Source organism: Amia ocellicauda, unplaced genomic scaffold (genome assembly GCF_036373705.1).
Source record: "Amia ocellicauda isolate fAmiCal2 unplaced genomic scaffold, fAmiCal2.hap1 HAP1_SCAFFOLD_36, whole genome shotgun sequence".
NCBI classification, from domain to species: domain Eukaryota; kingdom Metazoa; phylum Chordata; class Actinopteri; order Amiiformes; family Amiidae; genus Amia; species Amia ocellicauda.
The window spans coordinates 1-72,089 of record NW_027102931.1 but is presented as its reverse complement, the minus strand read 5'-3'; the positions used below and the strand labels follow the sequence as shown (position 1 = coordinate 72,089).

At 41.8% G+C, this 72,089-nt stretch overlaps 2 non-coding genes and 13 pseudogenes across 2 annotated transcripts; all 15 read left to right on the top strand.

Annotated features, from left to right (window-relative positions):
* The first annotated feature begins 46,956 nt into the window (after nucleotides 1-46,956).
* LOC136733699 (uncharacterized) lies at nucleotides 46,957-47,075 on the top strand (annotated as a pseudogene).
* Nucleotides 47,076-47,290: 215 nt separating this feature from the next.
* Nucleotides 47,291-47,409, top strand: LOC136733544 (uncharacterized; annotated as a pseudogene).
* Nucleotides 47,410-47,624: 215 nt separating this feature from the next.
* On the top strand, nucleotides 47,625-47,743 carry LOC136733328 (5S ribosomal RNA). The gene has a single exon (XR_010810218.1). It is a non-coding gene; the product is annotated as a 5S ribosomal RNA (ribosomal RNA).
* A 209-nt stretch (nucleotides 47,744-47,952) lies between these two features.
* LOC136733549 (uncharacterized) lies at nucleotides 47,953-48,071 on the top strand (annotated as a pseudogene).
* Nucleotides 48,072-48,286: 215 nt separating this feature from the next.
* On the top strand, nucleotides 48,287-48,395 carry LOC136733642 (uncharacterized; annotated as a pseudogene).
* A 213-nt stretch (nucleotides 48,396-48,608) lies between these two features.
* On the top strand, nucleotides 48,609-48,727 carry LOC136733646 (uncharacterized; annotated as a pseudogene).
* A 549-nt stretch (nucleotides 48,728-49,276) lies between these two features.
* LOC136733772 (uncharacterized) lies at nucleotides 49,277-49,395 on the top strand (annotated as a pseudogene).
* A 214-nt stretch (nucleotides 49,396-49,609) lies between these two features.
* LOC136733702 (uncharacterized) lies at nucleotides 49,610-49,728 on the top strand (annotated as a pseudogene).
* A 542-nt stretch (nucleotides 49,729-50,270) lies between these two features.
* LOC136733665 (uncharacterized) lies at nucleotides 50,271-50,389 on the top strand (annotated as a pseudogene).
* A 214-nt stretch (nucleotides 50,390-50,603) lies between these two features.
* LOC136733771 (uncharacterized) lies at nucleotides 50,604-50,722 on the top strand (annotated as a pseudogene).
* Nucleotides 50,723-50,936: 214 nt separating this feature from the next.
* LOC136733701 (uncharacterized) lies at nucleotides 50,937-51,055 on the top strand (annotated as a pseudogene).
* Nucleotides 51,056-51,596: 541 nt separating this feature from the next.
* On the top strand, nucleotides 51,597-51,715 carry LOC136733752 (uncharacterized; annotated as a pseudogene).
* Nucleotides 51,716-51,931: 216 nt separating this feature from the next.
* Nucleotides 51,932-52,050, top strand: LOC136733391 (uncharacterized; annotated as a pseudogene).
* A 217-nt stretch (nucleotides 52,051-52,267) lies between these two features.
* LOC136733522 (uncharacterized) lies at nucleotides 52,268-52,386 on the top strand (annotated as a pseudogene).
* A 6,478-nt stretch (nucleotides 52,387-58,864) lies between these two features.
* On the top strand, nucleotides 58,865-58,979 carry LOC136733265 (U5 spliceosomal RNA). The gene has a single exon (XR_010810158.1). It is a non-coding gene; the product is annotated as a U5 spliceosomal RNA (small nuclear RNA).
* The last annotated feature ends 13,110 nt before the right edge of the window (nucleotides 58,980-72,089 follow it).

The following is a 72,089-nucleotide window of genomic DNA, read 5'->3' as shown; positions in this document are numbered from 1 at the left end:
TATGTTGTAAGTCGCCCTGGATAAGGGCGTCTGCCAAGAAATAAAAATATTAATAATAATAATAATAATAATAATAATAATAATAATAATAATAATAATAAATGTAAGTCGCCCTGCATAAGAGCGTCTGCTAAATGACAAATAATGTAATGTAAACTCTGCCACCTACTGTTTGACATGTTAAATAGATAAATTCTGTGATCAAATTGCATTTCAACGATACAAACCAAGACCAGTTAGGGGAATTAAGAATTAAATATTTGAGACCCAAAGAAAGTAGAGATTAACTTTAAAGCTTTCCTTTTATACAAGTTAAAATGGTATTTCCACAACACAGTCCTAAATTCCTGTCATTTCTTTGGGGATTGTGTGCTGGAAATATATCACATTGACCATTTATAATGTGCTCTTTTTAGGGGTTTTAACAACTGATACAGAAAACATTGTCAATAATGTATAATATCCTTACAAAAATGAATTATCTATAGCTGTACTTTAAGATTTACTTGCTTATTTATTTGGTGATCCTATTTTTTAACCCAGAAACATTGTGGAAATATCTCAGGTTCATGTTTAACTTACAGTTTCTCTGCTGTTCCTATGGATGTTTTACACCATCCCCCTTAAAGTATTCTTTATTTATTAATATGCTGTAAATGCATTGTTTGCTAGGGCTGTTAAGAGGGACATGAAGTCTTGATATGTTTCACTGACTATTCAAAATGTATCAACACTATTTTCCTGGAAATTACACACAATTAAAGGTGAAAAATGCACGTTACTGAGACTAATGTGTTAATATATTTCTATATTGGATAATAATAATCATAGTAATGCAGTAAACTAGGTATTTTGAATAGATGAGTAATGCATTACATGCATTTGCTGGCAGTTTGTAATAGCAGGACTTTCTTTATGTTTGTACACTTATGTCCTCATTACTGGCATATTCCACTGAGGAGCTGTTTCCAATTGTCAACGGTGACTGTTGGGGTAAAATTGCCTCCTATGTATTGTATATACCCACTGTATAACTGTTAGAAAATATAGGAAACTTTCCAGTAAGTTACTAGTTAGGAACTGTGAGTTATTCATAACTTTACTTATTATCTATGTCTTATGCACACTGCTGAAATAGCTTGCAGAACTGCTTGTAATCCAAGCAGCTGTGGCAGACACAAAACATGTTGTTCGTACAGTATGTGCTACATTTTCCCCTTCCCGAAACACAAATATATTATGGGTTACACACATCCTCGGACAATAACATTCCCACGAGGCATGACATGTGTACCTGCTTGTGGGAACACTGCAAAATCAGTACTATTATGGTGTGTAACTACATATCGGGACTGCCCCGTAACTATCACTGAAGATGTTTGTTAGACTGTATAAAGGCTGTGTGAAACTTTAAATAAACTGAAGATAAACGAACGGACTACTTCTGTGTCTGTGCATTTTTCTTCCCGAGCGCTCGTCTCCTGCTGAAAAGTCTCCCCTGTAGCTGAAACGCTGACTGGCCTGACTGCCCGATTCACTGGGATCCGAAGGGCTGCTTCAACTGAAGCGTTGTACCTTAACAGTGACCTTGACAGATTTCCCTTCAAATAACCGAGATGTTAGATAGAGTCAGAGGGACATTAGTTATAGAATCAATAGCAAACTGTGATCACAATATGGTCATCTTTGAGGCATTCTTTCTAGAAACAAGGCCCAAGTCTAAAGCAATGGTCTACAATTTTAGAAAAGCAAACCTTGAAGGTATGAGGCGACACTTGGAAGAGGTAGACTGGAGCACACTGGATCAGATTCAGTTGAAAATGGATGGGTATATTTAAGAATATACTACTTGAGGCTCAGGAGAAATTTATACCAAAACTTAGCAAATTGAGGACCAAAAAACATTGGCCAAAATGGTTTAATGGAAGTATGCAAAAAAATTTGAAGAGAGAGAAAATGTGGTATAGCGCATACAAAAGGGATAGAGACTAAACAAAATACAAAGAATATGGTGAACTGCAAATAGATCTTAAGAAAGGGATCAGGAAAGCAAAGAGGGAAATAGAAAGAAACATAGCTCTATAACGAATGCAAAGAGCTTTTTTCAATACTACAACAGCAAGAGGTCAATAAAGGATGAAGTGAAACAGATAGAGGGCAAAAATTGAAGTATTTTGGAAAATGAACAAGATATGGGGTGGGGGTGTGTGGGGTTTCGGCCCAGGGTTGTGTCCTTGAGGACCTTTGCGAAGATCCTCACACCCGTCTTGTTGAGGTGGACGTGGTCATACAGGTGATGTGGCTGGATGTCTCAGTGGTGTGCCAGGTGGACGTTGGGGAGGAGGGCACATCTTCGGGACACTTCTGCGTTGATGGCCTGGATGATGTGCAGGGGCACGTCTGTGCGGGGCAGCAGTGTGGAGATGGTGATTTTGGCAGTTGGGAATTCCTCTGTGGCTTTCGTTGCCACCTGTCTCAGGGCTGAGGCCACATCGCCCCTGCGGGCACTCAGGTTGTTAGTGCCGGTGTGGATGAGGATGTGTTTGACCTGGCACAGCCTCCTCTTGGAGAGCAGCTCCAGGGCTCTCTGTGCTGTCGGGCACCAAAGCTTTTTCACTTTTCACCCAGGGAAGAGGCGCCTCTCATCCAGGAACTTCCCATTGGAGTCGCTCAGAATGACCACCTCTGTGTTGACCTGCCACTCCGGGTTTGCGTCGGGAGTGGTGGGGGCAGCGGGTGTGTTTTGGGGGAGTGGCGTTTCAGGGGTTTGTGTATTAGTGGCAGGTCTGGTGTCAGGAGTGGTGGGGAGTGTGGGTGGATCAGTGGGTGCATCAGTGTTGGAGGTGTCAGGGGTTGGAGGTGTTGTGGGGTCAGTGCAGTGCAGTCTCTGTGCTCCAGTGATGTGTAGCTCCTCTCTTAGCTCCTCCAGCTGGCTCTGCAGGCTCCTTAGCTGGCTGTGCTGGGGTGTCCTGGTCAGCTCCTCCCTCGCTCTGCGCAGCTCCGTCCTCAGGGTTTGGCTCTGCTCCTCCAGGTCTCTCACTGCTGCTCTCAGCTCATGGATCTCAGCCTTGTGCTGCATCTTTAGTCTGTGCATCTCATCCCGGAGCTGATCGCACAAGGAGGTCTGGGCCAGGGTGCTCAGGATCTGCTCCCTGAACTCCGCAAACTCCAGCTCCAGCACTGATAGGCATTCCTTTAGTGTTTTAATGTTGCTGGAGAGTTTGGGTAGACAGGGGGGCAGTCTGTGGGAGATGGGGCACTGTCTGGCTCCGTGTGGCTGGGGGCAGACTGCAGGGTGGCTGGCTCTGGCACGTTTCTCTACCTCAGTCTGCTGCTTTGAGGTGTGGAAGCCGAGAGATAATTGGTCCAGGCTACTCTCGCTGCCCTGCACCATGATGGTCCCGTTGTGGTATACATTAAAAGTGAGCATCACACTGTCTGTGTCTTTCTCTACCAGCACTGAGATCTGCCTGCCTCTGCTAATGCCCCTCTTGTTGTTATTGGGGTATGTCTGGCACAGGGTTTTGTGAAAGGCGCTGTAGAACAGTAGATTGTTCTTGACCCTGTTTTCTCCATTACCGGTGTAGTCTAGGATGAGGGTCTCATGAGATGCTCTCATCACAGCTTGTTTGTAGTCCTTCTTAGCCTGTGCAGAGCGAATGTCTTCAGGGTATCGGATTTCAAAAGGCAGCTCTGCAGTCAGACTGCTGTTCGATAGATTTGTATCAGTCTCAGTGGCAGTTGGGCTCTCTCCTACTGTCACTCTATTCAAATCGGAGCTCTGCATTTTCATTGGCTGAGTCAACTACTGAGAATGCTTATTTATTTTATTAATATATATTGTTTTGTTTAATAATTTGTCTCTATAGGTGAAAGTTCTTACCTCCAATTCTTGTCTTCAGCTTTTCTTTTCTCACTTTTCTTCCAGAACTGTCTCTCTGCTTTCTTCTTTTTGTGTTTTTCTTAAAATTATTATTTTTTGAATACTTTTTCTTCTGAATTTCTATTCCATGTCTTCTGTGTATGTTTATAGTGCTATATATTCATTTGTAAATGACAAATTAAATCTGCTTATGTATAAAAACAAATGTTTTTAGGAGCTCATATTCCTCTCTCTCTCTCTCTATTTCTCTCTCTCCCTCTCAATTCAATTCATTTGTATTGTCAAAGCAATTGGACATACATACATATACATATATATATATACACACACATACATACATATATACATATACACGGAAAATGAATAATAGAATTATGAATCATGTAATCAAGTACAGAAAAAGAAAATGTAATAAAATGTGATCTTTAATCTTTAATCTTTAATATCTTTAATACATACAAATAAAGAAAATAGGTTTACTATTTCCAGATTCCTTTTTTGAAATACAACGACATGCATTACAAACGAGTATTTACATTATATTTACAGCCGGTGCTCGTGTGTCACTGTGTCCCTCAGGCTGTGGTAGGCGCTGACATATTGGGCAGCCAGGGTGGCTGTGTGTCCCTCCCCCAGGAGGACTGAGTGTTTTTCTTTTTTCTCAGTTTTGTCACAGGTTGGGTGGGCATCCATTATGTTGTTACAGAATGTGTCCCTTATTTTGGGCTAAAGTTTTCCGTGGAGGGGAACGTGGATCAGTTTGTACCATTTTTGGGAGGATCTGCCTTGTTGGGGCGGAGCTGTGATCCAGGTGAACAGCAGATCGGGCATAGGTGGGCATGTGGGCAGAGGAGTAGGAAGGCCGGTCAAGCAAATAAGCTAGCTAAGGTACGCAGCAGCAGCAAGCAGCCCCCCCATCCAGACAGCCAGCCAGTCTGGCTGGGAGTGACTGAGTGGTTGACAGACGGCAAGCAACGGAATGTACGTGCTCTGTGATGTCATAGCAGTCAGCTGAGAGAGGCTCGTGATGTCATGGCTGAGCTGGCTGGCTGGCTGGCTCTGTGTGTGTGTGTGTTTGTGTGTGTGTCTGTTTGTCTGTCTGTCTCTCTCTCTCTCTCTCTCCCTCTCAATTCATTTGTATTGTCAAAGCAATTGGACATACATACATTCATACATAAATAAATAAACTTGATGTAGGATAAATGAATAAATAATTGAATGAGATATGAGCCGCAGAGACCTCCCACATTGGAAAGTGGACTACAGCAGATAATCCTCTCCTCTCCCAGGGCAGGGTGATTAAGTGGGGACGCGTGTGCAGGTGGACCCAGGTGAGTTGTGAAAGAAAGAAGAAACAAAAATAATAAGGCACGCGTGCAAACAATCAAAATAATACGTGAATAACAAATTAAACAATAAAGTGAAAGATAATCAACACACAAAATAATGGCAATATAGAACCAAACAGAATACACAAGCCATATTGCATAAAGTGAAGTGAAATATAAATATAATAAGTAATGGTGATTAAGGAGCTAATTAACACCGTCCGTGACATTTACATTGGTTGGGTGTGTGGATACCAGTAATAATTTTTGTTTTATTGAAATACAAAATAATTCTATTTTTCCGAAGTGCTGAACTTTAATACAATCTAGAAAGATTAATATTTTTTGTCTTGGGCTATATTATTATTACCATAGTTTTTCTATTGTATAAGTATCTTGGAGTAGAGGCATAGGTGGGCATGTGGGCAGAGGAGTAGGAAGGCCGGTCAAGCAAATAAGCTTGCTAAGGTACGCAGCAGCAGCAAGCAGCCCCCACATCCAGCCAGCCAGCCAGTCTGGCTGGCAGTGACTGAGTGGTTGACAGACGGCAAGCAACGGAATGTACGTGCTCTGTGATGTCATAGCAGTCAGCTGAGAGAGGCTCGTGATGTCATCGCTGAGCTGGCTGGCTGGCTGGCTGGCTGGCTGGCGGGCTGGCTGGCTCTGTGTGTGTGTGTGTTTGTGTGTGTGTCTGTTTTTCTGTTTGTCAGTCTGTCTGTCTGTCTGTCTCTCTCTCTCTCTCTCTCTCCCTCTCAATTCATTTGTATTGTCAAAAGCAATTGGACATACATACATTCATACATATATATATATATATATATATATACATACATACATACATGCTAGAAAGTCATTACTATGTTATCTTAAAGGCTAACTAAGCAGAACATATATCATTATAGAACAGAGTTCATAGGTCTACACATGGTATTAGGGAACAGGCACATAGGTCATTCTGTTTGACATTGTCCTGACCTTCTAGCTTGACCTTATCTTTCTTAAGTATACAAGAAAGAAAAACAGTTGTGAGAAAAGAATTTCTAACTTTCCTTCCACACATACATACATACATACATACATACAAACCAGAGGCATGCAAAAAAATATAAAGAGGAAGAAAATGTTGTATAGCACATACAAAAGGGATGATGATGAAACAAAATACATAGAATATGTTGAGCTGCAAAGAGATCTTAAGAAAGGGATCAGGAAAGCAAAGAGGGAAATAGAAAGAAACATAGCTCTTGGAGCTACAACCAATGCAATGAGCTTTTTTCAAAATTACAACAGCAAGCGGTCAATTAAGGAGGAGGTGAAACAGATAAAGGGCAAAAATGGAGGTATCTTGGAAAACGAACAAGATGTGGCAAATATTCTAAATGAGTATTTCACAGAGGTTTTTACAAAAGAAAAAACAGATGACATGCCACAGGTTGACAATCAGTCCAGTCAAACCCTAAGAGAGATGAGGATAAATGAGGAGGAGGTACTAAAGGGACTAGCAGAATTAAAATCAAACAAATCACCTGGGCCAGATGGGATATTTCCAACAGTACTTAAAGAAATGAGGGAAATTATGTATAGGCCGCTAACTCGATTATTCCAAATGACACTTAGAACAGGGGATGTTCCCACTGACTGGAAGACAGCAAATTTCATACCAATCCACAAGAAAGTGGAGAAAATAGAGGAGCATCTCAATGAAAACCATATTCTTGGAGATAGTCAACATGGGTTTAGACGAGGCAGATCATGTCTTACTAACTTAATAAATTTTTTTGAACATGCAACTGCAGCTGTAGATCACGTGAAAGCATATGATATGATATACTTAGATTTCCAAAAAGCTTTTGATAAGGTTCCACACCAAAGACTGATCCTCAAATTGGAAGCTGTAGGCATTCAGGGTCATGTAAGTAGATGGATTATGAACTGGTTGATGTATAGGAAACAGATTAGAGGAGTCACTTCTAACTGGAGTGAGGTTGTTAGTGGAGTTCCACAGGGATCAGTACTAGGGCCTTTGCTTTTTCTAATCTATATTAATGATCTGGACTCTGGGATACTTAGCAACCTTGTCAAATTTGCAGATGATACTAAAATAGGTGGCTTAGCAGATACAATCTTGGCAGCACATGCTATTCAGAGGAACTTAGATAAATTCAGTTGTGGGCTGACACCTGGCAAATGAAATTCAATGTGGACAAGTGCAAGGTAATACATGCAGGACACAAAAATGTCCACTATAATTACACTATGGGAGGTACAGATCTAGATGAAGTAATGCATGAGAAAGACCTAGGAATCTATGTGGATTCACTTTCTCCATCCAAACAATGTGGGGAAGCAATACAAAAGGCATACAGAATGCTAGGGTATATCGTCAAAAGTGTAGAATTTAAAACAAGGGAAGTAATGTTAAGACTGTACAATGCGCTAGACCTCATCTGGAATACTGTGTACAGTTCTGGGCACCACACTTCAAGAAGGATATTGCTGCTTTAGAGGCAGTTCAGAGGAGAGCAACCAGACTTATTCCAGGTCTGAAGGGAAAGTCCTACTCGGAGAGACTGAGGGAACTGAACCTTTTCACCCTGGAACAGAGGAGATTACGTGGGGACTTGATCCAAGTCTTCAAAATCATGAAAGGTTCCTCAAACCAGAGGAGCTTTTCCAGATCAGCAGGGACACACGAACCAGGGGACACAAATGGAAATTGGGCTTCAAGGCATTCAAGATGGAAAGTGGTAGAAGCTGAAAGTTTGGGAACATTTAAAAATAGACTGGATAGGATCCATGGATCACTTAGATATTAATGGACACCAAACGAGCATGATGGGTCGAATGGCCTCCTCTTGTAAACTTTCTTATGTTCTTATGTTCTTATGTTCTTATGTTCTTATGAATGTTCCCTAAGCATGTTTCAAATGTTCCCTAATTTATGTTACAAATGTGCCTTAGCACCTCTCTCTCTCTCTCTCTCTCTCTCTCTCTGTAGATGCATCATAGGGAACATATGTAACAATCTCTCTTTTTGTTTACCAAAAATGAGAGTGAACGTATTTCAAGTGGGTGTTGCCTTGGTTGGAAACGTTTTAAGATTATTTACGAAGTGTAAAGTGGATTTGTCTCAGTTCTCCGTAGTTTTCAATGTATGTGCCATTCAGTAGCGTTCATGTTACAGATGTGCCCTATGCAGTGGTAGGGTCAATAAAATGTCAGTAAAACTTTATTTTAGCAATTATGGAGGGGAAGAACTGCAAATAGAGGGTCCCCACTAATTATCTAACTTACCAACAACGTTTCAAATTAGGTCTTGCGAAGCTGCCAAATAATGCTGTATAATCGTATGTGTCTTCATACACCGGCTGCTATAGTCTGATAGCTTTGATTATATATATATATTTTCTCGTGAACCACAAATGCTATTTGCTTGATTTTTACAGAGTATGTTATAAATACCATTCTTATGAAGCCTGACAAATTGTATGATTATGAATATTTTCAAATCATTTGTTTGTTTTTCCTAACATGTTACAAATGTTCCCTATGTGAAAGATGCATTATATCTTAATAACGTCTAAACAATTAAAGATATACAGATTATTATTTTCGGTAAAGTTATAACACATTGCTATTAACTATGTGTGTCAGTAAAAGTTTAAAAAATCCTAACAATTTTTTATTGATCCTGCAAAATAAGTGTTTAGGGAACATTTGTAACATAGTTAGGGTTAGCCACTGGGTAAGGGTTACATCTTCAGCAGTAAGTTTATTCATGTTAATTATTCTCATCAATGTTAAAGAACAATAAGTTCTATCATGTGTGTCGATAAAATGCTGATATTCCATAACGTTTGCTTGTGTATTCTGCAAAACACATATTTAGGGAACATTTGTAACATTAGGGTTACGATTTGCCATAGACGCGGAATGAGTTTGATTGTGATGTTAAATGGGGTTTAAAGACGCAGTCGCCTCGGTGCTGACTACTATTGCTGTGTTTCTCCACTTCTACTCCATGCTTGGGAACGCCCACATCCAGTGACGTCAAAACCGGTGGAAAAGCGGGCCGGTTCAAAAAAGATCAGCTGGATCCCAGGCCGAGCAGCAGCTCCGGCTCCAGCACCGGCACCATGTCGCTGGAAAAGCGCTAAGTGAGCTCACAGTGAGCTCAGTGTAATGTCTGCTCTGGTGAGCTCACAGTGTGACCTAGTCGTGAGTTCACGTCTTCACTGGGTAGTCCTTGACAACTTAATTGACTCAATTCTTGGGCTTAATTGGTCAAAATGACCATTGCAAATCGATTCTGAAAAGCAGAAGTCAGGCCAGCAACACACAGACACAGCCCGGTAAGCTGTACAACCTTAATTAAACATACAGATGGGCTCCAAACAGCACAGAGGAATTTAACAAAGCAATCAGTTCTACAGAAATAACCAACATCATCAACTCTTTCCTCAGCTCACAGTATCAGCCTGACATCTCAGGACTAAATCTGGCCATAAATGATATCAATCAAATATTTCAAATTGCAGCCACAATGGCAAATCTTAAAAAGACAAAGAAAAAGATAAACCAGAATCACACACACACACAGACATGGTTTGATGATGAGTGTAAATCAATACGAACAAATTTAAGGCACCTATCCAATCAAAAACATCCAGTTCTGGGAAATGTGGAACAATTTAAATTCAACAAAACAACAAGAATTGGCAATACAAAATGGAACCATTTGGAAAAAATACTTTGAAAAGCTTTATAAAGATATCCAACAAAATGATCTGACACACAAACAAATTGAACCCAGGGAAAAACTGAAATTACTCGAACAATCAATTAAAAATAATCAAAACCCAACTGATGCTCCAATCACCCTACAGGAAATATCTAAAAAGCTCCAGGCACTTCCACCCAGAAAAGCCTGCATCCCGGACAGCATCAGCACTGAGATGCTCAAACACAGCAGCGCACAACTGCAGGAGGCTGAGCTTAAATTGTTCAACATGGTCCTCAGCACCCCTGACTTTAACCTGGCAGTGAAGGCACTCAAAGACAAAACAAGAAGAGCTTTCTACACAATCAGAAGAAGAACACACCAAACCACGCATGCAGGGCAGAATAAGGCCGCTACCCAACTCTCATTAATATAAAGAAAAGAGCACTGCAATTCTGGTGCACCTGAAGAAAAGTGAGTCAGACTCACTGCAGTACAAGGTCCTCCAAACCCAAGAGTTCAGCCCTGAAAAGAGTCCCCTGAGTCAGCTGGCCCTGAAGCTCACGGCACTGACCCCCGCTAATACTGCGAACAGAGACCAGCTTCAGGTCAGCACTGCTTACCTGCCCCCAATTAGAGTCAACCAAATCATAAAGATAATCAAAACCTCCTATCTGGAACATTGGAACAATGAAACCAAATTCCCAAAGTAAACTGGATTGCTATCGGGCCCTAAACAGAGAAAACACCCTGACAGAGTATCTCTTCACTGTCAGAGATACGAAGCAGAGACGCATCCTGACCAAGTACAGGCTCAGTGACCACAGCCTGGCCATAGAGACAGGCCGACACAGGCAGAGCTGGCTGCCCAGAGAGGAGCGGCGCTGTGGTCACTGCGAGACAGGAGAGGTCCAGACAGAGATGCACTTCCTCCTCCACTGCAATAAATATGCCAAAATAAGGGACACATTCTTTAATAAATTCATAAATATTGTAAAATCATTTTCTGAATTGATACATGAAAAACAAATAGCTATCCTCCTGGGGGAGGAACACACTGCCCCCCTGGCCGCCCAATATGTAGCCGCCTGCCACAGCCTGAGGGGCTCACTGTGAAAACATACAGGAGCACCAGCTGTAAACTTGTTAAGTATAAATAAAGTAAATGTACATGTCTATTAAGATTTTATTTATACATTATTTTTCTTACCTTTTATTATTTTTCAATTTATGTATATAATATTAACTGCTTTGGCAACACTACGAAACTGTTTGTCATGCTAATAAAGCACCCTTGAATTGAATTGAATTGAATTGAGAGAGAGAGAGAGAGATTGTGTGAACAGAGCACTGCTGTAATACAGCATGAAAAGAGCCGGTGCAGTGAAGCGATGATTACAATAATGATTATTAAAAGAGTTATATATGATATTAATGATTTAATTGAGGTTATAATGGACAAGTCAAAAGGTTAAAATGTTTGGCTCTATGTAGGTTTCGAGCCGCGCTGTTTGGGGGCCCAGTGCTGCTCCGACGCCGCCGCTCTGATGCTCTGGGCGTTTAACCCGCAGCGCCACCGGAGCAGCACCGTAAAACAACTAGAAGACAGATCTTATAAAGTGTTATTTAGTTGTACATATACTGCACAGCACAAGAAACATTGGGAAAACAAGACAGCTATATGAGTGACATGTAATGTTATATGTACCTTGGATATTTTAGACGTTTTATTAAAGCACTGTCCTGTGCTACTGAAATATCATCAACTATTACAATTTGAAAGCTCCCCAAATCCTTTCAGATGCCTCTCCTAATGAAATGTGTGGAATTCAGATCGGGAATATTTGCCCGTTTGTGATCCATTCGCTTGTTCTACGTGCACATGCTATACAAATGAAAAGAATAGAAACCTATTGTGAATCCAAGGTTGTCTATTAGTGAGTAAGATGTTCATTAGATTCACATTTGAGTTGTATTTCATGTCAGGATGTGAGCGCAGTTGTGAAGGATTCAGAAATCAGTTCTTGGAATCGTATCCTAAACTGAGTGAGGGGCTGGATTTGAACTCATGAAGATTTCAGGATCTTGGATGTTATTCCTTGCCCTGATGAGGGGTACTCATGAAATATTGAAGGGACCCAGAAATCCACATTGGCTCTGCCATGATCTATGTAAGGCCACTACAAAGAGATCTTAATATGGATAAGGTACGAGCTTATTGTTTTTTGTTTTCATGTGTTTCCTAGTGCCAGTACATGATTATTCACCAGTCTTCTGTGCTGGGTTTTGAGGGTTTCACATGAAGCTGTATTGTAACATTTTTTTTGCTGTGAATCATGTGACTGCTGCAGTGCATGTTTTAGGTTCCTGTACTGTCCTTATCAACTGGGCCCCTGATGACGTGCCTCTTTTGTGACGGAGAGAGAATCACAGTGATGGCTGTAGCAGCGGGTATACAGTACTACATGATCTATTTTTAAAGTCTTACTTGTAGCAAAATGTATAAATGTGTTTAGTTGGTTACAGGAAATATGCATTCTAATTTAGTCTTACCAAAATAAATGTAATGCTCTCATTAAATGATTTCAAAATGAAGAAAAGCTGATTGGCTGCGATTTGATTTAATATCGTTTAAACTGTGATTATATGGTGTAGAACCGTGTGGGAAATAAGTGGAGAAATCGTGGAGATAAAGCAAATAGAACTTTAATCGAGCCGCTCGGAAGCCCCACGTCAGGAATAATTCCTTCAGTGAGACTTAATGTTTACCAACATGAGTGCAGCTTTATAGGAAAATGACGTAACATCTTATGGCCGTTCATCCAATCAGAAGATACAGGTCCGGGTCCGTTTTATGATCTGTCCTCCCGTGAAGAGGTGATGGATCCAAAGCAGATGTCCGTCTTTGATGTGCACTAGGAAGATGCGATCCCACGGTCGTCATTTACCTAGTGTCAATCGCTCGTTAACAGAAACAATTCCTGCCTATCTGGAGAAACGATTAAGTCATAAACAAATTCTCAGCAGACATCTGTAGGCTATTTCGGCACTGGGTGATCTTTCATTTCTGACAGGAGTTTCTAACAAATCAACCTTGTTGACCCTTTACTTGTGCTGCTAAATCTAATCTGCTCAGTCTGTATACAAACTACTTCTAATGCTAGTATTAATATAAAACATTATATAGTTATCACAAAACACTTTCTTCAACTTCTTATACAGAGTCTTCATTCTCTGCTGTTTGGCAATAGAGCAAAGCAGAAAGAAGCCAAAAAGTTATGTTTGTCAGTTACAAGCAAATCCCCTTAGGGGTTAGGAAGATTTGACGCTGCGTTTTCAGCTCCTTCATCCCAACCCTTCCCCGTGGGGTGTATATGTGTGTACGGCGAGTGTAAGGGTGTCCCTGCTGTCTGGGAGAGCGATAAGTGTGTGTCCCTAAATGTGAATGTACAGAATGTCCTGAAGGTGTCTCATGGAGCAGAGTGACCTTTGTAATAGTATCTTTCCAATGCATCCTTTGGTTTTCCTTGAGTCATGAGGTTTATTGCCTTTGATACTAAATCCATTTGTCCTCAGTCACATGGAGCCTCCAGAACCAAGGGGATAGAATAAGATTTGTGTCAATGGGTGTGTGAGTTTTGCTCCTCCCGAGTGAGGGACGGTGTCGTTTAGTAGAAATTTAGAGAAAGTCTGCCAACGAGGGTGTTTTAATTGCAGCTGTAACCATAGTAGATACATTATGAGGTTTACAAAGTTGTTGAGATGCTCTTTGAACAGTGTATTTAAGACATAAAAAAGAAACATACAGACATAGCAGAATAGTAACTACCGATATCAATCCATGTAACACAATCATACCCAGATTACCAAAGGTATCAGCAAGCCATCCCCAGAGGGTTTTTCCTCCGGAGGACTGGTGTATCTTTGTAGTTGCTTTGATTATTCTGATCCATCTTCGGTCTAAAGTACCATTCTCCTGTGATGCCTAAGGCATAATCATATGCATACCGTACATTAGAGGCAACTCTAAGTTGTGAATAATCAGAAAATCCTGGAATTGGAATGGGGATCATTGGAACCCCTTTCTTAGTGTCGTGTGGAATGTGGGAACAAACCCAACATTTTGTTTTATTAAGGGCATTTTCATAGGTGCGTGTCATTTGGATACATTTGTTATCTGTCCATGATTCAACTAAGGACATACTCATAATTTTTGATTACTTCTCCTGCTGTTGTTATAAACCCTCTACGTTCCCAGGTTGCCATATAGTCGTGTACTACTCCAAATGCATAGTGACTGTCAGTGAAAATGTTAACTTTAATGTCTTTCGCTATTTTTAATGACTCAGTCAGCGCCACGAGTTCTGCCACTTGGGCTGAACAGTGTCCTGGCAGGGATCCTGTTTTTACGACGGTGCTATCATCCAATACCACCGCCCACCCAGTGTGGGGAATTCCATCTTTTATTTTCCTGGATCCATCAACATATAGTTCCAAGTCAGGGTCTGTGAGGGGGTTTTCTAGGAAGCGACTGTGGTCCTCCTGGAGAACCAGCTCAGAGCATGTATGCTCTTCTCCCTCCCCTAACATCCCATCTGCTGGGTTTACTCGTGTGTCTTTTATTATTTGTATGGATTTATCTCTGGGGAGCAAAACAGCTTCCCATCTAGCTCGTCTACTATCGGAGACTGAACGCAATTTGCCGGTGTGTAATAATTCAACTAACGTGTGTCCTGTGTGCAGAATCAACTGTGTGTTCATTACAATCGAATCGCATGCCTGCACTGCCCAAGAGGCGCAGTCTACTGCTGCCATACAGCGATGCATGCCTGCTGCTACCGTAGGTTGCTTTGTGGAGTAATAGGCGACGGGACGTGTCGGAACTGCTGTATAATAGATCCCATCTTGGGAACAGTAGAGGTGAAATGGTTTAGTATGATCTGGTAACCCGAGGGCGGGGGCATTGCTGAGAGCCTGTTTTATTACACGATAGGCTATTTCCTGTTCATGTCCCCAGTCTATGGGGTCCAAGGGAGCCGGGCTCCCTTTGATTAACGCCTGTATCGGACCTGTGGCTTGTGTGAAATTAGGGATGAAAGTGCGGCAATCATTAAGGAGCCCCATAACTTTACGCACAGCCCTAACATTATGTGGTTTTGGCATATTTAGAATGGCTTCTTGCCTATTATGCGTCATAGATTTTTGTCCTTGTGAAATGTTGTGTCCGAGATATTGAACCTTAGTTAAGCCTATTTGTGCTTTCTTAGGGCTTGCTTTAAATCCTGCCTTTTGTAAGACACCGAGGACTCATCAGGAGACGCAATCAAAAGATCATCCACGTACTGGATGATTAAACTATTCCAGGGTGTCAGATCCATTCCTTCTAAGGTCTTGGCCATTGCCTGGTGAAAGAGTGTCGGACTGTTGTGAAATCCCTGTGGCACTCTAGTCCATGTGTACTGTTTGTCACATACAGTAAACGCAAATTTATCTTGGGAATCAGAGTGGAGTGGCAGGCTCCAAAATCCATTGCTAATATCCAGGATGGTAAAAATAGAGTGTTCAGGTTTCAAATCATTTAATATAGTGTTGGGATTGGCTACAATCGGGTGTAACCGGGGTGTAACGTTATTCAATTGTGTGTAATCAATTGTGAGTCACCATGAGCCGTCTGGTTTTGCCACTGGCCAGATTGGAGAATTAGTGGTTGAATGCGTTTCACGTATTATTCCTTCATTTTGCAATGTTTGAATAATTGTCTGAACTGCTGTAAAAGCTTCTGGTTTAATAGGATACTGTTTATGTGCTTTGTGTACTGGACCTGGGATTACTATAGGTTCAATTTGTGCCAGACCACAATCTAGTTTATGTGTTGCCCAAACATCAGGAAATTCCTGACATACGTGTCCAAGTGGTGTGTCTGGCCATATATGAGGTGTTGACGGTGTGAGTGAGATACTAGCACAATTTGTTGCGTATCTTTGTGTATTCTTTTTATTCCCGTGTGTATTGGTCCATATTATGCAATTATTATTAGCATCCACTAGTGCGCCGGCTTCTCTAAGGATATCTATACCTAATATTGTCCCCTTTTATACAGGTAACGAGCTGAGATTAGGAGCACTCCCTTTAAGAGAGTGCTCCTAATCTCAGCTCATTACCTGTATAAAAGACACCTGTCCACAGAAGCAATCAATCAATCAGATTCCAAACTCTCCACCATGGCCAAAGAGCTGTCCAAGGATGTCAGGGACAAGATTGTAGACCTACACAAGGCTGGAATGGGCTACAAGACCATCACCAAGCAGCTTGGTGAGAAGGTGAGGAGGAATGCTGCCTATGACCCCAAGAACACCATCCCCACCGTCAAACATGGAGGTGGAAACATTATGCTTTGGGGGTGTTTTTCTGCTAAGGGGACAGGACAACTGCACCACATCAAAGGAACGATTGACGGGGCCATGTAGCGTCAAATCTTGGGTGAGAACCTCCTTCCCTCAGCCAGGGCATTGAAAATGGGTCATGGATGGGTAATCCAGCATGACAATGACCCAAAACACACAACCAAGGCAACAAAGGAGTGGCTCAAGAAGAAGCACATTAAGGTCCTGGAGTGGCCTAGCCAGTCTCCAGACCTTAATCCCATAGAAAATCTGTGGAGGGAGCTGAAGGTTCGAGTTGCCAAACGTCAGCCTCGAAACCTTAATGACTTGGAGAGGATCTGCAAAGAGGAGTGGGACAAAATCCCTCCTGAGATGTGTGCAAACCTGGTGGCCAACTACAAGAAACGTCTGACCTCTGTGATTGCCAACAAGGGTTTTGCCACCAAGTACTAAGTCGAAGGGGTCAAATACTTATTTCCCTCATTAACATGCAAATCAATGTATAACTTTTTTGAAATGCGTTTTTCTTGATTTTTTTGTTGTTATTCTGTCTCTCACTGTTAAAATACACCTACCATTACAATTATAGACTGATCATTTCTTTGTGAGTGGGCAAACATACTAAATCAGCAGGGGATCAAATACTTTTTTCCCTCACTGTATATATATATATGTGATTTGATGTGTATTCTTATTTGATTTCCTCCCTCCTCAGGAATCACTGATAAAACATTGTTATTTGAAGGAGAACCTGACCACTTAATTCCCTCCATATCGGAAGTCCTGCAATGATCCATGTGCTGCTTGGAGGTGCACCAGAAACGGCCAGTCTTGATATTTATGATTGTCCAGATATTGATGTCCGTGAAACAATCAAATTAGTAAGTATTTCAATGGTTGAAACTTGTGTTTGCTCTGTATTCTAAGTTTCTGTGCCTTAGGGAACCTTTGTGACATACTAAAAGGACATACTGGTAAGATGTTGGGCACTTTTCAAACAACAAAAATGGCATTTGGTTAGTTATAAGGGACATTTATACCAGTCTGTGCAAATATCTATGCATATTCCAATGTTTGCTGCAGGACTTACAGATTGAGTGAGGGGGTCAATATGTTTGATTCAGAACTAACCACTGCTTCTTCAATTTTGTTTTAAACATAATTTAAAAGAAAAGTGGGCTATACATTGGTCTTGATAAAAGGAGCAGTGGTCCCTGAAGCAATTATTTTAGTTTTTTGGTCACAATTCCTAAAACCCATTTTCTGTAAAATATGTTATCAACTTGCATTAATATATTATCCAAAGTACAATCATACTAATCATGAAGATGTTCGTATTATTATATTCTAAGGGTTCTAGTCTATTGTGTATTGTGTTTATTATTAGGCCCTTCTCTTATGTTTTACAGTTGTTATTATTATTCCATACAATACAGGGATTAAATTAAGTATTTTAACCACAAACTTGAAGACAAAGTCTTTGAGGAAAGCAGGGCCCTGTTCGTTCCAAGGGTCAAGTTTCTTAAGACTCAAATAGCTATTTAAATGACTTTCGTATTCAGTCGACTTAGTCAATTGTCCAGCTGGATGGCTGGGCACAGGCGGGCAGCGCAGTCTGTAAAGTTCTTTATTTAATAAAGTCCTTTAAAAGAATTCTTCGTACGGCTCAATCTCCTTCTCCCAGTTTAACCCTTCTGTTGCTGGCAAAGACTTAGTTGGTTTCTGGTTCCGGTTCTGGCAACAGAGATACAAGTTGAGCTGTGGCAGCGAGTTACTGGTTTAGGTGAGAGAGAGAGAGAGATGCCGTGCATCTTATTTCCCTTATTATTTCCCTTATTACTTATTTCCCTCATTAACATGCAAATCAATTCATAACTTTTTTGAAATGCGTTTTTCTGGATTTTCTTGTTGTTATTCTGTCTCTCACTGCTAAAATACACCTACCATTAAAATTATAGACTGATCATTTCTTTGTCAGTGGGCAAATGTACAAAATCAGCAGGGGATCAAATACTTTTTTCCCTCACTGTATGTATGTATGTATGTATGTATGTATGTAAGTGTGTGTGTGTCTGTCTCTGTGTGAAAGTGTGTGTGTGTGTCTGTCTGTGAAAGTGATTGTGTGTGAAAGTGTGTCTGTCTGTCTGTCTGTCTGTGAAAGTGTGTGTGTGTGTGTGTGTGTGTGTGTGTGTGCGTGTGTCTGTCTGTGAAAGTGTGTGTTTGTGTGTGTATGGGTGTGACAGTGTGTATGAGTGTCTGTCATGTAACTCGCACATCTGTGAGGGCACCATTTTTGCAGAAAGAGATGTACACATTTTGGAGCAACATATGCTGCCATCCAGACATTGTCTTTTCCAGGGACGTACCTGCATTTTTCAGCAGGATAACGCCAAACCACATTCTGCCCAGATTTCAAGCGCATGGTTGCATAGGCAGAGAGTGCGGGTGCTAGCATGGCCTGCCTGCAGTCCTGACCTGTCTCCGAATTGAGAATGTGTGGCGCACTATGAAGTGCAAATTAAGACAACGAAGGCCCTGTGCAGTTGCGCAGCTGAGGAAATGCATAATGGATGAATGGGGGAAAATCCCGCTTGCTAAACTTAACCAAGTGGTGTCTTCAGTGCCCAAGTGCTTAATAAGTGTTATTAAAAGAAAAGGTGATGTTACATAGTGGTAAACAGTCGACTGTCCCAACTTTCTTGGTTTCTTTTCACTGCTAATGAGATGCTGTAGAGTGAGTTAGTTATATTGCTTTCAGGAGCTCTAATCGTATTGATGAGTTCATGCAGCATTTGTAATTGAATTTCAAAAAGAAATCTTTGCTGTCTGGCCTGTGTGTATGAGATGTACTCTGTCAATCTTTGGCTAACAACTGAAACATTGGTAGAACAGAAATGGCAACATAAAAAAGAAAAGTACATTTTAAAAGAGCACATTAAATAGGATGAATATACAGTTTTTTACAATCACTTTGTCACTCATTTCAGAACCTTGATGTCATTTTTCAAAACTCTAGACACAAAACTCAAAACGGTCATCACTTGTAACACAGGCTGTCCAATGTTCAAAACATTGCATTGTGCATTCATATATTTAAAGAAACCTAGCACTTGCAGACTTGTTGGTTCAAATAACTAATTTATCATGAAATACCATAGTAACATAGTAACACAGAAGATACCGATAGTTTCACTGTGTAGTTGTTCGTACAATCATTAAATATTGTAGTACAAAATATGTGATACATGTTTCATTATGGTACTACACATAAATACATCACTGTAAAAGGACTAGTAGAGAGAATACTACAGACACAGTGGAATCATTGAACAAAATCTGAAATGTATTGATGCAATACAATCAAATCACACCATAGGTTTCTTTGAATCCATGCAACAATAATTAGCTACAAAAACGAACAAACCTACAGTAAAATGTCAACTGCAGTGTTCCTCACCTGGCTTAGTGTAAAAAGCAAAACAAAGGATTGATTACTGTACTTCTAAATTTCCATCAGCCCTGTGTTCAGGTTCAGGTTCTCACAACCATTTTTCACAAGAGGCATTTTGAAACTGAACATACCTGAACATACTCAGTCATCAGCTGCTTCACTCTGTCTGCATTTCTTTCAAAAGGCACACTATACTCTGTGCTACACATTGGTATGCAGTATACAGTCATTTGACAATTGAGAGTAGCCTAATGTTTAGTGCATGCTGAAGACTTGCCGCTTCTCAGTACGGACATTTCTGATGATTGAGGCCACAGTTGATCCTGAGTTGATTCTGAGGTTTGATTGAATCATTGTAGCTGCCTCAGTCATGGTCATGCCATGATTTACAACATGTTCTACAACTATTTCTCGGATTTCACTGGACACTATTTGCTGTTGCTGCCGCTGTCTGGTCCGTGGCCTTGTCCTCTACCACGTTCCCCCAACACCTCTCAAATGAGGCCCATGGCTGCCTCTCTGGTGAGGCCTAAGCCCTCCTCTATGACGAGGCCCACGACCACCTCTCAGAAGGGGTGCATGTCCCCTTCCATTCCTTTGACCACCACGTCTTCCTCCTCCCACTGCTTGACCTCTATTGTGACCTGGATCACCTGCCGTCTCCATGTTATCACTGTGTTGCTGGGGTGGATAGCACTCATTTCACTCGATACTCGTACCACAATGTGAAATCAATCATCAATAACCAGTTGGCAGTATTGGAAAAGCAATTACAAGGGCCTGCATACATACAGTAATGTCAAATCTGATGTGGAAGAACAATCATCTTCAACCAGGTTGGAGCGTTAGTTGCAATGCCTTTAATACACGCAGCGTGGAGAGGAACAGTGACTCAAGAAGATCCCAAAGTCGCTCTGCCTTCATTTTAACAGTCAGAGCTTTTATACACAAAAATCAAAGAGCTGGTTATAATCAGAAAGTCATTACTATGTTATCTTAAAAGTTAGCTAAGCAGAATTTATATCATTATAGGACAGAGTTCATAGATCAACACATGGATTAGGGAGCAGGCACTTCAATCATACTGTTTGACATTGTCTCCAAGATTCTCATCGTAAATAACAAGCAGAAATCAAACTACCTTCTGGCCTGACCTTCTAGCTTGACCTTATCTTTCTTAAGTATACAAGAGAGAAAAACAGGTATTAGAGAAAGAATTTCTAACTTTCCTTCCACACTGAAAACATGGTGTGGAAAAGTGCTACATGATGATGAATGATGATGAAATATTACATCCAAAGATAATGTAGTCCAACTGGTTCATGCTCCTCGGTTATTGGTGTCAATGGATCTCATTATCCTGAAACTTTCATGATCGAAACATGGAATACTGTTCGTCAGTTTCCATAAAACTATGAATTAAGAGTAATGCAACAGTCACTTATCATTTTGAGCAGCTGTATCAATTGATAGTTAGATCTTTGTAATGAAATGAATAGACAGTGATCTCAGATGTAATGTGTGAATTGCATTTTGAAATGGTAATACTTTGACGTTAAGTTGTATCATTTTAGTTCAATGAACAAATGATCTGAGGTTGATGTGTATTGTATCCAAGCAATTGAAAAATGTGCATTTTGATCATCGGGTGTGAGTTTTGTGTCTAGAGTTTTGAAAAATGACATCAAGGTTCTGAAATGAGTGCCAAAGTGATTGTAAAAAAGTGTAATATCAGGGGACAGTGGCTATTACTGATCTGGCCTTCCGTGGCCTCTGTATTAATGTAACAGGTCACATTGTATGTGTACACTGATACTTGATAGTATAATATAGTACAAGTAAAAAACATACATAGGTATCATAGAAGTATTTTGCAGAAATGATTAAGGATAGTTATCAAAATGGAGAGGAAATGCTAAATCCAGTCTCCCCAGGCTGAGCTTCTATTGCTACACCTGCTAAGTGGCTGCTGGCCCCACTATATGGATAGAGCCACACCAAGTACAAGAGTCTCCCCATTGCTATTTATATCTCCCTATCCAGTCTTCTATACGTGTCAGGTATACAAGTGTGTGTGTGTGTGTGTGTGTGTGTCTGTCTGTCTGTCTGTCTGTGAAAGTGTGTGTGTGTGTGTGTGTGAAAGTGTGTGTGAGTGTCTGTCTGTCTGTCTGTCATGTAACTTGCACATCTGTTAGGGCACCATTAATGCAGAGATGTACACATATTGTTTATTTTCCATATATATGTATGTATGTATGTATGCATGTCCAATTGCTTTGACAATACAAATGCACTGAATTGAGACAGAGAGAGAGAGAGAGAGAGAGAGAGAGAGAGAGAGAGAGAGAGGTGCTAAGGCACATTTGTAACATAAATTAGGGAACATTTGAAACATGCTTAGGGAACATTCATAAGAACATAAGAACATAAGAAAGTTTACAAACGAGAGGAGGCCATTCGACCCATCATGCTCGTTTGGTGTCCATTAATATCTAAGTGATCCATGGATCCTATCCAGTCTATTTTTAAATGTTCCCAAACTTTCAGCTTCTACCACTTTCCATCTTGAATGCCTTGAAGCCCAATTTCCATTTGTTGTCCCCTGGTGCGTGTGTCCCTGCTGATCTGGAAAAGCTCCTCTGGTTTGAGGAACCTTTCATGATTTTGAAGACTTGGATCAAGTCCCCACGTAATCTCCTCTGTTCCAGGGTGAAAAGGTTCAGTTCCCTCAGTCTCTCCGAGTAGGACTTTCCCTTCAGACCTGGAATAAGTCTGGTTGCTCTCCTCTGAACTGTCTCTAAAGCAGCAATATCCTTCTTGAAGTGTGGTGCCCAGAACTGTACACAATATTCCAGATGAGGTCTAGCGCATTGTACAGTCTTAACATTACTTAAATTCTACACTTTTGACGATATACCCTAGCATTCTGTATGCCTTTTGTATTGCTTCCCCACATTGTTTGGATGGAGAAAGTGAATCCACATAGATTCCTAGGTCTTTCTCATGCATTACTTCATCTAGATCTGTACCTCCCATAGTGTAATTATAGTGGACATTTTTGTTTTACTGCATGTATTACCTTGCACTTGTCCACATTGAATTTCATTTGCCAGGTGTCAGCCCACAACTGAATTTATCTAAGTTCCTCTGAATAGCATGTGCTGCCAAGATTGTATCTGCTAAGCCACCTATTTTAGTATCATCTGCAAATTTGACAAGGTTGCTAAGTATCCCAGAGTCCAGATCATTAATATAGATTAGAAAAAGCAAAGGCCCTAGTACTGATCCCTGTGGAACTCCACTAACAACCTCACTCCAGTTAGAAGTGACTCCTCTAATCTGTTTCCTATACATCAACCAGTTCATAATCCATCTACTTACATGACCCTGAATGCCTACAGCTTCCAATTTGAGGATCAGTCTTTGGTGTGGAACCTTATCAAAAGCTTTTTGGAAATCTAAGTATATCATATCATATGCTTTCACGTGATCTACAGCTGCAGTTGCATGTTCAAAAAAATGTATTAAGTTAGTAAGACATGATCTGCCTCGTCTAAACCCATGTTGACTATCTCCAAGAATATGGTTTTCATTGAGATGCTCCTCTATTTTCTGTCTAATCATTTTTTCCAACATTTTACAGGTGATGCGGGTGAGACTGATTGGTCTGTAATTTCCTGGCTCAGTTTTGTCCCCTTTCTTGTGGATTGGTATGAAATTTGCTGTCTTCCAGTCAGTGGGAACATCCCCTGTTCTAAGTGTCATTTGAAATAATCGAGTTAACGGCCTATACATAATTTCCCTCATTTCTTTAAGTACTGTTTGAAATATCCCATCTGGCCCAGGTGATTTGTTTGATTTTAATTCTGCTAGTCCCTTTAGTACCTCCTCCTCATTTATCCTGATCTCTCTTAGGGTTTGACTGGATTGATTGTCAACCTGTGGCATGTCATCTGTTTTTTCTTTTGTACAAACCTCTGTGAAATACTCATTTAGAATATTTGCCACATCTTGTTCGTTTTCCAAGATACCTCCATTTTTGCCCTTTATCTGTTTCACCTCCTCCTTAATTGACCGCTTGCTGTTGTAATTTTGAAAAAAGCTCATTGCATTGGTTGTAGCTCCAAGAGCTATGTTTCTTTCTATTTCCCTCTTTGCTTTCCTGATCCCTTTCTTAAGATCTCTTTGCAGCTCAACATATTCTATGTATTTTGTTTCATCACCATCCCTTTTGTATGTGCTATACAACATTTTCTTCCTCTTTATATTTTTTTGCATGCCTCTGGTTTGTATGTATGTATGTATGTATGTATGTATGTATGTGTGGAAGGAAAGTTAGAAATTCTTTTCTCACAACTGTTTTTCTCTCTTGTATACTTAAGAAAGATAAGGTCAAGCTAGAAGGTCAGGAGGCCATAAGGTAGTTTGATTTCTCTTTGTTATTTACAATGAGAACCTTGGAGACAATGTCAAACAGAATGACCTACGTGCCTGTTCCCTAATACCATGTATAGACCTATGAACTCTGTTCGATAATGATATATGTTCTGCTTAGTTAGCCTTTAAGATAACATAGTAATGACTTTCTAGCATGTATGTATGTATGTATATATATATATATATATATATGTATGAATGTATGTATGTCCAATTGCTTTTGACAATACAAATGAATTGAGAGGGAGAGAGAGAGAGAGAGAGAGACAGACAGACAGACAGACTGACAAACAGAAAAACAGACACACACACAAACACACACACACACAGAGCCAGCCAGCCCGCCAGCCAGCCAGCCAGCCAGCCAGCCAGCTCAGCGATGACATCACGAGCCTCTCTCAGCTGACTGCTATGACATCACAGAGCACGTACATTCCGTTGCTTGCCGTCTGTCAACCACTCAGTCACTGCCAGCCAGACTGGCTGGCTGGCTGGATGTGGGGGCTGCTTGCTGCTGCTGCGTACCTTAGCAAGCTTATTTGCTTGACCGGCCTTCCTACTCCTCTGCCCACATGCCCACCTATGCCTCTACTCCAAGATACTTATACAATAGAAAAACTATGGTAATAATAATATAGCCCAAGACAAAAAATATTAATCTTTCTAGATTGTATTAAAGTTCAGCACTTCGGAAAAATAGAATTATTTTGTATTTCAATAAAACAAAAATTATTACTGGTATCCACACACCCAACCAATGTAAATGTCACGGACGGTGTTAATTAGCTCCTTAATCACCATTACTTATTATATTTATATTTCACTTCACTTTATGCAATATGGCTTGTGTATTCTGTTTGGTTCTATATTGCCATTATTTTGTGTGTTGATTATCTTTCACTTTATTGTTTAATTTGTTATTCACGTATTATTTTGATTGTTTGCACGCGTGCCTTATTATTTTTGTTTCTTCTTTCTTTCACAACTCACCTGGGTCCACCTGCACACGCGTCCCCACTTAATCACCCTGCCCTGGGAGAGGAGAGGATTATCTGCTGTAGTCCACTTTCCAATGTGGGAGGTCTCTGCGGCTCATATCTCATTCAATTATTTATTCATTTGTCCTACATCAAGTTTATTTATTTTCCCACGTTTCATTCAATCACCATCAGAAGCTCTCTGTGCTAAAAGTGGCAGCACATTTGTCTCACACACATCAAACTCACCTTTTCCTGCTTCCCAAGCCTTATCAACTTACTCAGACCCTCGTCAACTTACTCAAACCCTCTTCAACTTTGGTTAACATTGCTCTGCATTCTAACAGCTATTCTTTCTCCTATTCTTAATTTCTTACAAGAAATGTATTCAGGTTTTTTTATCAATATGTTTTATTTATATTTATACAGATGTCACTCCATTATTCGTTTATTGAAGTCATATATGTACCTAACAAAATATTAGCCAATAGGCCATTGATCTCAATAATGATTCCCATAATCCTAGGACACCTTCTCTTTTACTCTTCCTTTCCATTCTTACTTTTCTCCTGTAAAGCATTTTATATTACTTGAGCTTACTTATTCTATAGTTGTAATCTTATACTTCTGCGGTATCTTACCCTTTTCCTACATCACTCATCTTAAAACCATGGTCTACTTTGACTTTCATTTCAGGTATTATATGCTAGGCACCAATAACCAAACATTTTCTGAAAGACTGTAACATGTCACCAGACTGTTTACATTCTCCTGCTTTCACAGGCTGTCAGGGCTGCACCAGGCTCTCTTCTAGCCTTTCGTTTCCTTGAATTTGACTTTTGACAGAGCTTGTCCATAACATGATGTTTAACAAACAAATTCTGGTTCTTCTTGTGGAGACACCATGACTATTTATGTATTACTATTATTATCCATCTGTTTATTCAATGTATATTTTGGATTACTTTTCTTATAATAGTCTTTCTTTCTGATTTCTGATGCTTGAGGCACTCTGTATAGAGCCAAAGTTCCTCATGAATATGATAAATCTGTTGTTACATTTTTAAATATAATTCTAAAATGATTGCCAAAACATAGACATTTACCTTATATCACCTTCAAACTATACATATACATAAACACACAAAGCACATACACATTGATATCTAAAGATAATTCAGATATCCGATCTGTGGCATGTTTTATTGACCCTGACTATTGATTGACCTTCCTCTTTACTCTGTCTAGTTTTGACTTGCATGGGTGCAGCTGGGACCGTTTTCAGAGCGGTCAGATCTGGATACAATGTATTATTATAACCAAAATCAGTGATTGATTTATATTCCGGATTATATGGGAGAGGAGCGCTAGCAAAACCTCCTTTTTCATATTCCCATGCTTTGCGATCTAAATCATCCCAATCGGGCCTGTCGTCCTTGGAGTGATCTGTGTCGCGACGCGCTCCTAACACGGCAGCACATCGCGCACCTACACCTTCACCTTTTCTGACCACTTTTCTTGCCCTTCTAATTTGCCTTGTAGTTCTATTAATTCTATCATATTTTTCACAACTTCTGCTCTCAATTCACATTACTGTTTATGATGATCTTCCATTTCTGTTATTTTCTTTTCTTGATTCTCACCAACCTGACACAATATCACAATTCCTTTCTCTGTCTTATCTGGTTGTTGTTGCTTCCACCAGTCCCGGTGCTCCTTCGGAGACCAGTCTTTCTCCCAACTTCCTTCCAACATTTTCTTCTCTACATTCTGTTTTTTTATTTCTCAAAAAACCAATAATGCTGGTGTCACTCACTGTGACGATTTATCTGAAATATTACATTATTATATATTATATTATGTATATATATTATAATAAAAACAAACACTCCAGTAAGGTACGGACACCCGTACATGACACTGGCTAAGGTAAGGGAACCCATAAACAACCATAAGCACCCCCGGACCTAGGACAGCCTGTAACTTGCTAACTTGCTAACTGTTTTGTTTGCTTCTCATCGTTTGCTGCTAGTTGCATGCCAAACGAGTTCGTTCTGTCCAAAATATAAGCTTTTTTTCTTCTAATAAACTCAATAAAAATACAGTGCACTAGCAACTATTTCCCTTTCAAAAGTTGTAGTCCCGTTTCAGTTAAAACAAAATGTGTTCTTCAAACAAAGAAAATACTTGTGTTTCTTTTCCCTCTTTACCTGCTCTTATCACAAAGCTTCTCAACACAATCTCAGGTGCAGGTGCACTCTGCGCTATCCTTTGCCCGAGCTTTGTCCAGGAAAACTCACTGTAGCCATCTTAGTTCAACACGGGCTCTCCTTACCTGTGAGTCACACGGGTCCAGTTCACTTTGCAAGTGAACAGTCTCTTCTCAGAAACAATAAGGAAACTTGGAAAGAAACACAATCCCAGGTCGGTGTTAAAAAAAAGTTCTTTGTTTTCATATTAAAAGAAAACATTTGTATTTTCTCTGCACACTTCACAGCTCCAATTAGCACACTCAACTAATCCCTGCCCCCCTCAGAACCGTCACTAAAGAAAGGTACTCACAGTCATTTTAAATATGACATCCTGTAGTGCTTGTTTTCAAAATATGATCTTATTATCACTTGAACCAAATAAATCCTTTGACCCACTAATACCAAATTACAGTTAGGGGGGCCACAGATGTGATTTGAAAATACGATCTTCCATGTCTTTCTGTTGTGTTTTGACCTGGGGATCTGTAATTGTCCAAGTGGCTACTGCACATGTACTTATTTAATATTAAATGTGTTATTTAATTAGGCTTGGTTCTGGTGAGCATGTACAAGACGTCAGCTTTTTAAATAACTGTGTGTATTGGATCATACACATTTTAGAAATACTCTCTCAAACTTCCCGCACTGGTACCTCACCAGGGAGGTAGAAAACAGCAATAGCATTGAAAAAGTGTGATTGTAGTTCTGCTCTTCTGCAATATATTTCTACAATATCTTTAACATCTTCTTTAACATTGTTTTAAAGGCTGGGACCAATATGGTGGAATATCTCCAACACACGGACATTGAGAGACTCGACCCCTTTGTGCTGCTGCTCAGAGACCAACTCTCAGTTGTCTCTGAGTAGGCTATGGATCAACTTCCTTTCCTAATATGAAGGAGACCATGGATACAAAACCTATGAAAAACAGGTGATTATTGTTATTCTTCTCATTATAAACTACTTAATACATCTCTCCCATAAAGTACAACAGGATAGTGGTGACGTCATTCAGGATTGGATTGCCATTGGTCAAAAGCCCTCTGAGAGAAATTGTGTGGCGACACTCCACACTCTTAGAAGAAATTGTTCTGCACAGAACCATAAAGGGTTCCTCGAGTAATCGCTCTGGTGGATCCCTTTATGGTTCTATGTAGAACCCCTTCAAAGGGGTTACATGAAGAACCCCCAAACATAGCGTTCTACACAGAACCATTCGTTTTAAAATGTTATATATAGAACCCATTCAAAAGGGGGACACGTGCTATACCTGAATTTGTTTTCCAAATACAATCTTTAAAAAATGTATGAGTTCATATATACAAACACACATACACAACGTAGAAATCGCACTACTAGTGAAGTAACTTCATTTACATTATATGCCACAACTCCTCAATTTGGAACGCAAAAACAAGACATCTGATGTAAAAGTGTAAACTAATTACGAACAGCACTTTTGATTTTTATCTTCAATTCAGGGGCTACTTATTCGAACAGTAAACTGTATTCTCTCTTCAGAGTGACTGGAATGTTTTTGCCTACATTCAACTTAAATATGAAAGTTTCCAAAAACGGCATAGTTTTCTTTAAGGCTATTCAATGCCAAACACAAAATTCTCTCTGCTTTCAGTGCTTGTCCTTCAGCACAATTACACAGGTTCATGATGTTCTCATTTCAATACATTGTTTTCTTATTTAAACTATTTGACTTTGAGCTTACATTGAGAATAAAATCACTTTTGCAAGTAACACCTGGCCAAGAAAGGAAGCAGCACTACAATAAAACAATACACAGAATACAAAGCAGTTCCTTCAAAAGTGAAAGTGATAAAGAGTGATGTCTGTCAGTAAATTACGTTGAGATACATATTGGTTATTTTGAATTAGGAGTCCAACTTCAATAACTTCTATTAACAAGCCAAAATACAGATCAGAATTACGGGTAATTGAAAAGAATATGTAGCGCCTAGGTAAGCTTGGATGTGTTCAGAGAAACACTAAAAATGGACCTTCCTCACACCCGTCTTGTTGAGGTGGACGTGGTCATACAGGTGATGTGGCTGGATGTCTCAGTGGTGTGCCAGGTGGACGTTGGGGAGGAGGGCACATCTTCGGGATACTTCTGCGTTGATGGCCTGGATGATGTGCAGGGGCACGTCTGTGCGGGGCAGCAGTGTGGAGATGGTGATTTTGGCAGTTTGGAATTCCTCTGTGGCTTTCTTTGCCACCTGTCTCAGGGCTGAGGCCACATCGCCCCTGCGGGCACTCAGGTCGTTAGTGCCGGTGTGGATGAGGATGTGTTTGACCTGGCACAGCCTCCTCTTGGAGAGCAGCTCCAGGGCTCTCTGTGCTGTCGGGCACCAAAGCTTTTTCACTTTTCGCCCAGGGAAGAGGCGCCTCTCATCCAGGAACTTCCCATTGGAGTCGCTCAGAATGACCACCTCTGTGTTGACCTGCCACTCCGGGTTTTGCGTCGGGAGTGGTGGGGGCAGCGGGTGTGTTTTAGGGGAGTGGCGTTTTAGGGGTTTGTGTATTAGTGGCAGGTCTGGTGATAGTGGGGGTGTCAGGAGTGGTGGGGAGTGTGGGTGGATCAGTGGGTGCGTCAGTGGGTGCGTCAGGGGTTGTAGGTGTTGTGGGGTCAGTGCAGTGCAGTCTCTGTGCTCCTCTCTTAGCTTCTCCAGCTGGCTCTGCAGGCTCCTCAGCTGGCTGTGCTGGGGTGTCCTGGTCAGCTCCTCCCTCGCTCTGTGCAGCTTCGTCCTCAGGGTTTGGCTCTGCTCCTCCTGGTCTCTCACTGCTGCTCTCAGCTCATGGATCTCAGCCTTGTGGTGCATCTTTAGTCCCTGAACTCCGCAAACTCCAGCTCCAGCACTGATAGGCATTCCTTTAGTGTTTTAATGTTGCTGGAGAGTTTTGGGGAGACAGGGGGGCAGTCTGTGGGAGATGGGGCACTGTCTGGCTCCGTGTGGCTGGGGGCAGACTGCAGGGTGGCCGGCTCTGGCTCGTGTTTCTCTACCTCAGTCTCCTGCTTTGAGGTGTGGAAGCCGAGAGCTAATTGGTCCAGGCTGCTCTCGCTGTCCTGCACCATGAAGGTCCCGTTGTGGTATACATTAAAAGTGAGCATCACACTGTCTGTGTCTTTCTCTACCAGCACTGAGATCTGCCTGCCTCTGCTAATGCCCCTCTTGTTGTTATTGGCGTATGTCTGGCACAGGGTTTTGTGAAAGGCGGTGGGGTACTGAGTGTAGAACAGTAGATTGTTCTTGACCCTGTTTTCTCCTTTACCGGTGTAGTCTAGGATGAGGGTCTCAGGAGATGCTCTCATCACAGCTTGTTTGTAGTCCTTCTTAGCCTGTGCAGAGCGAATGTCTTCAGGGTATCGGATTTCAAAAGGCAGCTCTGCAGTCAGACTGCTGTTCGATAGATTTGTATCAGTCTCAGTGGCAGTTGGGCTCTCTCCTACTGTCACTCTATTCAAATTGGAGCTCTGCATTTTCATTGGCTGAGTCAACTACTGAGAATGCTTATTTATTTTATTAATACATATTTTTTTGTTTAATTATTTGTCTCTATAGGTGAAAGGTCTTACCTCCAATTCTTGTCTTCAGCTTTTCTTTTCTGACTTTTCTTCCTGAACTGTCTCTCTGCTTTCTTCTTTTTGTGTTTCTCTTAAAATTATAATTTTTTGAATACTTTTTCTTCTGAATTTCTATTCCATGTCTTCTGTGTATATTTATAGTGCTATGTATTCATTTGTAAATGACAAATTAAATCCGCTTATGTATAAAAACAAAAGTTTTTTAGGAGCTCATATTCCTCTCTCTCTCTCTCTCTCTCTCTCTCTCTCTCTTTCTCTCTCTCCCTCTCAATTCAATTCATTTGTATTGTCAAAGCAATTGGACATACATACATATACATACATACATACATACATACATACATACATACATACATACATCTACACGGAAAATAAATAATAGAATTATGAATCACAATAAGATGTAATGAAGTACAGAAAATGAAAATGTAAAAAAATGTGATCTTTAATACATACAAATAAAGAAAATAGGTTTACTATTTCCAGATTCCTTTTTTGAAATACAATGACATGCATAACAAACAAGTATTTACATTATATTTACAGCCGGTGCTCGTGTGTCACTGTGTCCCTCAGGCTGTGGTAGGCGCTGACATATTGGGCAGCCAGGGTGGCTGTGTGTCCCTCCCCCAGGAGGACTGGCGTTTTTCTTTTTTCTCAGTTTTGTCACAGGTTGGGTGGGCATCCATTATGTTGTTACAGAATTTGTCCCTTATTTTGGGCTAAAGCTTTCCGTGGAGGGGAACGTGGATCAGTTTGTACCATTTTTGGGAGAATCTGCCTTGTTGGGGCGGAGCTGTGACCAGGTGAACAGCAGATCGGGCATAGGTGGGCATGTGGGCAGAGGAGTTGGAAGGCCGGTCAAGCAAATAAGCTTGCTAAGGTACGCAGCAGCAGCAAGCATCCCCCACATCCAGCCAGCCAGCCAGTCTGGCTGGCAGTGACTGAGTGGTTGTCAGACGGCAAGCAACGGAATGTACGTGCTCTGTGATGTCATAGCAGTCAGCTGAGAGAGGCTCGTGATGTCATCGCTGAGCTGGCTGGCTGGCTGGCTCTGTGTGTGTGTGTGTATGTCTGTGTGTGTGTGTGTGTGTGTCTGTTTGTCTGTTTTTCAGTCTGTCTGTCTCTCTCTCTCTCTCTCTCTCTCTCTCTCTCTCTCTCTCTCTCTCCCTCTCAATTCAATTCATTTGTATTGTCAAAGCAATTGGACATTGCTGAGAGAGGCTCGTGATGTCATCGCTGAGCTGGCTGGCTGGCTGGCTGGCTGGCTGGCGGGCTGGCTGGCTCTGTGTGTGTGTGTGTTTGTGTGTGTGTCTGTTTTTCTGTTTGTCAGTCTGTCTGTCTGTCTGTCTCTCTCTCTCTCTCTCTCTCCCTCTCAATTCATTTGTATTGTCAAAAGCAATTGGACATACATACATTCATACATATATATATATATATATATATACATACATACATACATGCTAGAAAGTCATTACTATGTTATCTTAAAGGCTAACTAAGCAGAACATATATCATTATAGAACAGAGTCCATAGGTCTACACATGGTTTTAGGGAACAGGCACGTAGGTCATACCGTTTGACATTGTTTCCAAGGTTCTCATCGTAAATAACAAACAGAAATCAAACTAGCTTCTGGCCTGACCTTCTAGCTTGACTCTATCTTTCCGCCTTATATACTTGGTGAATAATTGAGGAAGTAGCACCAAGTGACCACATTAGGCTGCCTGAGGGTTTCTGGGGAGTGTAGTTGTCTAGGGTCGGTTTTCTTCCCTAGAGTGCAGACCTTGCAGCAGACCTGGCCTGACATATCTGCCATGTATGACCCTGCCCCTTGGTTGGTCCCACATCCTCCCCACCAGCTGCGACCCCATAGGTCGAGCGACAGCTGCAAAAAAGCATGCACCCGGGACAGCCCATCAACATTCCCCATGGCCTTCCCTGGCCTGTGCTGCAGGGTGAAATGAAAATGTTGGAGACTCAAAAACCACCTCATCACACGGGCATTCCTGTCTTTCGAACGATGCATCCAAGTGAGGGGGGCATGGTCAGTGATCAGGGTGAAGTGCCTGCCCAACAAATAGTATCGAAGACTGTCCAAAGCCCACTTCACTGCCAAACATTCTTCTTCAACTACCAAATAATTTATTTCATTGGATTCCAACTTTCTGCTAAGGAACAACACCGGGTGTTCATGATCACCCATTCTTTGGGACAAAACCACTCCGATCCCCACCTCAGAGGCGTCCGTCTGGACTATAAATTCTTTCTGAAAGTCTGGTACCATTAAAACGGGGTTGCGGCAGAGCGCCTCCTGTAGGCTCCGGAAAGCCCGGTTTGCTGTATCACCCCATCTAACCATATTGGGTTCTGTAGCCTTAGTCATATCAGTCAGAGGGGCCGCTAAGGTAGCATAGTTGGGAATAAACCTCCGGTAATACCCAGTTAACCCTAAAAATGCCCTAACCTGCTTTTTATTGACAGGCCTAGGCCAAGAGTTTATGGCTTCAACCTTGGATATTTGGGGTTTCACCATACCCCTCCCTACTGTATAGCCCAAGTATTTGGCCTCTTCCAACCCCAAATTGCATTTGGTTGGATTAGCCATCAGGCCTGCTGCATGTATTGAATCCAATACCGCTTGGAGCTGAGACAAATGTGATTCCCAATCTGGACTGTGAATGACCACATCATCTAAATATGCTGCCGCATACGTCCTGTGTGGTCTAAGTATGTGGTCCATCAACCTTTGAAAGGTGGCAGGAGCACCATGCAGGCCAAAGGGCATCACTGTGTAGTGAAACAGACCATCTGGGGTTGCAAAGGCTGTTTTTTCTTTGGCACCCGGGGTCAAGGGAATCTGCCAGTAGCCCTTGGCTAAGTCAATAGTTGAAATATAGCGAGCATTCCCAATATTCTCTAACAATTCATCTACTCGGGGCATTGGGTATGCATCAAACTTTGAAATTTCATTAACCTTTCTAAAATCATTACAGAATCTCCAGGAGCCATCAGGTTTGGAAACCATGACTATAGGGCTGGACCACTCACTGTGGGATTCTTCAATAACCCCTGCCTCCAGCATTTCCTTAACCTCATTTCTAATAGTGTTCCTGCGAGCTTCTGGTACCCTGTAAGGCCTCATATTTACCTTCTTTCCTGGGAGAGACACAATGTTGTGAGAGACTAAATGGGTACGCCCCGGTATGCCTGAGAAAACTTCCCTATTACGTATTATCAAGTCGTTCACCTCCTTCAACTGGTCAGGTGACAAGGCAGCTGCAATATTCACCTTCGGTGTCCCTAGTGGCTGAGGGGGGTAAGTCAACATCAACACTTCCCTGTCCTTCCAGGCTTTTATTAAGTTGACATGATATATTTGTTCTGGGGGTCGGCGGCCGGGTTGCTGAACCTTATAGTTCACTTCCCGTATTCGCTCTATAATCTCATAAGGTCCCATCCACGTAGCCAGAAATTTACATTCTACAGTGGGAACCAACACCAACACCCTATCACCAGGCTGGAACACCCTCAGTGTAGCCTGACGATTATAGGCGAATTGTTGGTGTTCCTGTGCCTGCCTTAGGTGCTCTCTCACAATGGGAGTGACTGTGGCTATTCTCTCTTGCATAGCATTGATGTGCTCGACTACACTCCGGAAAGGAGTGGACTCGTGTTCCCACGTTTCACGGGCTATGTCTAATATCCCCCTGGGGTGCCTCCCATATAACAGTTCAAAAGGCGAAAAGCCCTGGGAAGCCTGTGGGACTTCCCTAATGGCAGACATCAAGTAGGGCAGCATGAATTCCCAATTTTTCCCATCCTTATCGATTACCTTTCTTAGCATGGACTTCAGGGTCCTATTAAATCTCTCAACCAACCCATCTGTTTGTGGGTGGTAGACTGATGTTCTCAACTGCTTAACCTGCAACAATTTACACAGATCGGTCATAACCTTAGACATAAAGGGTGTGCCCTGATCTGTTAATATCTCCCTCGGTATCCCCACCCTACTACACATCAACATTAGCTCTTTTGCAATACCTTTTGAAGCCATGGTCCGCAGTGGAATGGCTTCTGGGTACCTGGTGGCATAATCCAAAATAACCAGTATATACTGATGCCCTCTGGCTGATTTCGGGAGAGGTCCCACCACATCCATAGCTATCCTAGCAAAGGGGGTCTCTATGATGGGCAAAGGGACCAGTGGGCTTCTGAAGGCTGGTTTAGGAGCATGTAGTTGACATTCAGGACATGAGCTACAATGTTCTGTCACGTCTGCATGTACGCCTGGCCAGTAAAACCTCCTCAGGAGTCTATCCTTGGTTTTGTCCATCCCCAGATGTCCCCCCAGGATATGCCCATGTGCCAGATTGAGAACTGTTCGTCTGAATGGGGTGGGAACTAGCAATTGCTCCACAATGTCCACCCCTATCTTATTTACACGGTACAATAGGTCATTTTTTACCATAAAATAAGGATAAGCTGTTGGCGGGTTTGCAGTAGTCATAGGGGTCCCATTTACTACCTTCACATTTTCTTTAGCATAGTGTAGAGTGAGATCTCGCACCTGTGCGCTGCCAAAATCAGTGGGGAGTCCCTCTAACACTAACACTTCTACATTGTCAGCTTCAGAGGTCTCTATGAATGGATTCTCACCCACCCTGCTAGTGCTGGGTTCCTCACCCTCCATAGGGTCATCTACGTCACTACATTCCAACCCTATGTTTTCAGTTTAATTTTCCCCAACCAAAACCTTCACTGTCGACTCAACTGGGACCAGGTCTACTTTTAGCTCTAGTTGTGGGATCGAGGCAACTTCTGGCTTACAGTTTTCAGTGTGCATTTCCAATTTACTATGTTTTCTATCTAGTTTTCCAAAATTAGGAAAATATCGTCCCAGTATCACATCATATGGCATGTTGGGTACCACACCGACTTCGTAATCTAGTTTCCCGGCCTCTGTCTGTATGTTTACAAGGGCTGTGGGATAGGGGCGTGTGTCACCATGTGTGCATGTGATACTGAGCTCCTGATGTCTATCCAGCTTGTTGGTCGCTACTAATTTTTCTGTGACCAGTGTAACCATACTGCCAGAGTCGAGTAGAGCAGCCACTTCTTTCTCATCGACTATCACTGTACACATGTGTTTTGGATTAGGTACTCCGCCTATGAAAACATCCGTCCCAACAGGGCAGGCATAAAATACCGGTTTCTCTTTCCCCATATCACACACATTACATTGCATTGGTTCCTCTCTACCTGGGCAGTGGGCCGCAATATGTCCTACTTTGTCACAATTGTAGCAGACAATTGGTTGTGATGGTGACCCCCTATAACCCTTAGTCTCGGCTTTAGGCCCCACCTTTGCCCCCCCCAGTCTTGCTCTTTTCTTCCAACCCAGCGCGTCATGTTTCCCAGAGTACTTTGGAACCATCTTACCCGGTCCGCTGGTTCGTCATGGCCTGGGGAATGAGTTTTTAACCTCCGGTACATGCTCTGCTGCTCCGGCTGTATAGAACCGCTCTACAATGGCCACCAAGGTGTCAGCGGACAGCACCTCATTCTGGCCAACCCAGCGTCGAACGTCCTTGGGCAAACAGCGTTGGTAGTTGTCAAGGACTATGGCCTCCACCACCTCGGCTGATGAATGGACCTCTGGCTGTAGCCATTTCCTGGCCAGATGGATCAGATCAAACATCTGCGTTCGGATTGGTTGTCCTGGTTGGTAGGCCCACTGCTGAAACCGATGTGCCCTCACTGCGGTGGTCACGCCCAATCGGGTCATTATCTCCGCTTTCAATTTATCATAGTCCTGGGCGTCCTTCAGCTCCAGATCAAAGTACGCTTTCTGTGCATCCCCTGCCAGATAAGGTGCCACAAGCCCTGCCCAGGAATCTTTTGGCCATCCCTCTCTCCGCTGTCCTCTCAAAGGTCATAAGGAAGGCCTCAACATCGTCCTGTTTTGTCATTTTCTGCAGAAAGTGATTGGTGCGGGGAGTGGAATGGGTTGCAGCCCCCTGTGGACCAATCCTGGTTGCAAGTGCTTCAACACTCTCTTTCAGCTCTTTAGTCACCTTTTCCTGCTCTTCTCTAAACATTTTATTTGTATCATGCTGGACCTGCAGTGCTTCCTGATGCATCCGCATAGCATCCTGGTGAGCCACCTGCTGCACCCTGGTCGCTTCCTGTTGGGCTATTACAGCCTGTAGTTTTTTTTTTTTGGATAAAAAAATTCACTCAGCCAGTCTGGGTTTCATGAGGTGCTGCCCGCATTCTACACCAAATGTGACAAAACGCCTTGGCTGTACACATGTGCGGGTCTTCTCTGTGATCTTCTTAGGAGTAAAAACCAGTCATGACCCAGGGAGGAGGTTGCAAATACAGGGCTGTGCCTGTATGTTTACTTCAAACAAAACAAATCTGAAAACAAAACCTAACTCACACTGGAGTTGTAACTAATCTTACATAATCATTCTATTTTAAACAAAGTCTGGAATAAATAAGTCTTGGCTTTCTCCTTATGAGCTACCTCTGTTTTCCAGATAACTCACCCTATTGTCTCTCACTTCTCTCTCTCTCAGGCCTGCCTTATATACCTGATGAATAATTGAGGAAGTAACACCAAGTGACCACATTAGGTGCTAGAATGGCTGCCTGAGGGTTTCTGGGGAGTGTAGTTGCCTAGGGTCGGTATTCTACCCTAGAGTACACACCTTGCAGCAGACCTGGCCTGACATATCTGCCATGTATGACCCTGCCCCTTGGTTTGTCACAATACATACATACATACATATACACGGAAAATAAATAATAGAATTATGAATCACAATAAGATGTAATGAAGTACAGAAAAAGAAAATGTAATAAAATGTGATCTTTAATACATACAAATAAAGAAAATAGGTATACCATTTCCAGATTCCTTTTTTGAAATACAATGACATGCATTACAAACGAGTATTTACATTATATTTACAGCCGGTGCTCGTGTGTCACTGTGTCCCTCAGGCTGTGGTTGGCGCTGACATATTGGGCAGAATGTGTCCCTTATTTTGGGCTAAAGCTTTCTGTGGAGGGGAACGTGGATCAGTTTGTACCATTTTTGGGAGGATCTGCCTTGTTGGGGCGGAGCTGTGATCCAGGTGAACAGCAGATCGGGCATAGGTGGGCATGTGGGCAGAGGAGTAGGAAGGCCGGTCAAGCAAATAAGCTTGCTAAGGTACACAGCAGCAGCAAGCAGCCCCCCCATCCAGCCAGCCAGCCAGTCTGGCTGGCAGTGACTGAGTGGTTGACAGACGGCAAGCAACGGAATGTTCATGCTCTGTGATGTCATAGCAGTCAGCTGAGAGAGGCTTGTGATGTCATCGCTGAGCTGGCTGGCTGGCTGGCTGGCTGGCTGTGTGTGTGTCTGTGTGTGTGTGTGTGTGTGTGTGTCTGTTTGTGTTTGTCAGTCTGTCTGTCTGTCTGTCTCTCTCTCTCTCTCTCTCTCCCTCTCAATTCAATTCATTTGTATTGTCAAAGCAATTGGACATACATACATACATACATACATGCTAGAAAATCATTACTATGTTATCTTAAAGGCTAACTAAGCAGAACATATTTCATTATAGAACAGAGTTCATAGATCTACACATGGTTTTAAGGAACAGGCACGTAGGTCATACCGTTTGACATTGTCTCCAAGGTTCTCATCGTAAATAACAAACAGAAATCAAACTACCTTATGGCCTCCTGACCTTCTAGCTTGACCTTATCTTTCTTAAGTATACAAGAGAGAAAAACAGGTTTGAGAAAATCATTTCTAACTTTCCTTCCATACAATAATACATACATACATACATACGGAAAATAAATAATAGAATTATGAATCTCAATATAATGTAATGAATTACAGAAAAAGAAAATGTAATAAAATGTGATCTTTAATACATTCAAATAAAGAAAATAGGTTTACTATTTCCAGATTCCTTTTTGAAATACAATGACATGCATTACAAACGAGTATTTACATTATATTTACAGCCGGTGCTCGTGTGTCACTGTGTCCCTCAGGCTGTGGTAGGCGCTGACATATTGGGCAGCCAGGGTGGCTGTGTGTCCCTCCACCAGGAGGACTGACCGTTTTTCTTTTTTATCAGTTTTGTCACAGGTTGGGTGGGCATTCGTTATGTTGTTACAGAATGTGTCCCTTATTTTGGGCTAAAGCTTTCCGTGGAGGGGAACGTGGATCAGTTTGTACCATTTTTGGGAGGATCTGCCTTGTTGGGGCGGAGCTGTGATCCAGGTGAACAGCAGATTGGGCTTAGGTGGGCATTTGGGCAGAGGAATAGGAAGGCCGGTCAGGCAAATTAGCTTGCTAAGATACGCAGCAGCAGCAAGCAGCCCCCCCATCCAGCCAGCCAGCCAGTCTGGCTGGCAGTGACTGAGTGGTTGACAGACGGCAAGCAACGGAATGTACGTGCTCTGTGATGTCATAGCAGTCAGCTGAGAGAGGCTCGTGATGTCATGGCTGAGCTGGCTGGCTGTCTGGCTGGCTGGCTCTGTGTGTGTGTGTGTGTGTGTGTGTGCGTGTGTCTGTCTGTCTGTCAATTCATTTCAATTCAATTCAAAGGTGCTTTATTGGCATGATCTATCACAATATTGCCAAAGCAGATACAAATGTTCTATCAATCAAGACAAAACATTGCAATACAAGATTCAGTGGAACAAATATAGTACACATTGAAATAAAATTAAGTAGGATATAAACCATATTTGTTGTTTGTATCAAAATTTGTGTCATGACATCAGAAAAATCAGTTTTTATTTTGTTTTGCAAATGGAGTGCCACAGGCTGGTGTCTACACACTGTCTCGCAGGCTGTGGCAGGTGGATACATATTGCGCTGCTAAGAAGGCAGTGCGCTCCTCCTCTCCCAGCAGGACGGGGAGTTTGCAGCAATCGGGGATCATGCTGAACTCAGGGATATGCATTTTTAATATTTTAAAGTATGTCTCCCTGATTTTTGTGTATTTAGGGCAGGACAGCAGGAAATGCGCCTGTGTTTCGACCTCCCCTAGGTCACACTGGCTGCACAGCCGCTCTTCTCTGGCAACCCAGAATTTTCTGTAGCGGCCTTTTTCAATGGCGAGGCTGTGGTCACTGAGCCTGTATTTAGTTAGATTTTGTCTCTCTTTTATATTTTGGATTTTTAAGTATTCAGCCAATGTAATGTTTCTATTCAGGGCCCGGTAGCATTCCAATTTGTTTTGTAATTCTAATTCGTGTCTCTAATCTTTTGTGTATTTGCTTTTCAGGTACATGTCAATTTTCCCAATTGTTGTTGTTTTGGTCATTGTGTGTTCGGGCTCTGTGAGCCTCAGAGCCGTGGGGGCGTTTCTGTGTACGTGTAAGATGTTTTTATTAAATTCTAGGTGGAATATTTCCATGGGGCTTTTGTCCCAATTGTTGTTATTGAGGTTCATGAGGGGACCCCACACTTCGCTCCCATATAGCAGGATTGGTTGGATGATGGAGTTTAATATTTTAATCCAAATAGTTATTGGTATTGTTGTTTTCCCAAATTGTGTCTTTATGGCATAAAATGCCCGGCGTGCCTTGTCTTTTAATGCGTTTATAGCCAGGCTGAAGCTCCCTGACGCACTGATGGTCAGGCCAAGGTAGTTGTATCTGGTGCAGTGCTCTAATCCAGTGCTGCCCAGAGTGAAGCGGTACCTGTTTCCCTGAGATGGGGCTTTTTTCTGGAAAACCATAACTCTGGTCTTGTCCAGATTGACTGCCAGGGCCCATTTCTGACAGTACTGCTCTAGCAGCGCCAGGTTCTGCTGAAGCCCCTGCTCTGTGGGCGACAGCAGCACCAGGTCGTCTGCGTAGAGCAGGAACTTGATCTCTGTGTCATGGAGAGTTAGGCTGCGGGCGTCAGACTGCTCCAACACTGTGGCCAACTCGATGATGTAGATGTTGAACTGTGTTGGACTCAGACTGCAGCCCTGTCTCACTCCCCGCCCCTGAGTGAAGAACTCTGTTCTTGAGTTGCCAATTTGAACTCCGCATTTGTTTTCAGAATACATTGATTTAATGATGTCATAAACTTTACCCCCTACACCACTCTGTAGAAGTTTATAAAATAATCCCTTGTGCCAGATTGAGTCAAATGCCTTTCTAAAGTCTACAAAACAGGCAAATATTTTTCCTTTATTGTTTTGGGTATATTTATTTATGAGGGTGTGTAGAGTGTAAATATGATCGGTTGTGCTGTGTTTTGGTAGGAAGCCAATCTGACTCTTATTCAGGACACTGTGCTTGGTAAGGAAGGCCAGTATCTGGGCGTTGATGATACTGCAGAACACCTTCCCCAGGTTACTGCTCACACAGCTGCCCCAGTAGTTATTGGGGTCTAATTTGTCTCCACTTTTAAAAATCGGGGTGATCAATCCTTGATTCCCGACCTCAGGGAAACACCCGGCTCTCAGCACCAGGTTAAAGAGTTTGAGCAGAGCCTCCTGCAGCTGCGGGCTGCTGTGCTTCAGCATCTCAGGGCTGATGCTGTCGGGGCCGCTGGCTTTCCTGGGTTTGAGGATTTTGAGTTGATGTTTTAGTTCCTGTATTGTAAATGGGTTATCTAAGGGATTTTGGTTATTCTTAATGATTTCTTCCAATTTATTTAGGTTTTTTAATATTTTAACCTGTTCTGGCTTTGGATTGTTTTCAACATTTTGTTAAAGTTTTTCAAAGTGTGTTTTCCAGATTTCTCCATTTTGAATTGGTATTTCATTTTTTGTTTTTGGGGTATTTATTCTGCCCATATAGTGGTCTTTTTTCTTACTGAGGAGTTGCTTGTAGTGCCGCAGGGCCTGGCAGTAGCTGAGGCGAGCCTCCTGGTTGTCGGGCTCTCTGTGTTTAGTGTTGGAGAGATGTCTCAGGTGTTTCCTAGAAGTTTCACACTCCTGGTCACACCACTGTTCTTTTTTTCTTTTAGACGATTTCATATTTTGGTTTTTAATTGTTTTAATGTTTGATTTTAAAGCCAGTCTCTCAAATATTTCATTCAGTGTTTTGGTGGCTGAGTTTATTCCGTTTTGGTTTATTTGATAGTGTGAGGATTGATATCTGTCTAACATGTTTTCAATCTCATCACTATTCAGGGCTCTTGTGTAGTTCTCTGTGCTGGGCTCTGACCATCTCTAACTGGGTGGCAGGGAGACCAGTTTTGTGGGAAGTTTGGCTCTGACTTTTGGCTGCGCTGATCTTTTTAGGTAAAGTGTTATTTGGCTGTGGTCTGATAGTGGAGATTGTTGTCTGACTATAAACGCATTGTTGGCTTGTGGGTCCAGGTCAGTTATGGCGTAGTCCACCACACTGCTGCCCAGAGCCGAGCAGTATGTGAATCTCCCCAGAGAGTACCCCCTGGTCCTGCCATTGATGATATATAGACCCAGGCTTTTACATAGGCGCACTACCTGCTTCCTGCTCTTGTTTACCACGCTGTCGTGGCTGTGTCAGTGTGGAGGTGTGTGTGTGGCACAGCGGGGAGTCTCCGAACAGGTGTGTGTTCCCCTCTGTATTGATGTAGTCCATCTCTCTGCCAGTCCTGGCATTGAGATCGCCACACAGCAGTACAGAGCCCAGGGTCTGGAAGTGGCAGATTTCGTTTTGAAGCTCATGAAAGCCTTCCTCATTATAGTAGGGGGAGTCTGCGGGTGGCATATAAATTGCACATAGGTATATATCTGTGTTATTTTGTAGGGTGTCTTTTCTGATTTTCATCCACAGGTGTGTGTCTCCTCTCTGTACTGGGCATAGGGCTGCTCGGAGCTCCTCCCTGTACCACACGATAATCCCCCACGAGGCCCTGCCACACCTGACTTTGGGTTTTTTATAGGAGGGCACAATCAGCTCCCTGTATCCATTGTATCCATCCAGTGTATAGACATATCTGCACAGCACCAAGTCTCTACAAGAATGAAAACATCTGAACTATTTACAGTGTTGATCAGTTCAGGGCCTGTGCTCTTCATTCCAAAAGTTGAGGAGCGTAAACCCTGCATATTCCAACTGCTTATTTTAAAGGACATGTTCATATATTTTATTATACTTGTCTCTTCTACATAAGAAAGTTTAATTTGTGGTCTACAACTGATATTATATTACTATTAATAATTATATATGGATATACATAATAATCACTCAAAGATTTTATCTTTGCATCAAAATATCAGAATAATTAAATCACATTTTTTCTTACTCTCCATCTCCACAACCATATATATGTGTGTTGAGGCTCAGTTAACTCAGCAGTGTGGTACAGATGACACTGAGGAGTTGCCTTATCTGGGCCAGCTGGGCAGCATCGGGCCTCCAGGCTCTGGAAGCCGCTGCTGCGTGGCTGTGTGGCTGTGCTGGTCCCCGGCTGTCCGCTCTGCTGTGCTGGACGGGCCCTCTGGGGATGGGATGGGGGGGTGGGGAATGGGGCCGCGGGGTCTCAGGGGCTGGGGCTGGGGTGGAGCCGGTGGCTGGGGATGTGGCCGGGGGCTGGGGGGTTTGCTCCTGGTCTCGAGGTGGGGGTGTGTGGGGTTTCGGCCCAGGGTTGTGTCCTTGAGGACCTTTGAGATGATCCTCACACCCGTCTTGTTGAGGTGGACGTGGTCATACAGGTGATGTGGCTGGATGTCTCAGTGGTGTGCCAGGTGGACGTTGGGGAGGAGGGCACATCTTCGGGACACTTCTGCGTTGATGGCCTGGATGATGTGCAGGGGCACGTCTGTGCGGGGCAGCAGTGTGGAGATGGAAATTTTGGCAGTTGGGAATTCCTCTGTGGCTTTCGTTGCTACCTGTCTCAGGGCTGAGGCCACATCGCCCCTGCGGGCACTCAGGTCGTTAGTGCCGGTGTGGATGAGGATGTGTTTGACTTGGCAAAGCCTCCTCTTGGAGAGCAGCTCCAGGGCTCTCTGTGCTGTGGAGCACCAAAGCTTTTTCACTTTTCGCCCAGGGAAGAGGCGCCTCTCAACCAGGAACTTCCCATTGGATTCGCTCAGAATGACCACCTCTGCGTTGACCTGCCACTCCGGGTTTGCGTCGGGAGTGGTGGGGGCAGCGGGTGTGTTTTGGGGGAGTGGCGTTTCAGGGGGTTGTGTATTAGTGGCAGGTCTGGTGATAGTGGGTGTGTCAGGAGTGGTGGGGAGTGTGGGTGGATCAGTGGGTGCGTCAGGGGTTGGAGGTGTTGTGGGGTCAGTGCAGTGCAGTCTCTGTGCTCCAGTGATGTGTAGCTCCTCTCTTAGCTCCTCCAGCTGGCTCTGCAGGCTCCTTAGCTGGCTGTGCTGGGGTGTCCTGGTCAGCTCCTCCCTCGCTCTGCGCAGCTCCGTCCTCAGGGTTTGGCTCTGCTCCTCCAGGTCTCTCACTGCTGCTCTCAGCTCATGGATCTCAGCCTTGTGCTGCATCTTTAGTCTGTGCATCTCATCCCGGAACTGATCGCACAAGGAGGTCTGGGCCAGGGTGCTCAAGGTCTGCTCCCTGAACTCCGCAAACTCCAGCTCCAGCACTGATAGGCATTCCTTTAGTGTTTTAATGTTGCTGGAGAGTTTTGGGGAGACAGGGGGGCAGTCTGTGGGAGATGGGGCACTGTCTGGCTCCGTGTGGCTGGGGGCAGACTGCAGGGTGGCCGGCTCTGGCTCTTGTTTCTCTACCTCAGTCTGCTGCTTTGAGGTGTGGAAGCCGAGAGCTAATTGGTCCAGGCTGCTCTCGCTGCCCTGCACCATGATGGTCCCGTTGTGGTATACATTAAAAGTGAGCATCACACTGTCTGTGTCTTTCTCTACCAGCACTGAGATCTGCCTGCCTCTGCTAATGCCCCTCTTGTTGTTATTGGGGTATGTCTGGCACAGGGTTTTGTGAAAGGCGGTGTAGAACAGTAGATTGTTCTTGACCCTGTTTTCTCCTTTACCGGTGTAGTCTAGGATGAGGGTCTCAGGAGATGCTCTCATCACAGCTTGTTTGTAGTCCTTCTTAGCCTGTGCAGAGCGAATGTCTTCAGGGTATCGGATTTCAAAAGGCAGCTCTGCAGTCAGACTGCTGTTCGATAGATTTCTATCAGTCTCAGTGGCAGTTGGGCTCTCTCCTACTGTCACTCTATTCAAATCGGAGCTCTGCATTTTCATTGGCTGAGTCAACTACTGAGAATGCTTATTTATTTTATTAATACATATTTTTTTGTTTAATTATTTGTCTCTTACCTCCAATTCTTGTCTTCAGCTTTTCGTTTCTGACTTTTCTTCCTGAACTGTCTCTCTGCTTTCTTCTTTTTGTGTTTCTCTTAAAATTATTATTTTTTGAATACTTTTTCTTCTGAATTTCTATTCCATGTCTTCTGTGTATGTTTATAGTGCTATATATTCATTTGTAAATCACAAATTAAATCCGCTTATGTATAAAAACAAATGTTTTTTAGGAGCTCATATTCCTCTCCCTCTCTCTCTCTCTCTCTCTCTCTCTCTCTCTCTCTCTCTCTCTCTCTCTCTCTCTCTCTCTCTCTCAATTCATTTCATTTGTATTGTCAAAGCAATTGGACATACATACACATACATACATATACACTCACCTACAGGATTATTAGGAACACCTGTTCAATTTCTCATTAATGCAATTATCTAATCAACCAATCACATGGCAGTTGCTTCAATGCATTTAGGGGTGTGGTCCTGGTCAAGACAATCTCCTGAACTCCAAACTGAATGTCTGAATGGGAATGAAAGGTGATTTAAGCAATTTTGAGCGTGGCATGGTTGTTGGTGCCAGACGGGCCGGTCTGAGTATTTCACAATCTGCTCAGTTACTGGGATTTTCACGCACAACCATTTCTAGGGTTTACAAAGAATGGTGTGAAAAGGGAAAAACATCCAGTATGCGGCAGTCCTGTGGGCGAAAATGCCTTGTTGATGCTAGAGGTCAGAGGAGAATGGGCCGACTGATTCAAGCTGATAGAAGAGCAACTTTGACTGAAATAACCACTCGTTACAAACGAGGTATGCAGCAAAGCATTTGTGAAGCCACAACACGTACAACCTTGAGGCGGATGGGCTACAACAGCAGAAGACCCCACCGGGTACCACTCATCTCCACTACAAATAGGAAAAAGAGGTGAGACATTCAGATGGTAGAGTCTGAATTTGGCGTAAACAGAATGAGAACATGGATCCATCATGTCTTGTTACCACTGTGCAGGCTGGTGGTGGTGGTGTAATGGTGTGGGGGATGTCTTCTTGGCACACTTTAGGCCCCTTAGTGCCAATTGGGCATCGTTTAAATGCTACGGCCTACCTGAGCATTGTTTCTGACCATGTCCATCCCTATTTGACCACCATGTACCCATCCTCTGATGGCTACTTCCAGCAGGATAATGCACCATGTCACAAAGGTCGAATCATTTCAAATTGGTTTCTTGAACATGACAATGAGTTCACTGTACTAAACTGGCCCCCACAGTCACCAGATCTCAACCCAATAGAGCATCTTTGGGATGTGGTGGAACGGGAGCTTCGTGCCCTGGATGTGCATCCCACAAATCTCCATCAACTGCAAGATGCTATCCTATCAATATGGGCCAACATTTCTAAAGAATGCTTTCAGCACCTTGTTGAAGCAATGCCACATAGAATTAAAGCAGTTCTGAAGGCGAAAGGGGGTCAAACACAGTATTAGTATGGTGTTCCTAATAATCCTTTAGGTGAGTTCATCGTAGCTCTTAATACTCTCTTTCTGTCTGGAGGAGATATAATTGAAGTATTGTACACGTACCCGGCTACTTTCAACACCCATTGCTGCACTGATATTTTTCCCTCCATTTTTCTTTATCCATTTTTTTTTTGCTGGAAGTTCCGTCAATACCCGTCAGCCTTTAAGAGACATCATGCAGCCAGGCCTCTTGGCTTGCGGCCACACCGTCCTGAACGCGCCCAATCTCATCAGATCTCGGAAGCTAAACGGGGCAAGGGCTCGTCAGTACTTGGATGGGTGACCTCCTGGAGATATCAGGTGCTGCAAGTTATTTCGTCTCCTGGGTAACTTTATCGTAGCTCTAAATACTCTCTTTCTGTCTGGAGGAGATATAATTGAAGAATTGTACACATACCCGGCTACTTTCAACACCCTTTGCTGCACTGATATTTTTCCCTCCATTTTTCTTTTTTCTTTTTTATTTAGCTGGAAGTTCCGTCAATACCCTCCAGCCTTTAAGAGACATCATGCAGCCAGGCATCTCGGCTTGCGGCCACACCATCCTGAACGCGCCCGATCTCGTCAGATCTCGGAAGCTAAACGGGGCAGGACCTGGACAGTACATGAAAGTGAGACCTCCTGGAAATACCTGGTGCTGCAAGCTTTTACGTCTCCTGGGTAACTTTATCGTAGCTCTTAATACTCTCTATCTGTCTGGAGGAGATATAATTGAAGTATTGTACACGTACCCAGCTACTGTCAACACCATTTGCTGCACTGATATTTTTCCATCCATTTTTCTTTTTTTTTTTTTTTTTTGCTGGAAGTTCCGTCAATACCCGCCAACCTTTAAGAGACATCATGCAGCCAGGCCTCTCGGCTTGCGGCCACACCGTCCTGAATGCGCCCGATCTCGTCAGATCTCGGAAGCTAAACGGGGCAGGGCCTGGTCAGTACTTGGATGGGAGACCTCCTAGAAATACCAGGTGCTGCAAGCTTTTTACGTCTCCTGGGTAACTTCATCGTAGCTCTTAATACTCTCTTTCTGTCTCCAGGAGATATAATTGAAGAATTGTACACGTACCCGGCTACTTTCAACACCCTTTGCTGCACTGGTATATTTCCCTCTATTTTTCTTTTTTTTTTTGCTGGCAGTTCCGTCAATACCCGCCAGCCTTTAAGAGACATCATGCAGCCAGGCATCTCGGCTTGTGGCCACACCATCCTGAACGCGCCCGATCTCGTCAGATCTCGGAAGCTAAACGGGGCAGGAACTGGTCAGTACTTGAATGTGAGACCTCCTGGAAATACCTGGTGCTGCAAGCTTTTACGTCTCCTGGGTAACTTTATCGTAGCTCTTAATACTCTCTCTCTGTCTGGAGGATATATAATTGGAGAATTGTACACGTACCCGGCTACTTTCAACACCCTTTGCTGCACTGACATTTTTCCCTCCATTTTTCTTTTGTCTTTTGTATTTTGCTGGAAGTTCCATCAATACCCTCCAGCCTTTAAGAGACATCATGCAGCCAGGTCTTTTGGCTTGCGGCCACACCGTCCTGAACGCGCCCGATCTCGGAAGCTAAACGGGGCAGGGCCTTGTCAGTACTTGGATGGGAGACCTCCTGGAAATACCTGGTGCTGCAAGCTTTTTACGTCTCCTGGGTAACTTTATCGTAGCTCTTAATACTCTCTCTCTGTCTGGAGGATATATAATTGGAGAATTGTACACGTACCCGGCTACTTTCAACATCCTTTGCTGCACTGATATTTTTCCCTCCGTTTTTCTTTTTTTTTTTTTTTGCTGGAAGTTCCGTCAATACCCGCCAACCATTAAGAGACATCATGCAGCCAGGCTTCTCGGCTTGTGTCCACACCGTCCTGAAAGCGCTCGATCTCGTCAGATCGCGTAAGCTGAACGGGGCAGGTCCTGGTCAGTACTTGGATGGGTGACCTCCTGGAAATACCAGGTGCTGCAAGCTTTATACGTCTCCTGGGTAAGTTTATCATAGCTCTTCATTCTCTTTTTCTGTCTGGAGGAGATATAATTGAAGAATTGTACACGTACCCAGCTACTTTCAACACCCTTTGCTGCAGTGGTATTTTTCCCTCCATTTTTCTTTTTTCTTTTTTCTTTTGCTGGAAGTTCCGTCAATACCCTCCAGCCTTTAAGAGACATCATGCAGCCAGGCCTCTTGGCATGCGGACACATTGTCCTGAACGCGCCCGAACTCATCAGATCTCGGAAGCTAAACGGGGCAGGACCTGGTCAGTACTTGAATGTGAGACCTCCTAGAAATACCTAGTGCTGCAAGCTTTTACGTCTCCTGGGTAACTTCATCGTAGCTCTTAATAGTCTCTTTCTGTCTGGAGGAGATATAATTGAAGTATTGTACACGTACCCGGCTACTTTTAACACCCTTTGCTGCACTGATATTTTTCCCTCCATTTATCTTTTTTCTTTTTTTTTTGCTGGAAGTTCTGTCAATACCCTCCAGCCATTTAGAGACATCATGCAGCCAGGCCTCTTGGCTTGCGGCCACACCGTCCAGAATGCGCCCCATCTCGTCAGACCTTGGAAACTAAACGGGCCAGGGCCTGGTTAGTACTTAGATGGGTGACCTCCTGGAAATACCAGGTGATAAAAGCTTTTTACGTATCCTGTGTAACTTTATCGTAGCTCTTAATACTCTCTTTCTGTCTGGAGGAGATATAATTGAAGTATTGTACACGTACCTGGCTACTTTCAACATCCCTTGCTGCACTGATATTTTTCCCTCCGTTTTTCTTTTTTTTTTTTTTTTGCTGGAAGTTCCGTCAATACCCGCCAACCATTAAGAGACATCATGCAGCCATGCTTCTCGGCTTGTGTCCACACCGTCCTGAACGCGCTCGATCTCGTCAGATCGCGTAAGCTGAACGGGGCAGGTCCTGGTCAGTACTTGGATGGGTGACCTCCTGGAAGTACCAGGTGCTGCAAGCTTTTTACGTCTCCTGGGTAACTTCATCGTAGCTCGTAATACTCTCTTTCTGTCTGGAGGTGTTATAATTGAGGAATTGTACACGTACCCGGCAACTTTCAACAGCCTTTGCTGCACTGATATTTTTCCCTCCATTTCTCTTTTTTTTGCTTGAAGTTCCGTCAATACCCGCCAGCCTTTAAGAGACATCATGCAGCCAGGCTTTTTGGCTTGCGGCCACACCGTCCTGAACGAGCCCGATCTTGTCATATCTTGGAAGCAAAACGTGGCAGGGCCTGGTCAGTATTTGGATTGGTGACCTCCTGGAAAAACTAGGTACTGCAAGCTTATTACGTCTCTTGGGTAACTTCATCGTAGCTGTTAATAATCTCTTTCTGTCTGGAGGAGATACAATTGAAGAAATGTACACGTACCCGGCAACTTTCTAACACCCTTTGCTGCACTGATATTTTTCCCTCCATTTTTCTTTTTTCTTTTTTCTTTTGCTGGAAGTTCCGTCAATACCCTCCAGCCTTTAAGAGACATCATGCAGCCAGGCCTCTTGGCATGCGGACACATTGTCCTGAACGTGCCCGAACTCATCAGATCTCGGAAGCTAAACGGGGCAGGACCTGGTCAGTACTTGAATGGGTGACCTCCTAGAAATACCTGGTGCTGCAAGCTTTTACGTCTCCTGGGTAACTTCATCGTAGCTCTTAATAGTCTCTTTCTGTCTGGAGGAGATATAATTGAAGTATTGTACACGTACCCGGCTACTTTTAACACCCTTTGCTGCACTGATATTTTTCCCTCCATTTATCTTTTTTCTTTTTTTTTTGCTGGAAGTTCTGTCAATACCCTCCAGCCATTTAGAGACATCATGCAGCCAGGCCTCTTGGCTTGCGGCCACACCGTCCAGAATGCGCCCCATCTCGTCAGACCTTGGAAACTAAACGGGCCAGGGCCTGGTTAGTACTTAGATGGGTGACCTCCTGGAAATACCAGGTGATAAAAGCTTTTTACGTATCCTGTGTAACTTTATCGTAGCTCTTAATACTCTCTTTCTGTCTGGAGGAGATATAATTGAAGTATTGTACACGTACCTGGCTACTTTCAACATCCCTTGCTGCACTGATATTTTTCCCTCCGTTTTTCTTTTTTTTTTTTTTTTGCTGGAAGTTCCGTCAATACCCGCCAACCATTAAGAGACATCATGCAGCCATGCTTCTCGGCTTGTGTCCACACCGTCCTGAACGCGCTCGATCTCGTCAGATCGCGTAAGCTGAACGGGGCAGGTCCTGGTCAGTACTTGGATGGGTGACCTCCTGGAAGTACCAGGTGCTGCAAGCTTTTTACGTCTCCTGGGTAACTTCATCGTAGCTCGTAATACTCTCTTTCTGTCTGGAGGTGTTATAATTGAGGAATTGTACACGTACCCGGCAACTTTCAACAGCCTTTGCTGCACTGATATTTTTCCCTCCATTTCTCTTTTTTTTGCTTGAAGTTCCGTCAATACCCGCCAGCCTTTAAGAGACATCATGCAGCCAGGCTTTTTGGCTTGCGGCCACACCGTCCTGAACGAGCCCGATCTTGTCATATCTTGGAAGCAAAACGTGGCAGGGCCTGGTCAGTATTTGGATTGGTGACCTCCTGGAAAAACTAGGTACTGCAAGCTTATTACGTCTCTTGGGTAACTTCATCGTAGCTGTTAATAATCTCTTTCTGTCTGGAGGAGATACAATTGAAGAAATGTACACGTACCCGGCAACTTTCTAACACCCTTTGCTGCACTGATATTTTTCCCTCCATTTTTCTTTTTTCTTTTTTTTTTGCTGGAAGTTCCGTCAATACCCTCCAGCCTTTATGAGACATCAGGCAGCCAGGCTTCTCGGTTTGAAGCCACACCGTCCTGAACGCGCCCGATCTCGTCATATCTCAGATTCTAAACGGGGCAGGGCCTGGTCAGTACTTGGATGGGTGACCTCCTGGAAATACCAGGTGCTGCGAGCTTTTTACGTCTCCTGGGTAACTTCATCGTAGCTCTTAATACTCTCTTTCAGTCTGGAGGAGATATAATTGAAGAATTGTACACGTACCCGGCTAATTTCAACACCCTTTGCTGCACTGATATTTTTCCCTCCATTTTTCTTTTTTCTTTTTTTTTTTGCTGGAAGTTCCGTCAATACCCTCCAGCCTTTAAGACACATCATGCAGCCTGGCGTCTCGGCTTGCGGCCACACCGTCCTGAACGCGCCCGATCTCGTCAGATCTCGGAAGCTAAACGGGGCAGGACCTGGTCAGTACTTGAATGTGAGACCTCCTGGAAATACCTGGTGCTGCAAGCTTTTACGTCTGCTGGGTAACTTTATCGTAGCTCTTAATACTCTCTATCTGTCTGGAGGAGATATAATTGAAGTATTGTACACGTACCCAGCTACTGTCAACACCCTTTGCTGCACTGATATTTTTCCATCCATTTTTCTTTTTTTTTTTTTTTTTTCTGCTGGAAGTTCCGTCAATACACTCCAGCCTTTTAGAGACATCATGCAGCCAGGCCTCTTGGCTTGCGGCCACACCGTTTTGAACGTGCCCGATCTCGTCAGACCTTGGAAACTAAACGGGCCAGGGCCTGGTTAGTACTTGGATGGGTGACCTCCAGGAAATACCAGGTGATGCAAGCTTTTTACGTCTCCTGGGTAACTTTATCGTAGCTCTTAATACTCTTTATCTGTCTGGAGGAGATATAATTGAAGTATTGTACACTTTGTCTTAGGGACAGTCTGGCTAGCAGTGACTGAGTGGTTGACAGACGACAAGCAACGGAATGTACGTGCTCTGTGATGTCATAGCAGTCAGCTGAGAGAGGCTCGTGATGTCATCGCTGAGCTGTCTGTCTGTCTGTCTGTCTCTCTCTCTCTCTTTCTCTCTCTCTCTCTCTCTCTCTCTCTTCCTCTCAATTCAATTCATTTGTATTGTCAAAGCAATTGGACATACATACATTTATACATACATATATATATATATATATATATATATACATACATACATACATCCATACATGCTAGAAAGTCATTACTATGTTATCTTAAAGGCTAACTAAGCAGAACATATATAATTATAGAACAGAGTTCATAGGTCAACACATGGTTTTAGGGAACAGGCACGTAGGTCATACCGTTTGACATTGTCTCTAAGGTTCTCATCGTAAATAACAAACAGAAATCAAACTATCTTCTGGGCTGACCTTCTAGCTTGACCGTATCTTTCTTAAGTATACAAGAGAGAAAAACAGGTGTAAGAAAATAATTTCTAATTTTCCTTCTACACATATATACATACATACATACATATGTAGCGTTATGTTGGGTGTATTTGGATAAGAGCATTTGGGCTCTGAGCTGAAGCACTGTTCTAAAGAAGACCTCTCCCCCCCCAAAGTTATCAGATTTCCTTAGCTCATCAGCTTGGAACTGGTTTGCATCAAAGTGACAGTTTTGGGGAGGATGGCACCGAGAAGAGGCCAAATAGTTTGGAATTCTGCTATGAGATGTCTGGAGAAAGGGGCCTGTAGGTGATAAAAACTCTTTGAAGTGGATGAGAGCCGAAATCCCGACATAGAGCTACGAACCCAGGCCAACCGGCATTTCCAAAAGATGGCATGGATTGACATCAGTCATAAATAAAGCCTCCCTCCAATAGGACACTGGGGGCTGAAACCGAAATCCAATCTCAAGAACTCAGGGACCAATCACCTACTGATCTGACAGACTATAAGGAACAGCGGACAGTCTTTCTCTCTCTCTCTCTCTCACCTGAACCAGAAACTCGCTGCCACAGCTCAACCTGTAGCTCTGTTGCCAGAACCGGAATCAGAAACCAACCAAGTCTTTGCCGGCAACAGAAGAGTTAAACTGGGAGAAGGAGATTGAGCGAATAATTATTTTAAAGGACTTTATTAAATAAATAACTTTACAGACCCACCTGATCAGTGGAGTTTTACAGCTGGACAATTGACTAAGTCGACTGAATACCAAAGTGTCAGTCACTTAAATAGCTATTTGAGTCTTAAGAAACTTGACCCTTGGAACAAACAGGGCCCTGCTTTCCTCAAAGACTTTGTCTTCAAGTAACTACGGTGGAACCCTGCTTACAAAGAAGATTTTGTGCACAACCTTGGAGCCTTCAAACCAATGGAAAATCTGTTTGGAAAAGACTCTACATTCGCGAAACCCCAACTTCCAGGTGCATCGACTGAGTGGAAGTTCTTGGACAAAGCCGAACCGGACTGCCTTTGTTCCAAACCACACGGACCTCGTGCCGTGTGCTGTTATCTGAGCCCGAAGCCAGAGAGGCCTCTCTGCGACGAAGTTCACATAAGTTTAACAGTTTGGAGTTTGTGATTCATGACATTTGAGAAATCAATTAGAAATGTTAATCTGTGATTCATAACTCTAGAATGTGTAATATCATTTAGTTTTCTTAAATATAAATGTGAGTTGCATTAAACTGTTTTGTTGATAATTTTAGAAATAAAATCTGTCAACGCCGAGAAATATCTTCTCATTCCTGTTTAACTGTTTAGTCTGAAATTGACACAAGTTAATAGACATTAGATTATTGGTGGCCCTGCCTATCCTCAATCATTGAATAATAATCAGTTAAGGGAAATTGTGGTAACAAATAGGATCTTTCTCGGCACCGAAACGTAAATGAGACTGATATATATATAACGAGAAGTTACCTGACATAAATACTAACCTGCGTAGTTATTTAATGTCTGACTAATAATACTAACGAGAGACTCACCTTCGTCTTACTAACCGGTATTGTAGTCAATGTGTTTATAACCTTTTTTGTTTAACGATTTGTTAAACGGAATGTACGTGCTCTGTGCTGTCATAGCAGTAAGCTGAGAGAGGCTCGTCATGTCATCGCTGAGCTGGCTGGCTGGCTCTCTGTGTGTGTGTGTGTGTGTGTGTGTGTGTGTCTCTCTGTCTGTCTGTCTGTCTGTCTCTCTCTCCCTCTCAATTCAATTCATTTGTATTGTCAAAGCAATTGGACATGCATACATACATACATACATATATATGGAAAATAAACAATACGTGTACATCTCTTTCTGCATTAGTGGTGCCCTCACAGATGTGCAAGTTACATGACAGACAGACAGACAGACACACACACACTTTCACACACAGACAGACAGACACAGACACACACAGACACACACACACATACTTTGACAGACAGACAGACAGACACACGCATATTATGGGTCTTTGTTGGGTAGTGAAATGGGTAGCATCAGTCGCAGTGTGGGTAATGTCAGGGAGCCAATCATAGTCCCCGTTATTTGCATATCGTGGCGCAAAGCATTCTGGGAAAAGCAACTTAACACGTTTAGTCATGTATTTGTCCATAGTTTACACATGAGATGAAAGAGACAGTATGACGTATTGAGCACCTGGGATTCCTCATGTGTATGTGAGGGGCAGAGGAACCGGATCCCAAGTGTGCGTCCCAGGTGCTATAGGTTTCAAAGCATGCAGGGGAATAGGCACCCCACCCTGACACCTATAGAAGACTGGATAGGGAGATATAAATAGCAATGGGGAGACTCTTGTACTTGGTGTGGCTCTATCCATATAGTGGGGCCAGCAGGTGCAGCAATAGAAGCTCAGCCTGGGGAGACTGGATTTAGCATTTCCTCTCCATTTTGATAACTATCCATAATCATTTCTGCAAAATACTTCTATGATACCTATGTATGTTTTTTACTTGTACTATATTATACTATCAAGTATCAGTGTACACATACAATGTGACCTGTTACATTAATACAGAGGCCACGGAAGGCCAGATCACTAATAGCCACTGTCCCCTGATATTACACTTTTTTACAATCACTTTGGCACTCATTTCAGAACCTTGATGTCATTTTTCAAAACTCTTGACACTAAACTCACACCCGATGATCAAAATGCACATTTTTCAAAACTCTAACACTTTTTTACAATTGCTTGGATACAATACACATCAACCTCAGATCATTTGTTCATTGAACTAAAATGACACAACTTAACATCAAAGTATTACCATTTCAAAATGCAATTCACACATTACATCTGAGATCACTGTCTATTCATTTCATTACAAAGATCTAACTATCAATTGATACAGCTGCTCAAAATGATAAGTGACTGTTGCATTACTCTTAATGCATAATTTTATGGAAACTGACAAACAATATTCCATGTTTCGATCATGAAAGTTTCAGGATAATGAGATCCATTGACATCAATAAACGAGGAGCATGAACCAGTTGGACTACATTATCTATGGATGTAATATTTCATCATCATTCATCATCATGTAGCATTTTTCCACACCATGTGTGCAGTGTGGAAGGAAAGTTAGACATTTTTTCTCTAATACCTGTTTTTCTCTCTTGTATACTTAAGAAAGATAAGGTCAAGCTAGAAGGTCAGGCCAGAAGGTAGTTTGATTTCTGTTTGTTATTTACGATGAGAATCTTGGAGACAATGTCAAACAGTATGATTGAAGTGCCTGCTCCCTAATCCATGTGTTGATCTATGAACTCTGTCCTATAATGATATAAATTCTGCTTAGCTAACTTTTAAGATAACATAGTAATGACTTTCTGATTATAACCAGCTCTTTGATTTTTGTGTATAAAAGCTCTGACTGTTAAAATGAAGGCAGAGCGACTTTGGGATCTACTTGAGTCACTGTTCCTCTCCACGCTGCGTGTATTAAAGGCATTGCAACTAACGCTCCAACCTGGTTGAAGATGATTGTTCTTCCACATCAGATTTGACATTACTGTATGTATGCAGGCCCTTGTAATTGCTTTTCCAATACTGCCAACTGGTTATTGATGATTGATTTCACATTGTGGTACGAGTATCGAGTGAAATGAGTGCTATCCACCCCAGCAACACAGTGATAACATGGAGCCGGCAAGTCATCCAGGTCACAATAGAGGTCAAGCAGTGGGAGGAGGAAGACGTGGTGGTCAAAGGAATGGAAGGGGACATGCACCCCTTCTGAGAGGTGGTCGTGGGCCTCGTCATAGAGGAGGGCTTAGGCCTCACCAGAGAGGCAGCCATGGGCCTCATTTGAGAGGTGTTGGGGGAACGTGGTAGAGGACAAGGCCACGGACCAGACAGCGGCAGCAACAGCAAATAGTGTCCAGTGAAATCCGAGAAATAGTTGTAGAGCATGTTGTAAATCATGGCATGACCATGACTGAGGCAGCTACAATGATTCAATCAAACCTCAGAATCAACTCAGGATCAACTGTGGCCTCAATCATCAGAAATTTCCGTACTGAGAAGCAGCAAGTCTTCAGCATGCACTAAACATTAGGCTACTCTCAATTGTCAAATGACTGTATACTGCATACCAATGTGTAGCACAGAGTATAGTGTGCCTTTTGAAAGAAATGCAGACAGAGTGAAGCAGCTGATGACTGAGTATGTTCAGGTATGTTCAGTTTCAAGATGCCTCTTGTGAAAAATGGTTGTGAGAACCTGAACCTGAACACAGGGCTGATGGAAATTTAGAAGTACAGTAATCAATCCTTTGTTTTGCTTTTTACACTAAGCCAGGTGAGGAACACTGCAGTTGACATTTTACTGTAGTTTTGTTCTTTTTTGTAGCTAATTATTGTTGCATGGATTCAAAGAAACCTATGGTGTGATTTGATTGTATTGCATCAATACATTTCAGATTTTGTTCAATGATTCCACTGTGTCTGTAGTATTCTCTCTACTAGTCCTTTTACAGTGATGTATTTATGTGTAGTACCATAATGAAACATGTATCACATATTTTGTACTACAATATTTAATGATTGTACGAACAACTACACAGTGAAACTATCGGTATCTTCTGTGTTACTATGTTACTATGGTATTTCATGATAAATTAGTTATTTGAACCAACAAGTCTGCAAGTGCAAGGTTTCTTTAAAGATATGAAAGGCTGTCCAATGTTCAAAACATTGTATTGTGCAGTGTTACAAGTGATGACCGTTTTGAGTTTTGTGTCTAGAGTTTTGAAAAATGACATCAAGGTTCTGAAATGAGTGACAAAGTGATTGTAAAAAACTGTATATTCATCCTATTTAATGTGCTCTTTTAAAATGTACTTTTCTTTTTTATGTTGCCATTTCTGTTCTACCAATGTTTCAGTTGTTAGCCAAAGATTGACAGAGTACATCTCATACACACAGGCCAGACAGCAAGGATTTCTTTTTGAAATTCAATTACAAATGCTGCATGAATTCATCAATACGATTAGAGCTCCTGAAAACTCACTTAACAGCATCTCATTAGCAGTGAAAAGAAACCAAGAAAGTTGGGACAGTCGACTATTTACCACTATGTAACATCACCTTTTCTTTTAATAACACTTATTAAGCACTTGGGCACTGAAGACACCACTTGGTTAAGTTTAGCAAGCGGGATTTTCCCCCATTCATCCATTATGCATTTCCTCAGCTGCGCAACTGCACAGGGCCTTCGTTGTCTTAATTTGCACTTCATAGTGCGCCACACATTCTCAATTCGGAGACAGGTCAGGACTGCAGGCAGGCCATGCTAGCACCCGCACTCTCTGCCTACGCAACCATGCGCTTGTAATCTGGGCAGAATGTGGTTTGGCGTTATCCTGCTGAAAAATGCAGGGACGTCCCTGGAAAAGACGATGTCTGGATGGCAGCATATGTTGCTCCAAAATGTGTACATCTCTTTCTGCAAAAATGGTGCCCTCACAGATGTGCGAGTTACATGACAGACAGACACTCATACACACTGTCACACCCACACACACACACACACTTTCACAGACAGACACATGCACACACACTCACTTTCACACAGAGACAGACACACAAACACAGAGACAGACACACACACTTACAGACACACACACACACACTCACTTTCACACAGAGACACACAAACACATACACTTTCACACAGACACACACACACATACATACATACATATATAAGGAAAAGAAACAATACATTTAAAAATCACAAAAAGATGTAATAAAGTACAGAAAATCTAAATGTAATAAAATGTGATCTTTAATACACACAAATATGTATGGCTGGTCGGATGCGTCTTGGACTCGGGTTCCTCTTCATTACGTATAATGCTTTTGCCTTTTGCTATAGCTTTCCGTGGAGGGGATCGTGGGTGAGTTTGTACCATTCTTGGGAGGCTCTGCCTTGTTGGGGCGGAGCTGTGATCCAGGTGAACAGCAGATCGGACATAGGTGGGCATGTGGGCGGAGGAGGAAGGCCGGTCAAGCAAATAAGCTTGCTAAGGTACGCAGCAGCAGCAAGCAGCCCCACCATCCAGTCAGCCAGCCAGTCTGGCTGGCAGTGACTGAGTGGTTGACAGACGGCAAGCAACGGAATGTACGTGCTCTGTGATGTCATAGGAGTCACCTGAGAGAGATGTTTGTGATGTCATCGCTGAGCTGGCTGGCTCTGTGTGTCTTGCTGGCTGTGTGTGTGTGTGTGAGAGAGAGAGAGACTTTTTGACTTTTATCAGACTTCATTGCCTGTTTGCAACACGCAATAATTCATACAAAAGAAAATAAATAAATAAATAAAAAATAGTGTTCCCCTTTGTTTGTCTCCCCCCAACAAGCATTAACTCCGCCACTGATCTGTACACTTTTAAAGAAAGCAACCCAATACACACAACAAAACAACCATCAAATACTAAACCCTATAAATGAATTACATAATAAAAACCAACTCCCCGTCATACAATTCACAAAGGGCATCATTAATACACCAGACCTGTTCAAAACTCTCCAAATCATTCATCAGCCTGTAATAGTTAAACTCTAGTCTGACTCTGCACTTGACCAGCATGGCAAACACTCTCACTGCATCCTCACTGCCCTCCCCACACACTCTGTTCTTCCTAGTCTTATAGACGGCCATTTTAGCCTGGCCCAGCAAGAAGTTTACCAGCTGGTCCACATGTTTGGTCTTTCTGGTGTATCGCGCCCCTAAAATAAAAACCTTTGTGTTAAAAATCAGGTTAAGATCAGTAAAAAGACGAGTTAAAAGACTAAAAATGGGTGACAACCGAGAGCAAGTGCTGAAACAGTGAAACACGGTCTCTCTCTGAGCACAGAATGGGCAGGCGTCGGACACAGCAGGGTTAAGAACAGTAATAAAAGAATTGACAGCAATAATGGTGTGTAACACCCTCCACTGCAGATTGCCAGCTCTCTTATTGAGGGGGGCTTGTACAGGCTTCTCCAGGCGGGCGCAGTGTCTTCCCCCAGCCCCAGCCTGTAAAGTAATTTTAGGAATCACAAAGAAACAGTTGAAAGTGCTAAATAAGTATTTTGATGCACCATATTAATTTAGGAAATTTACATGTTGTTTTTCATCAGCTTCTGTATCTGATGGCTCCACATCACTGGCTGGATTGACAGCAACGACACTCTAAAAAAAGAAGTGTTAAGTTTGAGCATTCAGGACTTGTTTTGAAGATCCTGAATATCACTGGTCCACAATTTATCTGTGAAACTATGGGTTAATCTCCATATACAAAATACTTTTCACACACACTTTAAATTTACAACTAAATTTACATGTTGATGTCTTTCGTCAGCTTCTGTATTTGATGGCTCAATATAACTGGTTGCATTAACAGCAACGGCACACTACAAGAAAATAACATTATATTTAAACATTCAGGACTGGTTTAGCATCACCTCGAATATCCCTAGCCCTTGAGGTCGATTGTTATTGTGGTCTTCAAGACCAGTGCTTCTCAACCTTAGTCCTGGAGGAGGCCCACTGTCTGCTGATTTTCATTACAACAACATTGTAGGTTATATCAGTGACTGTGGTCCTAAAGTACCCCTATGCCTGCTGTTTTTTTTCCAGTTGAGCTCTTAATTACCTAATTGGCTTAACTGAAGCCATTTAACCCTTTTCCCAGGTCTTTGGTTGTTGATGAGTTACAAAGAGCTGGATTGTGGCCCGCCATGACTGGAAGTGAAGAACACTCACTCTAGGCCTTTAACTTAATGTTCATATGTAGGGGCCTATCCATCTGATTTGTTTTTGCACATTTATTAACAGAAAAAATGATGGTACGTGAAATCATCTGAGCTGAAAAATATAATGTTCCACCAATAATAAAATAAATGTATTAATTAAAATTATAGAGATAATAGAATGTTCACAGATTATTAGTTCAGAAAACAAAATATTTTTTTATATCTTAAATAGAATTAACACTCAAATCAGTTGTAGGGTAAACAAGGTCTATTTTTTGGATTGATTTTATAATTATACATGTATGGCTGCATGAAGCTTACCTGAGAATCTGATATTTTAGTAACTTTGTTGCTTCTTGTTGGGTAGTCCACGTTTGCCGCCGTTCTTTTTCTGTAAATGTAAATCAAAAGGCAATAATTACATACTGTAATTAAAATACAAAAAGTATAAACATTGTATTATTATTTTTTTATCCTGTTTCTCCATCTCGATGCTGTTCTTTTTGGAATTGCATATCTAGGTTTACTTAAATACTGTTTATAAGATTGTAAACTCATCATCCAAATTTCTTCATTTGCCAAACTTTATGTAGTGCGCTTGCAGTTTCAGAAGAAGAAAAAAAACTGTAACAGATGGGATATGTAGTACTTTATACTCGAGTGGTCTATGCGATTACACCCTGTTGGTGTTATTAAGAACGCCAAGTACCAGAATGCAGAGCGGGACTGTTTTTTGTGCCGTGACTTGTCGGGGGAAAAACGCGCAGAAAAAACGGACGAGAAGGTGAAGGTAGTATGGCGGTGATGCACGCGTTGGTGAAGTGGGAAAGCGGGGTCGACAAAGACTCTTACAGCGTGATTCCCACTGCTTGCTTTCGCAATTTTGATTTATTCAGCATTGCTGATGATGACGAAGAGACGACTCGAAACTTCAGAGCAGAGTGGAGAGACACGAACAAACCTCCAAAAGGTGGATGGCCTGTCCATGAAGCGCAGATCATTATGACTGGTAACAATGTTTATTTAAAAAAAAAAAACATTAAAGTCTTTACATGCTATTTGATATATACAATCACAGTATATTTGAAATGAATGTTTAAGTTATTAATGTGTTGTACTTCTAACATACTCTTATAACATGGTAGGTGGTGGTGAGGGCGCTAAAAACTCGTCATACATGACTGGCATTTGTAAGAACGATTTATTGTGTGTTGTGCTTTACAATAAAATCCCCCAAATCACAAAATAAATTAAACCAGATATAATTTAACTTCAGTTTTGATTCAGTGTTGGCTGTTCATCTTAATTTGTATGGTCAAAGCACAGTATTTTTATGACAAATAAATATAATCCCCAAATATCTGTGGACATAATGCAGGGTTTTATTTATTTTATTTTTATTTTAGGAAAAGAAGGCGAACTAAGAAGAAAACTTAATGACCTAACAAAAATGCCCTGTCCTAAAATGAAGAGAGTACCTAAACCAAACAAAAAACTTCAAATTTCAGATGATAGTGACCTTGATGAACCACAGTTACCGGTGAGATAATTACTGCAAATATTAAATAAATGTATTGCAGGATTGTTTTTTTTTAATCATATTCATATATATATATATTTTCATTTTAAACTCTTTTCCTCTCTGAATACAGCACAAAATAAGAAAGAAAACCGATGGAGCTTCAAGAATTAGATCCCGTCATATTCTACAGACATTTAAAGAGTCCAGTGAAGTTGAGCTACAGCAAAACGTTAAGCAGCTCGAAAAGGAAAACACAAGACTTAAAAATGAAAACCAATGTCTTCGAAACCGTATGGTTGATGGTAAGTTTTTTTATTTATAGCAAATAATTCCTTACCTTGATAAATGTTATTCTTCAGTAATTTAGATTCCAGAGTAATGTATTATAGTTGATCATACTGAAGTAATCTAGAACCACAATACAGACTCTTAATGTGCACTGTCTAATAGTTTAATAATACTGATTATTAAATAAAGTTTTTCAACATAACTTCATAATCCTACATTAATGACTATATGCATTACATTAGACCTGGAAATTCTTGTATTTTATCTTTTTTATTTTTTTTGTAGCTAATGTTAATGACCCACAAAAAGGTCAGTTTGCCAATAACATAGAGCAAGTCTCTCAAGTATAATTGCAGGCATTGATGGTTTTGTTTTCACTTTGCATTAAATATATTACTAGAAATGATTATCATTTAATACTAAGGTTTTTTTCTCCAGAGATTCCAGACCTTTTGGACAATCTGAAAAAAATTGTAACAAAAGCCACATTTATCAGCAATGAAGACAAAAGTGTGTCACCATCAAGTGGTTCTGACAGCCCCACAGCAAATTGTTCTGAATCTGACAAAGAATCACCAAAACAGGTATAACACTCTTGGTCTACAATATTACAAAGACAAGGTAAAAATATATATATTGAAAACAAATATTGGTTGTAAACAATCTAATGATGCTACATTATCAGTTATATTCATAGTTATAGTTGATAATAAGAATGTAATTGAATTATGGGTGTCACAGATTCACTTTATTATGTGAATTATGTGAACTACCGGTACTCCCCCCTCCCCTCCCCTGTTCCCCCACAATAAGAAAAGCACTGAAAACAGAAGACAAAATAAACAAACTGAAAAAAGTAAAGCAACAAAAAAACGCAGCCAAAGGACAGAGCTCTCAGCAGCACTCCCGCTCACTGCAGACCCCTCCCACACACTCCCAGCTGAGAGAGAGAGAGAGAGAGAGAGAGAGAGAGAGAGAGAGAGTTAGTGTCTGTCTGTCTCTCTCTCTCTGTAGATGCATCATAGGGAACATATGTAACAATCTCTCTTTTTGTTTACCAAAAATGAGAATGAACGTATTTCAAGTGGGTGTTGCCTTGGTTGGAAACGTTTTAAGATTATTTATGAAGTGTAAAGTGGATTTGTCTCAGTTCTCCGTAGTTTTCAATGTATGTGCCATTCAGTAGCGTTCATGTTACAGATGTGCCCTATGCAGTGGTAGGGTCAATAAAATGTCAGTAAAACTTTATTTTAGCAATTATGGAGGGGAAGAACTGCAAATAGAGGGTCCCCACTAATTATCTAACTTACCAACAACGTTTCAAATTAGGTCTTGCGAAGCTGCCAAATAATGCTGTATAATCGTATGTGTCTTCATACACCGGCTGCTATAGTCTGATAGCTTTGATTATATATATATATTTTCTCGTGAACCACAAATGCTATTTGCTTGATTTTTACAGAGTATGTTATAAATACCATTCTTATGAAGCCTGACAAATTGTATGATTATGAATATTTTCAAATCATTTGTTTGTTTTTCCTAACATGTTACAAATGTTCCCTATGTGAAAGATGCATTATATCTTAATAACGTCTAAACAATTAAAGATATACAGATTATTATTTTCGGTAAAGTTATAACACATTGCTATTAACTATGTGTGTCAGTAAAAGTTTAAAAAATCCTAATAATTTTTTATTGATCCTGCAAAATAAGTGTTTAGGGAACATTTGTAACATTAGGGTTACGATTTGCCATAGACGCGGAATGAGTTTGATTGTGATGTTAAATGGGGTTTAAAGACGCAGTCGCCTCGGTGCTGATTACTATTGCTGTGTTTCTCCACTTCTACTCCATGCTTGGGAACGCCCACATCCAGTGACGTCAAAACCGGTGGAAAAGCGGGCCGGTTCAAAAAAGATCAGCTGGATCCCAGGCCGAGCAGCAGCTCCGGCTCCAGCACCGGCACCATGTCGCTGGAAAAGCGCTAAGTGAGCTCACAGTGAGCTCAGTGTAATGTCTGCTCTGGTGAGCTCACAGTGTGACCTAGTCGTGAGTTCACGTCTTCACTGGGTAGTCCATGACAACTTAATTGACTCAATTCTTGGGCTTAATTGGTCAAAATGACCATTGGTTGAAGGTACTCAGGGACTGATGTGTAGAGAGACTTATTAAACCTGCAGGATTGTGTTTTTCCCAGAACAGAATTAACCAGTGTAGCGTTATGTTGGGTGTATTCTGATAAGAGCATTTTAGCTCTGAGCTGAAGCACTGATCTAAAGAAGACCTCTCCCCCCCAAATTTATCAGATTTCCTTAACTCATCAGCATGTGAACTGGTTTACATCAAAGTGACAGTCTTGGGAGGATGGCACCGAGAATGGGCCAAATAGCTTGGAATCCCTGCTGTGAGATGTCTGGGGAAGGGGGCCTGTAGGAAATAAAAACTCTTTGAAATGGACGAGAGCCGAAATCCCGACACAGAGCTACGAACCCGTGCCAACCGGCATTTCCAAAAGATGGCATGGATTGACATCAGTCATAAATCAAGCCCCCCTCCAATAGGACACTGGGGGCTGAAGCCGAAATCCAATCTCACAAACTAAAGAACCAATCACCTATTGATCTGACAGGCGTATAAAGGGTAACGCACGGCATCTCTCTCTCTCTCTCACCTAAACCAGTAACTCGCTGCCACAGCTCAACTTGTATCTCTGTTGCCAGAACCGGAACCAGAAACCAACTAAGTCTTTACCAGCAACAGAAGGGTTAAACTGGGAGAAGGAGATTGAGCCGTACGAAGAATTCTTTTAAAGGACTTTATTAAATAAAGAACTTTACAGACTGCGCTGCCCGCCTGTGCCCAGCCATCCAGCTGGACAATTGACTAAGTCGACTGAATACGAAAGTCATTTAAATAGCTATTTGAGTCTTAAGAAACTTGACCCTTGGAACGAACAGGGCCCTGCTTTCCTCAAAGACTTTGTCTTCAAGTAACTACGGTGGAACCCTGCTTACAAAGAAGATTTTGTGCACAACCTTGGAGCCTTCAAACCAGTGGAAAATCTGTTTGGAAAAGACTCTACATTCGCGAAACCCCAACTTCCAGGTGCATCGACTGAGTGGAAGTTCTTGGACAAAGCCGAACCGGACTGCCTTTGTTCCAAACCACACGGACCTCGTGCCGTGTGCTGTTATCTGAGCCCGAAGCCAGAGAGGCCTCTCTGTGACGAAGTTCACATAAGTTTAACAGTTTGGAGTTTGTGATTCATGACATTTGAGAAATCAATTAGAAATGTTAATCTGTGATTCATAACTCTAGAATGTGTAATATCATTTAGTTTTCTTAAATATAAATGTGTGTTGCATTCAACTGTTTTGTTGATAATTTTAGAAATAAAATCTGTCAACGCCGAGAAATATCTTCTCATTCCTGTTTAACTGTTTAGTCTGAAATTGACACAAGTTAATAGACACCAGATTATAGGTGGCCCTGCCTATCCTTAATCATTGAATAATAATCAGTTAAGGGAAATTGTGGTAACAAGTAATGATAGGATCTTTCTCTCCACCTAAACGTTAATGAGACTGATATATATATAACGAGAAGTTACCTGACATAAATACTAACCTGCGTAGTTATTGAATGTCTGACTAACAATACTAATGAGAGACTCACCTTCGTCTTACTAACCGGTATTGTAGTCAATGTGTTTATAACCTTTTTTGTTTAATGATTTGTGTGTTATCATATGCAATCCCATGGTCTTTGATTTGGTCACGGAAGTGATTTGTCTTTGATTTGTTGATCTAGAGTTGAATTTTAATTAGTTTTTCCCTTTTGTATAATTAGTGCAGTGCTACATTTAGTCTTTGTTTTTGAATAAATTTGACAATTTATATCTTTGGAATTGGTGTCTGCGTCCAATTATTACAGAAATTGAGTTCTACAAGATTCCAGGATCCGTGATAAGGTGATACTATAAATTCACTTCTTTAATTGAATTTTATAAGTGTACCTTACGCTACACCTTTGACCACCACGTCTTCCTCCTCCCACTGCTTGACCTCTATTGTGACCTGGATCACCTGCCGGCTCCATGTTATCGCTGTGTTGTTGAGGTTGATAGCACGCATTTCACTCGATACTCGTACCACAATGTGAAATCAATCATCAATAACCAGTTGGCAGTATTGGAAAAGCAATTACAAGGGCCTGCATACATACAGTAATGTCAAATCTGATGTGGAAGAACAATTCCTTTATCCCTCTGTTCTCCACCAGGGTTGTGCTGATCGCCTCGATTGGCAAGTATGCAGTGTGAGGAGTGGATCCATGTCGTCGTTCCTAGGCACTTTACAGCTGTGTGGGTGGTCAGGAGCACCTGGTAGGGCCCTGTCCACCTGGGCTGTTGGGAGGACTTTCTCTTGTGTGCTTTGATATACACAGTCACCTTGCTGGAAGGGGTGGTAAACCTGCTGGGATGGTTCAGTCTGGGCAGCTTTCATCTGTGAATGGACAGCTTCGAAAGCACGTGTTAGTCCCATACAAAAAGACAACATAGCATCATCCATCAAGTGGATGTCCATTTCCCTTACAGACAATGGAGGAGTGATGGAGAGTCTCATAAGTCATCCCATAATAATCTCACACGGAGAAAGACCTGTTTTTCTCAATTTGCTGACGATTTCATTGTCATTAGGACTATAGGAAGGGGATCTGGACGTTTGAGTCCTGTTTGTTTGCATATATTAGACAGCTTATTCTTTAATATCCCATTTTGTTTCTCCACTGCTCCAGCTGACTGAGCCTGATGGGGCAGTGAAAATGTTGTTTACCTCGCAGGGCTTTGCATAGTTCCTGCACTATTGTCCCAGTGAAGTGAGTGTTCCTATCACTGGAAATTTCCCTGGAATGCGAAATCTACATATAACATCCCTTAACTGTATTTTTGCTACTTTTACTACTTCAGCCTTCCTACGGGATAGGCTTCAACCCATTTAGAACACCTATATATTATTACAAGTATATATTCATATCCACAACATTTAAGCTTTTGAACACAATCTATTTGCATATTGCAGGATTATGAGCTTGACAAATGTGGCAAGTTCTACAATATTGCTAAGCTGTTACTATAAAACCTGGGGCAAACCAATTTAAAAGACTGATGCACACATCCCCCCTTTGCCCGTGTGGCCAACACCATGCGCCACATGGGCAAACCAGGGAAAGAGTGCCTGTGAGGCAACCAATGCATTAGCAAATGTTTGAGCTCTCTTATGGAAGGTGCAGTGGCCAGTTGCAATTTCCTGGAGCTTTTACAGTGCATCTCAAATTAAATTTCATCCAGCCCCAGGTCATAAAAGTCAAACCCTAGTTACGACATACATAACACATACATTTTGTTGCTTCAAAGAGAATACAAAAGTCAGCAAAACATTCTTTTTTACAAATTCAGTTTGTAAACTGTATTGTACATATATTTGTTGCGTTTTGATTTATAAACATTATACATTGTACAAATCTTAAGTGAAGGGCAATGGACTGATTCTGACTTCATGGCTGTCATTCTATTCATTTGAATAATGTGACATCTCCACTAATAGTACATTATAAATTAAACTATCAATAGAAGAATATGTGCTACTGCGGACGTCATCTGAGCAGTTTCACAATATATTGTAGATTCCTATAATCTGGAAAACCTTTAATTATAGTATTTTAACTTATTTCTCCACTGAGTCAAGCATCACTTCAGCGTAGTGGACCTCAGCATTGGTCTGTTCAAGTTGCTGTGAGGCTGTCTTTAAAGCCGCGCCCTCGGCCTACTGTGTCTCAACAAGAACACCAGCATCTTCTCCATATGGGTCAGACATCGGTTCCTTCAGGACACGATTCATAATATGCATATCTGCCATGTGGAATAAATCAGTCTGAAGACACAATGTGTGGTTCACACAACATCAGAGATCGTCCTTATAAAAGGCATCTCTATCACATTAGTTGACATTCGCACAATCTATAAGGTTTCTAGTAAAGGGAAAATTCAAAATAATAATAATCTTGATTCCAATTTATCTCATTTATCAAATTATTTCAGTACAGCACTCAGCTGTCGTCAGCAGCATCATATCTCCTGTGTTTATTGAATCAGCTTTACTTCCTAGTGTAGATACTCTTTTTGTGTGGAGTTGTCAAAGTTTCAAAACAATGTGCTTATCTTTGTCCTTTTATCTAACTTAAATACCTGAGACCATTACAATAACTATTACAGCAGCTCCTTCAACACCATAGTTAATAGTAGTTGGGTAAATGATGGCAGTTATTAATCTTTGTTTCTCAATTCATTTTTTACCAATAAACCATAATTTGAAATTATTTCCATACTCCTATTATTCCTATTTTCATTATTATTAGTTTTATGCGGTTGTCATCTAGTATGTGATGTATTCGTCTGTATCAACATCAATATTATTATCATTATTAATACAAGCAGTGTAAATTACCATTCATTACACTCTTGCTCTGTTTGTAATAAGTTATGAACCCTTACACGTACTTACAGTCTCTGCCTTGTCTCTGACTTCTCTCTCTCTCTCTCTCTCTCTCTCTCTCTCTCTCTCTCTCTCTCTCATCTCAGGCTGCTTGTCTGCTCAGGCGAACAGGGGGAGCAGAGGAGCACATACGGCCCTTGCCCCCTGCCCCCCTCTTCCTAATTGATAGGGTATTTCTGTTTGTGAAAGGACTATTTCCAAACAGTTTTATAACTTGCCATGACTATGTTTCATTAAATTAGTTATGTTACACCTTTAGTTATACCTGTAGTAACTTCATTATTTTCCCTCATATTCCAGTCAATCACCATCAGAGTCTCTCGTGGCAGTACATTTGTCTCACACAGAACAAACTCTCCTTTCTCAACCGCTTTCAATTTTGGATAACATCGCACTGCATCCCAACAGCTGTTCTTTCTCCTATTCCTAATTTCTTACAAGAAAATGCAAGTTATATTTGATCGATTTGTATTATTACTATTTATATACATTTCACTACATTATTGTAGTTAATGAATGTATTTAATCTTTGGAAAATAAGCCTTTTCATTGATCTCAATAATGATGTCCAGGTACTTCAGGAAAGCACATTTTCAAAAAATGTGTCCAGTCAATGATTTCCCCAACTAAGAACCTGCGTGGGCACTAAGACTGTCCTCCTGCGCGGCTCATGTCTTTATTGTGTCACTTCCTCCTATTGAAGTCCAATCTACACCAGTACAGGTTCAGAAGAACTGTTCCCGAATCCAGATTGAACTGATCAATAGTTAATTTCTTACCTACACATTGTATTTAGGGATCTATTACTAGGGATTTAAAAACTCTTTTCATTGTGGAACTCATAGCTTCCAAATGAGCACATCGTTAATTTCCTGGAGTATCTGGTTATCTATTTATCAATATGTAAGAAACCTTCACCGAATGTTTGTGGTTGCCTCGGATTCCTATTTCTAAATTTGGCTCTAATTCCATTTCTAACATGTTACTTTTAACTTCTGTATTCGTAAGACCTATTTAAATAACTTAATTTTGTATTATTATTTCTGTTTGCAATAGCATTCTGTGTACAGTTAAATGCTGACTTTCTTGTAGGTCTGTTATTACAACATATTTAACTGGCGTTTTTTAGCTATCATTCTGTAACTATTTGTGACTTATGACTCTCTTAGTCATATTCTGGACTATACAGTACATGAAAAAGTCAAAATATGGACATTTACCTTGCGCAAACTGAAAACGTACAAACATACAAAGAGACACATATTAATTTATATCCATAGTAAATTCAGATACCATGGTTTTGGTTGGCATGTTATATTGACCTGCAGTGTCTCAAACTACCCTTATTTATTACTTATCTAGTAATTTTCCTTCAGTATCTTGAGGACTGTCATTTATACTGAAAAACATATATATATATATATTTTTAATTTGTCTTCGGGGCATTCAGATTGAATTATGCCTGTTGTCTTTTCTTTCTTTTCTCTAACAAATGTTTTAAGATAGCTAGCTTTGGTTTCTCATTTCTTAATGCTTTGTATTCCTATTTTGCAAAACCGTTTTTAGGTGCTCAAGTCTATCTGAATCAAAAGTCCCATCTTCTGGAAACCTTAATTTTCTGTCACCTATTGTCCAGTCAAACGCACCGCTTCACTCCATAGTTATCATACATGTACCTTACATGTGTACCTTTAAGTGGCGGGTCGCCCATCTTACTAGAGCTGTTCCCACACAGTAACACGTTTTCCCATTTTCTATGTATCGTTTTGTACACAACAACCAAGGCGTGCAAGCCCGCAAAATAACAATAAACGACAGGGGAGAAAACATAGCAAAAAACAAGAAAACACAAATAATACTAAATCCTATATAGGAATAACAACAAACATGCTTTTCAATGTTTGCATTTATAGAACTTGTATATAACTTAATGACTTTTCTTCATTTACCATAAACACTATAAACTTCTATAAACTATAAACACGATATTTTATATTATCACCGGCGTATCAGATATTGAACAATTAATTAGCACTCCTTTTTTTTTTTTTTTCTAATAGTAGGTCAAACCCACTTAAGCCTGCGGGAACCCAGACAGGAAAACACAGTCCTGTTCCTTCACAAACAAGAAGACACAGTCAAGTCTATGGTAACCCTAAGAAACCATGCTCCTCGGTTATTGGTGTCAATGGATCTCATTATCCTGAAACTTTCATGATCGAAACATGGAATATTGTTTGTCAGTTTCCATAAAATTATGCATTAAGAGTAATGCAACAGTCACTTATCATTTTGAGCAGCTGTATCAATTGATAGTTAGATCTTTGTAATGAAATGAATAGACAGTGATCTCAGATGTAATGTGTGAATTGCATTTTGAAATGGTAATACTTTGATGTTAAGTTGTGTCATTTTAGTTCAATGAACAAATGATCTGAGGTTGATGTGTATTGTATCCAAGCAATTGTAAAAAAGTGTTAGAGTTTTGAAAAATGTGCATTTTGTTCATCGGGTGTGAGTTTAGTGTCTAGAGTTTTGAAAAATGACATCAAGGTTCTGAAATGAGTGCCAAAGTGATTGTAAAAAAGTGTAATATCAGGGGACAGTGGCTATTAGTGATCTGGCCTTCCGTGGCCTCTGTATTAATGTAACAGGTCACATTGTATGTGTACACTGATACTTGATAGTATAATATAGTACAAGTAAAAAACATACATAGGTATCATAGAAGTATTTTGCAGAAATGATTATGGATAGTTATCAAAATGGAGAGGAAATGCTAAATCCAGTCTCCCCAGGCTGAGCTTCTATTGCTGCACCTGCTGGCCCCACTATATGGATAGAGCCACACCAAGTACAAGAGTCTCCCCATTGCTATTTATATCTCCCTATCCAGTCTTCTATAGGTGTCAGGGTGGGGTGCCTATTCCCCTGCATGCTTTGAAA